The sequence below is a fragment of the Scyliorhinus torazame genome, chromosome 5, assembly GCF_047496885.1.
Source record: "Scyliorhinus torazame isolate Kashiwa2021f chromosome 5, sScyTor2.1, whole genome shotgun sequence".
NCBI lineage: Eukaryota > Metazoa > Chordata > Chondrichthyes > Carcharhiniformes > Scyliorhinidae > Scyliorhinus > Scyliorhinus torazame.
Window position 1 is genome coordinate 265,801,414 of NC_092711.1, and position 72,089 is coordinate 265,873,502.

The 72,089-nt window shown below is 47.7% G+C and overlaps 1 long non-coding RNA gene across 1 annotated transcript; it reads right to left on the reverse strand.

Annotated features, from left to right (window-relative positions):
* Positions 1 to 10,800: 10,800 nt before the first annotated feature.
* Positions 10,801 to 42,186, reverse strand: LOC140422779 (uncharacterized). The gene is made up of 3 exons (XR_011947599.1): positions 42,077 to 42,186; positions 28,520 to 28,677; positions 10,801 to 12,267 (listed from the first exon to the last, which is right to left on the reverse strand). It is a non-coding gene; the product is annotated as an uncharacterized lncRNA (long non-coding RNA).
* Between the last annotated feature and the right edge of the window lie 29,903 nt (positions 42,187 to 72,089).

The window sequence follows — 72,089 nt, forward strand, 5'->3', positions numbered from 1 at the left end:
TAAAGACACTCAGTGAATTGGCCTCCACAGCCTTCTGCGCCAAAGTGTTCCATAGATTCACTATCCTCTGGCTGAAAAAATTCCTCCTCATTTCTGTTTTAATTTCTGTCCCTTTAATCTGAGATGGTGTCCTCTGGTTCTAGTTTTTCCTACAAGTGGAAACAGACTATTTCAGAGACTATTTCCTCGGGTGGATGTAGCTGTTACAAGGGGGCATAACTATAAGATTTGGGGTGGGAGATATAGGAGGGATTTCCGAGATAGGTTCTTTACTCAGAGACTGGTTAGGGTGTGGAATGGACTGCCTGCTGTGATAGTGGAGTCGGACACATTAGGAACTTTCAAGCGGTTATTGGATAGGCACATGGAGCACACCAGAATGACAGGGAGAGGGATAGCTTGATCTTGGTTTTGGACAAAGCTCGGCACAACATCGAGGGCCGAAGGGCCTGTTCTGTGATGTACTGTTCTATGTTCTATGTTCCTCTCCACGTCCACTCTACCCAGGCCTCGCAGTATCTTGCACATTTTAATAAGATCCCCTCTCATCCTTCTAAACTCCAACGAGTACAGACCCAGAGTCCTAAAACGTTCCTCATATGACATTTTCCACTGTTGAAAAGACTTCTATATACCAGAGGGCATTCAGACCCTGTGGAACCAGAGGTGGGATTTTATGGCCCCCCCGCACTGGTGGAATTTCCCGTCAATGGACACTGGAAAGTCGTACAAGCTCTTTGCATTTTCCTGCCCTGCTCTGTCCCCACCATTTTGGGGCCATAAAACACATCCCCGCCTATTCAATGCTGTAAAGAAAGGAGAAAGGAAACATTTGTGGATGGCACGGTGACATTGTGGTTAACACAGCTGCCTCGCAGCTCCAGGGACCCGGATTCAATTCCAGCCTCGGGTGACTGTGACTGTTGCACTTTCTCCCCGTGTCTGCATGAGATTCCTTCGGATCCTCTGGTTTCATCCCACAGTCCAAAAGATTTGCAGGTTAGGTGGATTGGCCATTCTCAATTGCCCCTTAATGTCCAAAAGGTTAGGTCGGGTTACGGGGATAGGGTAGAGGTGTGGGCTTAAGTAGGGTGCTCTTTCCAAGGGCCGGTGCAGAATCGATGGGCTGAATGGCCTCCTTCTGAATTGATTCAATGATTCTATGATTTGGTAGAAGAAATTGGGAAGATAACTTTGTTGAATGAAAACAGGAAGATTCCCAGTCATAACTATTGCAGACTGGACATAGAAGAAATAGACACTGTCACTCCACCAAAGAGCATCACAGGCAAGTGGGTTTTGGATTTTAACTCTCAACATAAGAAAATAAGGATGTAAGAATTAGGAGCAGGAGTAGGTAATTCAACCGCTTGATCCTGCACTGCCATTCAATACTATTATGTCTGATCTCTGCTTGGCCTCATCTCCACATTCCAACCCACTCCCCATAACCCTTCATCCTGCTACTAATAATTGGTGAGTACCAGATTTGAGATCATGGATTTGGAAGCTGTTGTCTAAGGACTAAGGAGCCTTGGTGAGTTCCTGCAGTGCATCTTACAGATGGTATATACTGCTGCTACTGTGCATTGATGGTGGGGGGAGTAAATGTTTGTGGAAGAGATACCAATCAGGAGGGCTGCGTTGTTCTGCATTGTGTCAAGCTCCTTGAGTGTTGTCGGAGCTGCACTCATCCAGGCAAGAGGAGAGTATTCCATTGCACTCCTGACTTGTGTCTTGTAGAGAGTGGACATGGTTTGGGGAGTCAGGAGGTGAGTTGCTTGCCACAGGATTCCTAGCGTCTGACCTGCTCTGGTTGCCACAGTATTTATGTGGCTCGTCCTGTTTAGTTTCTGGTAAATGGTAACCCTCAGGATGTTGATATTGGGGGATTCAGCGATGGTAATGTCATTAAATGTCAAGGGGTGATGGTTTGTTTCTCTCTTGTCGGAGAAGGCCATTGTCTGACACTTGTGTGGTGTGAATGTTCCTTGCCACCTGTCAGTCCATCCCTGTATATTGTCCAGGTCTTGCTGCATTTGGACTGCTACAGCATTGGAGGAGTTGTGAATGGTGCTGGACTTTGTGCAGTCATCTGCGAACATCCCCACATTTGACCTTATGATGGAAGGAAAGTCATTGATAACGCAGCTGAAGGTGACCGGGCCTAGCGCACTACCCTGAGGAACTTCTGCATTGATATCCTGGAGCTGAGATGATTGATTGACCTCCGACAACCACACCATCTTCCTTTGTGCTAGTATGACTCCAACCAGGAGAGTTTTCTCCCAGATTCCCATTGACTCCAGTTTTGCTAGGGCGCCTCGATGCCATACTGGATCAAATGATGCCTTGAAAAAAAGACAGACAGACATTTATATTGGGTCCTTAAAGCCCACTTGATGTATCAAATCACTTTAAGCCAATGAAATACTTCAGGCGTAGTCATTGTTGTAATAGAGAAAACATACAAAGAATCATACTTTCCTACTTAACAAGCAAAGGTTAAAAACATTACAAGGATTTTCTTTATCAAGTCGCTTTAGGGTTTCTTCTGTCTGTTTACAGTTTTAGTTATAAGTTGCTAATGTATTTGTCTCATGCTGCAGGACAGTCTTGAATTGCAAGCATGCAATGAGTTATTTCTTTCACGGAAAAAAAACAACACAATAAATTCAAATAAAAGCTATGGGTGGTAGAATACAAAGTAAGTTACTGGTTATGAAAATACATTTGAGTTAAGCCAAGAAAGCCAGACTGTAGCCTTAACTTGCCACCTTTCCTTTGGAACAGTCATCCTCTTCCAGGTCTGTGTTCCAAAAATAGCACTAGACATGTCAGCAGTCCATTCCCAAGTTTGCTAAACAGCTTTTCGGGACTGTGTCCTTGTGTTTCACACAAGACAACTCACCATTTGTACATTTTATGGAGTAGGAATTCTGATTAATTAGCATATTATATGATTCTCACTCCCTTGCACAGGGACATTGTCCTCGTCCCTCTAATTAGCAGTGAATTTTGAGATGTCCGATGCTGCTACGTGGGACCCAGTGGAATCTGATATTTGAACTTCCAACGGGCAGAGATGCGCTGTCTGGAATTCTTCCTGGATTCCTCGAATCCACGGTACGGTACGGCGGCACGGTAGCACAGTGGTTAACACTGTTTCTTCACAAAGTCAGGATCCCAGGTTCAATTCCCAGCTTGGGTCACTGTCTGTGGAGTCTGTACGTTCTCCCTGTGTGTGCGTGGATTTCCTCCGGGTGCTCCGGTTTCCTCCCACAAGTCCCGAAAGATGTGCAATTAGGTGAATTGGACATCCTGAATTTTTCCTCTGTGTACCCGAACAGGGGCCGGAATGTGGCGACTAGGGGCTTTTCACAGTAACTTCATTGCAGTGTTAATGTAAGCCTGCTTGTGACAATAATGATTATTGTTATTACCCTGCACATCTTTGGGTTGTGGGGGCAAAACCCACGCAAACACGGGGAGAATGTGCAAACTCCACACGGCAAGTGACCCAGAGCCGGGATCGAACCTGAGACCTCGGCGCCGTGATTCAGCAATGCTAACCACTGTGCCGCCGTGCTGCCCCAGGATACTTACACTGTTAATCGCAGGAGTAAGACCTGGGTTTCAAGTTATTAACAGCAGAAGCAGTATTGGGTGGGGCGGTACGATGGCACAGTGGTTAGCACTGCTGCTTTACGGCACCGAGGACCTGGATTCGATCCCATCCTGGGTCCCTGTCTGTGAGGAGTTTGCACATTCTCCCCATGTTTGCGTGGGTCTCACACCCACAACCCAAAGACGTGCAGCATAGGTGGATTGGCCATGCTAAATTGCCCCTTAATTAAAAAAAAGAATTGGGTATATTTTTTTTTAAAAAGCCGCATTGGGAAGGCCTTGAAATGTATATAAAAATAAACTTGCTGAATAATTAACATACCTCCCATCCGACCACCCCACCCAATCCCCAAACTCCAGCCATCCACCCCACCCTCCACACATCCACTTCTTCACCCTCCACCAGCTCCTCATCCTCCACTCAGCCCCACCCTCCAGCCCACCCCATCCCAGCCCAAAAGCTTCCCTCACACACCACCCCAAAACACCACACTATTTGTAAACAGCTCTTGTCCACTTATAATCCATTGGGTAAATGAATAAGAGAAAAAATTAATGCACTCAGAGACTGAATACACATTGCCATTTATTTCATTTGAGGTGCTTTTTCAATTCATCTCAAGACTTTTCAATATTTACTTACATTAAATTAAAGATTATACAAACTCAAAAAAGAAACTGAAAAGCTTTGAACGATTAAAAATTGTTTTTAAAAATGCATACAAACTTTAATAAATGCTGCAAGTGTGTTGGACCCTCTGGGGTGTTCCTTTGATGCTGGCATCAAAGGGGATGTGGCCTTCGCACTTCTGCACCATTAACCCTCATGTTCTCCTTTGCTGCTGGGACAATGTGATGAATGATATCTGTATACATATGCATATTTAATGCGTAGGCCCCTTTAAGACCGGGTTTGGATCCCTGGGGGACTCCGCCTCCGGCACCGCCCCCAGGAAGCTGTATATAAGGTTACGTTCAGTAGGCAGCATGCAGTGAGCGCACTTCTCGGCAGCTGTCTGGTTTTCTGGTTATTAAAGCCTTTGTATTATCAAACTCCTCTCCTGAGTCGTAATTGAGGGTATCTCAATTTAATAACCAGACTACATCAAGATGGACAGCGGTCTAAAGCCGGAGAAGCTCAATTTGGACGCTCGGTCACCGGAAGCCACTGAAATGTTTAAATACTGGCTCCGGTGCTTTGAGGCCTATCTGAATTCCTCAGAGACTGAAGTTGACGGACGTCGCAAGCTGAGCTTACTACATGCCCGGATGGGCCACCAACTATCCTCCGTGATCGAGAAAGCTACGACGTACGAAACGGCGGTCAAAATCCTACAGAAGCGCTTTGTATAGCCAATAAACGAGGTACACGCCAGACATTTGCTCTCGACCTGCCGCCAGCGCTCCGGGGAAACGCTAGACGAATACTTGGAGAGACTCACTGCACTCGCCAGGAACTGCGACCATAAAGAGGTGACGGCAGAAGTCCCCATGAACTTACATATTCTTGATGCTTTTGTGTCCGGTATCCGATCCACGTACACCCGGCAGCGGCTCCTAGAAGACGGAGCGAAGGCCCTCCAAGGCATGGTAACGCTCGCCTCTTACCTGGAAGTGGCCCACCATAATCTCTGCACGTACTCTGCGGACCTTGTGAACCCCTCTCGATCCCCTCCAGACTCGGCCACGCTGCAGGCCTGCACCGCGCGGCGACCCGCTCACACCGGAGGCCCCCAGTGCTATTTCTGTGGACAAGGCCAGCATTCACGTCAGCGTTGCCCGGCCCGCTCCGCTATCTGCGGACAATACGGAAAGAAGGGGCACTTCGCGAAGGTCTGCCTGGCTGGGCCCAAAGGCCAGAAACAAAAGTCCCATCGGGCCCAGAAATCGAACTCCCGGGACCACAGGCCCCGTAACGCGGCCGCATGGCGGCCGGACGTGCCTACTTCTGACGCGTCATCGGCCTCGTGCGAGTCATGGGGGTGGCCATCTTGGCGGCGGCCACCTTCAAAACTCAAAACGTGCGACCGACGGCGGAGGCACTTTTGCAAGTCCGATTCAACCGAGGACTCTGACTGCCCGCAACTAGGAGCGTTCACGCTCGATCAATCTCGGCCGAAGCACCTGCGAAACTCAATGATGCAGGTTCAAATCAACGGATGCGACACCCCCTGCCTTTTTGACTCCGGGAGCACGGAGAGTTTTATCCATCCAGACACGGTAAGACGCTGCTCCGTGCTCTCTAATCCCGCCTTCCAAACTATCGCGCTCGCATCTGGGTCTCATTCGGTCCAAATCACGGGGTATTGTGTCGCGAACATCGCTATCCAAGGCGCCAAATATGCCCGTTTTAAATTCATGTCCTCCCTCCCCTCTGTGCCCCCCTGCTGCTCGGTCTGGACTTTCAGTGCATCCACCGAAGCCTGACACTGAAATTCGGCAGACCCCTGCCCCCACTCACGGTATATAGCCTGGCGACACTCAAAGTTGCACCAACCCCCCTCTTCGCGAACCTCACCTCCGACTGTAAGCCCGTCGCCACCAGGAGTCGGCGGTACAGTGCCCAAGACATGACTTTCATCAAGTCAGAGGTTCAACGGCTACTATAAGAAGGGGTCATAGAGGCTAACAACAGCCCTTGGAGGGCACAAGTACTGGTAGTCCGCTCCGGGGAAAAGCAACGTATGGTGGTGGACTATAGCCAGACCATAAACTGCTTTACGCAACTCGATGCGTACCCACTCCCCCGCATAGAAGAAATGGTGAACCAAATCACCCAGTATCGAGTATTCTCCATGGTCGACCTGAAATTAGCCTATCATCAACTCCCTATCCGCCCAGAGGACCGCCCCTATACAGCCTTGTGGTGGTATGTATTAAGGGTAGTTCGGTACCGGTGATGCCGAGAGGCTATTGGTAGACAGAAACTGGGTCCTGATTGGATCTGCCGCCTGCTGGCACCACCCAGTAAGGCGGAGTATAAGAGCCCGGGTTCTCCCAGCAGCCACATTCTGTGACTGAGCTGCTGGGGAACAAGTCTTGCTTAATAAAGCCTCGATTGACTTCATCACTTCTCGACTCATGAGTAATTGATTGTGCCACAAGCCTTTGAAGCAGCCGGTCGGCTCTTCCACTTCCTCAGGGTCCCTTTCGGTGTCACAAACGGATGCTCCATTTTCCAAAGGGCAATGGATCAAATGGTGGACCACTATGGCTTAAGGGCTACATACCTGTACTTGGACAACGTCACCATCTGCGGCCATGACCAGCAGGACCATGCCGAAAATCTGAGGAAGTTCCTCCAGACCGCCCGGGCCCTCAATCTGACATACAATAAAGAGAAATGCGTGTTCCACACAACCCGGCTAGCCATCCTCGGCTACGTCGTGGAAAACGGGGTCCTAGGGCCAGACCCCGACCGCATGCGCCCCCTTAAGGAACTTCCCCTCCCCCGTAGCCTCAAGGCACTCAAACGGTGCCTGGGGCTCTTTTCCTATTATGCCCAGTGGGTCCCCAGATATGCGGACAAAGCTCGTCCACTCATTAAGACTACGGTCTTCCCCTGACGGCTGAGGCTCAGTCGGCCTTCAGTCATATCAAGGCCAATATCATCAAGGCCGCCATGCATGCGGTGGACGAAACCATTCCCTTCCAGGTAGAAAGCGACGCGTCAGACGTCACCCTGGCTGCTACCCTCAACCAGGCGAGCAGACCGGTAGCGTTTTCTCCCGAACCCTCACCTCATCGGACACTCGACACTCTGCAGTCGAGAAGGAGGCACAAGCCATAGTGGAGGCTGTGCGGCACTGGAGCAACTACCTAGCCGGTAGGAAGCTCGCCCTCATCACCGACCAACGATCGGTCGCCTTTATATTCAATAACGCACAACGGGGCAAAATAAAGAATGATAAAATTCTGAGGTGGAGGATCGAACTCTCCACCTACACGTACGTTATTATATATCGTCCGGAGAAGCACAACGAGTCCCCAGATGCCCTGCCCTGCGGCATGTGCGCCAACGCGCAGAAAGACCGTCTGCGGGCCATCCACGATGACATCTGCCACCGGGGGGTCACCCGGCTTACCCATTTCATCAAGACCCGCAACCTACCTTACTCCACCGAGGAGGTCAAGGCCATGGCCAAGGCTTGCCAGATCTGTGCGGAGTGCAAACCGCACTTCTATCGACCAGACAAGGCTCGCCTGGTAAAGGCCTCTGGGCCCTTTGAGTGCCTAAGCGTGGACTTCAAAGGGCCCCTACCGTCCACCAACCGCAATGCCTACTTCCTCACTGTTATCGACGAATTCTCCCGCTTCCCATTCACTGTCCCCTGCCCCGATATGACCTCAGCCTCCGTAATCAAGGCACTGCACAGCATCTTCACCCTGTTTGGTTTCCCCGCTTATATCCTCAGTGACCGGAGTACATCGTTCATGGGCGATGAGCTGCATCAGTATCTGCTCAACAAGCGCATCGCCTCGAGCCGAACGACCAGCTATAACCCGCGGGGAAACGGGCAGGTGGAGAGGGAGAACGAAACAGTTTGGAAGGCTTTTCTTCTAGCCCTACAGTCAAAAAGCCTCCCAATCGCCCGCTGGCAGGAGGTCCTACCCGATGCCCTACACTCCATTAGGTCGCTCCTCTGTACAGCCACGAACGAGACCCCTCACAATCGTTTGTTTGTCTTCCCCAGAAAGTCCACCTCTGGGGTCTCGCTTCCACGTTGGCTGATGACTCCGGGACCAGTTCTACTCCGGAGGCACGTGAGGAGCCATAAGACAGATCCACTGGTCGAGAGGGTCCAACTATTACATGCAAACCCTCAATACGCCTACATCGAGCACCCTGACGCCAGGCAGGACACCGTTTCCCTGCGAGACCTGGCACCCACTGGCTCGCCCACCGACGCCCCCCCCCCCTTCCACCGACGCTCCCCTCCCCGCACCGGCTGTCGACTCCGACAGCGCCCCCCCCCCATAGCGCCCCCCAGCAGGCGCCGGCACCAGTCACCCTAGTCACCCCGGATACCCCCCCCCCCCGCCCTGCTCCAACGCTCAGACAACCGTGCTCCCGGATATACCACCACCGAGGACGACCGTATCCGCCGCACCACCGCCGGAGCTGAGAAGATCGACACGGGCAATCAGACCACCCAAAAGACTGAACTTGTAATTCCACTTCACCCCCGACGGACTATGCATTTTTTTTAAACAGGGGTGAATGTGATGAATGCTATCTGTATACATATGTACCTTTAATGCGTAGGGATCCTTTAAGACCGGGTTTGGAACCCTGGGGGACTCCGCCTCCGGCTCCGCCCTCAGGAAGCTGTATATAAGGTTAGGTTCAGTAGGCAGCGTGCAGTGAGCACACTTTTCGGCAGCTGTCTGGTTTTCTGGTTATTAAAGCCTTTGTATTATCAAACTCCTCTCCTGAGTCGGAATTGAGGGTATCTCAGACAATGAATCCCAAAAGAACCAGCACAAAAAGAGAAAGTCATAATTTTAATTGCAGTGTGTGGCCATTGCCAAAGACTTGCCGCTGACGGAAAGATCTGGGCGTAATTGTTATGCCCTGACCCTTGTACAATCACACAGGTTTAAACGCTGCTTGACAGGATAATCAATTCCAATGCTCCAATGGGCAGCCTGCTATGCAAGCAGGAGATTACATGCGTGTAGATATTGCTAAAAGAAAACCCCAGAAATATGTGGTTAATAGGTGGATCAAAAATACCCCAAAACCTTAATAATCACGGAATCGCAACTTTTGGTTGCCATCATTAGAAGACAGACAAAAACTGTTTAAAAAATATGTAAATCAAAAGCTCCCAAATGTTGTCTGCTCTTCCCGCCACTTAAGGCTGAGAAGTTAAATTCATATTTATGAATATTTATAGCCCCAGTGAGTCAGAAACCAATTATTCAAATATTATGTTTTACAAGTTGCATGTGAGGTAATTACAGGAGTTGAGGGAGGAAGGGATAGTAATTCCACTTCCTGCAGCTGAATAGATTGCACAAATTATCAAGAAATTATCTTACTGCTATTTCCCAATGTCTGTACAATAGTCACACAGGGATTGCTGAATGACTAAAACTATTGAGAAGGAGAGAGGGGACAACTAACAAAACAAAGGGGATCCAGACAGCTTTCTAGAAGTATAACTCTATTGATGTTGCAATGTCCATTTTGTCATCTCATTTTGAAATGTATGCATTAGTCTTCGTGTTCTCAAGTTCCTACATTAGAAACAGCATGTGGTGTTTCGACACAAGGGTAACATGAATTGGATGCCTGCGGCTCTGCCAGTATCATTCTGATCGATTTTAGACAACTATAGGTAGTATTTCACTTCTAAGAGGAGCATAAATGGCATGATGCCACAAACATATGTGAGACTGTGGTGAGTGATGGGTTCCTAAATGACTTTTTAAAAATTCAGTCTGTTCTTTTCACCCGTGGAGAGATATCTGCATGAAACCATTTCTTCAATGCACCTTGTAAAGATGAAGTGGCAGATAATTCTATGGAATTATGCTCCAATTGGGCAATCATTTGATAAAATATCATTTGATCCAATTTGAATTAAATATCATCAGTTTAGGGGCCGGGCCTGCAGTATAATACACAATGCATCACCACGACTGTAAGTTGTGTGCAGTTCAGATGCAACAAACATTTTGTCACACAGCACTTTATTGTTTGTTCAAAAATATATCATGGCCGTGTTTCTCTGTGCAGCACACCGTCGAGATTCTACCGTTTCGCCGGCTGGTCAATGAGGTTTCCATTGTGGGGCAGGCCCATGCTGTCGGGAAACCCCCGGGCTGCTGGCAAAACTAAGAATCCCTACAGCGGAGAATTCAGCCCTGATTCTTTTATTCACTTACGGGATTAGGGCGTCACTGGTTAAGCCAGGATTTATTTCCAATCCCCAGTTGCCCTTCAGAAGGTGGTGGTGAGTTGCCTTTGTTGCTAACTTTTGGTTGGCTCTTAAATGTTGCCCGTTGTGTCTTTACTTAACTTGCTCTGTTTCTCTAACCTTTGCTCTAGAGTCACCAGGTATCTTTATGATACCATCACGAGGTTCAAGTTCAAGTACTGATCAATAACTCACTACACCAGTTAGTAAGTTTCAAATCAAAACACATTTATTATACACAGTAAATCACTACTCATGCATAAAACTTTACTTACTAGACTGTCTCTCACACTAAAAGGCCTATCCTTAGCTTTGGAACTGGCCCACCAGGTCAGGTGAGCAAATGGCCTTTTGTTCGATTCTGAGTCTGCAGGATTCAAAGCTGGTATGGACTGGTAGCTAGGAGCACCTATCTCGTAGCGTGCATTGACTGGAGACTTACTTGGTTGATGCGGCAGCTAATTAGTTAACTGTCATGGGTTGTTTCGAGCTGCTGAGTGACCCCGCCAAGAAGGACGAATTGAACTTGGGGACTCTACTTTATAGTCCCCAGGGGCTTTGCGCCATTCGGGGCAGACCCCGTATCTGGTTCCAAGTGATTGGACTGCGTTCCGATAACTTGGATCGATTCCTCCAATACTGGAGCCATTCCCTGATTGCTGGGCGGTCCCTAGATGTCCGTTGGCATTCCTTTGTCTTAGCTCCTGCTGGCGTCGAAGAGTCTGGCTTGGCCTTATTCACCTTAAATGTTTCAATTGTTCCCGGGGATCGTTCATTAATATGCAGATGGCTGTTGGTTTCAGTGCTGTCTGGGTTTCTGCAAAGTCTAATGCACAGGAAACTTTGCACCTGCTAGTTTTTTCTGGCTTGGCTGAATTTCCCTGCATTCTTTCCGGATCTCCATTTTAAGTCGGGAAGTGGCCAACCTAGGTGGCTACACTCCCTCCTTGAGATCCCTAACGCAAAGCGTGAAAGATCACATAACTGCGTCGTCTTCACTCCCTGACCTGGTGAGCACTTTTCCATGGCCTCTACACTGACCATAACTATGTATGAACATTTTTAACTAACAATTCTAAGTGGCGCTATGTCACAACAGGGGCATGCATTACAACATTAAAAAAACGGTACCTCTAACTATCTTCCATAAACTACACTCACTTAAACATCCAGTCATGCTAACTTCCTAACAATACAAAAAATAGTAGCAGCATTCACATTTTCCTCTGGCTTGGAGGTCAAACACAGAGTTGTACAATCTTTCTTTATTTACAAATGACGCAAACGAATGTCCTTTATTGTAGATCCAGGGGTTCGGGGGCCTGGTGAAAACCGAAAATAGGGGATCTAATCCTGTATACTGGGGTGCGAGAGCGGTAGGCTCTCCTTCGCCATTTTCTCATGCAGATAGTCTGCATGAAGCTGCAGAATATCGCCAATACTAAAAGGGATTCAATTACGTATGAAAGGGAGTACCAGGTTATAATCCTATCACACCATGATGGTGTGTTGTTACTTGTCACTGGGCTCTGGGTGCTATGGGGAAGTGAATCATTGACGGCCGGGGGGGTGGGGTTGGGGTCATGGGGTTCGCGTCCGCGCGTAACCGAATATACATTATTGTGATAACGAAAAACACGTCTGATGTCTTCATTTTTCTCTTCTTTCTTCTCTTCTTTTCCATCTCTTCTCTCTTCCTGGAGCTTCTAGAATTCTATGGATCAAGCATAGTTTCTGTTACTAACTTGTTTAATATCTTGTACGTTAGCATGTCTGTCTTTTAGTGCCAATTTCCCTTTATAATTTGTCACCATGTGTGACTCTCTCATTTTTTTATTAAACCGAATATTTGGACAAGACATCTAAGAAAATACTGCAATACTGCGAGCTGTTTCGCAGCCTGTGTCATTTATCATCCCAGTGTTTGAGGATGTAAATAGCATTGGGAAGCAATCCTAAGGGTTGCCAAAACCAAACAAAAGAATATTGAACATAACGAGCCAAAATGGGGTGCGTATAGGCCGCGGTGGGTAAGCTTTGGATGGAATCCCCGGGTAGGACGGTGATCAATGCCATATGTGCTCTACCTGAGTGTCGCTGTCCAGAGGGGGGTCCTCAGGCAGGGCGGAGACCAATGCCGTTTCTCCACTGCCTGAGAAACCGGTAAGAACGGGTAAGAATGTGGTCGTTGTGGGTGCTGCCTCTTGTGATTACCTTTGAATCAGGAGAGTAGTTATGATTGTTGTCTGCTGACAGACTAGTTCCTCTGAACTATTATCATAGAATTTACAGTTCAGAAGGAGGCCATTCGGCCCATAGAGTCTGCACCGGCTCTTGGAAAGAACACCCTACCCAAGGTTAACACCTCCACCCTATCCCCATAACCCCATAACCCAGTAACCCCACCCAACACTAAGGGCAATTTTGGACACTAAGGGCAATTTATCATGGCCAATCTACCTAACCTGCACATCTTTGGACTGTGGGAGGAAACCGGAGCACCTGGAGGAAACCCACGCACACACGGGGAGGATGTGCAGACTCCGCACACACAGTGACCCAAGTCGGAATCGAACCTGGGACACTGGAGCTGTGAAGCAATTGTGCTACCCACAATGCTACCGTGCTGCCCCGACACAGTACTTTGGCGGTATTGTCTGGGACAAACCTGTATCTTGAACAATTTTCTGTCAACAGACTAGTTCCTCTGAACTATTGTCTGGGACAAAACTGTATCTTGAACAATTTTCTGTCGACAGACTAGTTCCTCTGGGACAAACTACACTTAACGATAACATTAACGAACAAACATTGAACAAACATGCTGCAGGTTCCATCAGAAAGGACACCGTTTCTCCCAAGTGGTTCCTTTTTAAAAACATCATCTGGACACCTCAATTATCAGTTGCGAACAGGGTCGCAAAGGGGTTCTCGTTTTGGGAGTCAGACTCAATGTCATTATCTTCTACCGGATGCCATACTCGTGAATGGATGAGGGTTGCTAAAGCTGCATGGTGTGACTTAGGGTCCATCTCGTCGTTTCAGACGAGCCTGTACGAATTGTCACGGTGCCAAAATCTGGTGTCTAATTCTGTGGGGACGGAGTCGGGGTCGTCATCGTAGGGCGGTGGTCTTTGGTGAGGTTTGTTAAGGAATTTGATCAGGAAGGGATCACTCGAATCGTGTTCAGATTCGCTGGGTGTGTGGCCTGTTGCATGGGGAGGCGTGCTGTGGCTATTGTCTGTGTCACAGTCGCTGTCTCTGCTGCTGCTCTCTGTGGGCGTTCCGGGGCGGAGTCTAGAGTTCGGAGGTGGAGTCGAGGTCGAGTCTGTGGATGGGATGGGCGTGTTGGGGGAGGGTAGGGATACGTTGGTTGTGGGCGGGGCGTGGTCTGCTGCGTCAAGTATGACGTGATGTGCGTGGTTAGACTGCGAGCCATATGCCTTGAGCTGGTTAATATGAAACCACGCGGTCTTCCTGTTGGGGTACTTAATTTTATAAACGGAGGGGCTTACTTTTTCCGCAACGGAGTACGGACCCGAATACTTTGGTGACAGGAACATGCTGGGGTTGTAAATGGAGAGCATGACCTGCTGCCCTACTTCAAACTCAGTCGCATGCACTGTCTTGTCGAAACAGGCCTTGCTTTGTTTCTTCCTGGTGCCTAATTTTACTGCGGCTGCTCACTGAGCCATTTTTACATTTTTGACCAATTTTTTGACTGCGTTCTCGTGTGTGAGGGCCGTCATTTCGGGGCTGGTCAAGTCAAGTCTGTGCCTTTCATGGGGCGTCCGGTCATGAAAGTGTGTGGGGCGTATCCTGTGGGTGTCGAAACAGTGTTACTCAAAAACATTCGTGCGAAAGGGAGGACTGAATCCCAAGTGGTGCTGTTTTGTTGGACCATTTTCCTGAGGGTTGCTTTTAGGGTCCGATTCATTCACTCCACAATACCACTGGACTGGGGGTGGTATGCGATGTGGAATTTTTGGATAATGCCAAATATCGTGAGGACGTTCTTCATGACACATCCCGTAAAATGGGAACCTTGGTCGGATTCAATGCTGCGGGGGAATCCCCATCTCGTAAAGATGTGGTGGGTTAAGATCTTTCCGGTAGTCTTTGCCGTGTTCGTTCCAGATGGGAATACTTCTACCCATTTTGTAAACATGTCTATAACGACTAAGACATACTTGTAACCATTCCTGGAAAGGGGCAATGGTCCTATAAAATCTATCTGGAGGTTAGTCCAGGGGGGCCATTAACGGGGCGGGTGTGGCTAAGCTGAGCTTTCTTTGCGTATCTGTCCGGATTGTTTTGGGCACAGATAAGGCAATTTTCCACATAGTGCGTGACGTCTTCCTTTAAATTCGGCCACCAACAGAGCTGCCTGAGATGGGCTGTAGTGGGGTCAATTCCCTAATGCCCATGACTATCTTGGAACAAACAAATAAGCTGATTCCTGTCTTATTCAGGAACCACATTAAGGGTATCTTTTAGGATCACACCGTCATGTGTGGTCAGTGCATTTTTAAACCTATCGTATGGGGCTGGAAAGCTTCCTTTTAAAATCTCCCTGAGATTCCTATCTTGCTTCTGGGCCTGCACTAAATCCTTGATATTAGTCTGTGAGACCTGAACTGCATTCACTGGGGCGCTTTCGGGGAGTTCCAAAAATGTCCATGTCTGGAACCTGCTTTAGCCAGTGCATCGGCTTTTACATTTCCAGGTGGGGAGGAACGGTGGTGACTTCGAACTTTAATAATGCCAAAAATCCTGTCCTGTGCTTTGTCCAAAATGTGCCGGAGCAATGGGGCTGAAGGGAGGGGTTTTCCGTCCGCGGAAACAAATCCTCTTGCTTTCCACAGGAGTAGGAATTCTGTGAGGCTGTTACAGACACAGAGGCTCTCCGAGTATTTGTCTGCTGGGCTGGGGAAGGAATCTGGGTGATCTATGATGTACGCAATGGCTGCTAGTTCTGCCGCCTGCGCGCCTAAGTGTCCTGGCAGTTTTAACGAGATTTCTTCGAAGGCGCGCCCCTGCGCATCCTCAACATATATGCCACATCCTGTAATGCGCTTCCCGTTTAATACAGTGGAAGAACCATCCACATATATTCTCAAGGGTGCGCACGTGTCTGTGTGCTGGGGGCTCTGAGGTGAACTACGTTACTTTCTGGGGGGGGGGTTTGTGATAAAGGGGCCTGTGTTGTGGTGCGGTGAGATGATTTCACATTCGTGGGGGGTGCCTGGGTACTGAAGGTTGTCGGCTAGGAAAGTGTGGGTCTTGGTCCTTTTAACAGTGATGTCCCGTCCCTGCAAAAGAAGGGTCCATCTGGCTTACTGTACTGTCCTTAAGTCGTCCGTCTAGTAAAAGTTGGGTGGGGGTGTGTTCCATGAGGATTGTGATAGGGTTTAGTCCAAGGGTTTAGTCCAGTGATGTGTGAAAAGTATTGAACTGCCCAGAAAACTGCGAGCCGAAAATCCCTGCTCCACAGGACCTAAAACTCTGGAGGCGTAAGCCACAGGTCTTAACTGTTCGTGCCATTCCTGGAGGAGCACGACCGAAAGGGTGCGGTCTGTCCTAGCTATCTCTATAGCATAGGGGGAAAGCGGGTCTGGAACCTGCAGTGCGGGGGCTGCAATGAGGGCTCTTTTCAAAGCATCCACAGCATCCATATGCTGCGGAAGCCATTCCCAAGGGGCTCCTTTCTTCAGGAGTTCCGAGATGGGTGCTGCCTTGCTGGCGAAACCGTCAATATGGTTTCGGCAGTAGCCAACCAGTCCTAAAAACGACCAAAGGGCGGAAACATTCTGGGGAAGGGGCAATTTGACAATCGAGTCAATTCTTTTATGCTCGATCTCGCGTTTACCATGCGTGATAATCATTCCCAAATATACCACTTTGTTTTCCAAAATCTGGGCTTTTTTGGGGTTTACTTTGCATCCAATTTGCTGTAGGAGTTCCAGGACTTCGGACAGAAGCTCGATGTGTTCTGCCTTGGTGTCTGTCTGCAGTAATAGGTCGTCCACATACTGGACCAGACATTTGGGGCGAGAAAATTTCGATAAACCATTTGCCAGCTGTCGGTGGAAAATGGAGGGGAAGTTGTGGAATCCTTGTGGAAGGCATGTCCACGTGTACTGCTGACCTTTAAAAGTGAAGGCAAATTTGTATTGGCACGCGTTTGCCAATGGAATGGACCAGAATCCGTTACTGATGTCCAAAACTGTGAAATATCGTGAGTTGAGTCCCTGTTTGAATATGGTCTCGGGACTTGTGGCTACCATAGGGGCTGCTGCAGGGGTGACTTTGTTGAGTTCCCGGTAATCGATGGTCAGTCGCCATGATCCATCGGGCTTTCTCACTGGCCAAATCGGGGCATTATTAGTAGAGGCTACCGATCTAAGTACGCTTTGTTCTAATAAGCTGTTAATAACCTTTGAGATTTCTCCCTCTGCCTCTTGAGGAAATCTGAGGTCTAGGGTCAGGTCCTATTATTTAAACCAAACCAGCCATCCTGCCGCAGTCATGTTTATGACTTGCAAATGCGGTCCTGTTCTTCTCGGGAACTGCCCTAACCTGATGGTCTGCACTAATCGTGGTCGGGCCGAACCAAAATTCGCCGAGTACGCTAATCTTGTTTGCATACTCACCTACTGTGAGCGTTGCGGGGGCTCTTGCTGACTTTGTCATTTTCCAGACACATTGATTTACTGGGTCAAAAGACAGGTTGTGGGAGTTCATGAAATCAATGCCCAAAATGTGTTCTGCTGTGCGGTCCAGATCGACCAAAACTATGGGGTGTTTTGTTGTAATATTGCTAATTTGAATGGGTACAGGGGCTGTGATGTGTCCCTGTTGTGAGTGGCCTGTGAAGCCGCTGAGGGTGATTGTGACTGCAGTGGGCCACATGTCTTTTTGGAACACGGTGGAGGAATTAATTGTGGTGCGGGACCCTCCTATGTCCCAGAGAAATTCAATGGGCTGTCCCCGTATTTTCGCTGCAACGACTGGTCGGCCGGACCTATCCCAAAGGGTGTCACAGACGCAGGTGGGGAAGCCCGAACACCGTCAGTCTGTTCCGTTCATGTCTGTCTGGTCTGAACGGGCGCTCACACTATGTATGGGCTTTGTCCTGTTACTATTCAGAGTGCCTGCCTGCTGGGCTTTCTGTGGCTTTCGTGGGGCATTGCACTCTCGTGCAAAGTGACCTAATTGTCCACAGTTATAACACTCCTGTGGGGGGGCTGTTCCTGCCTTCGTTCACCCATGCGGGGTTCTGGTGTGCTTTAACTGCTTGGATATCTGCCTCTGCCTGCTGTTCTTTGGGTTTTCTAATCGCGGGTTTGTTGTGGACAGATTGCTCCCAGGTGCGGGACAATCTTTTTAAAACCCACTTTTCGTTGTGCGCTTCTTCCAAGGGATCATAATTGGTATAGGCTTTTTGTCCTGCTTCTGTGAATGGGAGATAAGGGTGCGGGTCCATTTGGCCATGTTGTCTGGGGACAAATGGGCGCGGTCTAAGTTGCCGAAAACGGCCGTAAAATGGATCCACAGGTGTCCAGCAAACGCTGTAGGGTGTTCTGTCTTCTTCTGCATGCACTTATTCAGACCTTCTACTGGGTCACCTCTGTTGTAACCGATCGCGTCTAGGATCGCCGTGTGCATCTCTGCAAGGGTGCCTCCTCCTACATTCTGTGTGTCGGAAAGGGCTACTACAACTGAATGGTCTAAACTCAAAGCTGTGAGCTTCACTTGCTCATGCTCATCCAGGCCGGATATGCTTTAGTCTGGCAAAGAAGTGGTGGGGGTCTGAGGTGGGGAGGAACGGTGTGATCTTTTCGCACACGTCCCATAATTGGGTCATGGTTAAGGGGTGGTGTAAAGGAATTCTGCGTCTCCTTCCGATGTGACTATGCGGTGGGTGGTTACTGGATTCATGGGTGCCTGATCTATCTGTTCTGTGGGGGGTTGGGGTGCTTTTCTCTTTTGGGGCTTTCCTTGCGCACGTGCTCCCTGAACATACCTATGCGCGGTTTTGTTTAATTCTTCAATCAGGGCCGTCTTCCTCATTTAATTGGGATCCAAAGGTGCTCTGAAACCCATTTTGCACTGAAAGCAAAGACTGCAGTTCCGCAATCTTCTTCCTGCATTTTGAATGATCACTGAGCTTTGTCTGTGCTCCGTGGTGGCAGCATGGAGTTCTCTTAACGCTGCTTTAAAATCACTGCACTGCCTTTGCAATGCCTCTACCTGTTTCTCTGTCTCTTCGCTTACCAGAACTGCACGTTGCGTGTCCTGATAGGCCTTCTCATATTGGGTTTGGAAGCTCCGCAGATGCGCTAAACAAGACTGGTGTGCCCACTTGGCATCATCCACCTCTCCGTCCTTTGCTGCCAACTTCCTTCTTAATTCTATATTCTCTCTCTCGATCTCACTAACATCGACCTTGCTTATTCGATGCCTCTCTTCTATCTCTTTGCGGAGCATCCGAATGACCTCCTCTATGCCTCGCAATTGTGCCAGACAGGACACAATTGCCATTGGCTTGCGAGCTTTCCCTAAGCTTTTCTTATGGATCTCTGACAGGTTCTCTCACCAAGTATGTCCTATACTCCTGGGACCTGTTTCCTCATTATCACAGAATTCACTCCAAAGGGGCCATCCTTTCCCTTTGAAATATTTCCTGATCTCTTCTTCCCAAATGGGACACTGTCCTACTCTGCTGCTGGTCGCTGCGACCACAAATTCGTGAGGGTTCATGAGGCATTCCATTGCCTTCATTGCCATTTTTCCTATCTGAATGCTCTTTTAAAATTTGGAACGAGGGGGTGCTAAGGCAGTGCTGTAAACATGACTCCCTGGGATGCCCATGAAGAACCCCTAGAGGGAGTAGACCTCCACGTTATGGGAGATAAAATGCTGAGTTATTTGAAGCAATTAACATTTTCTTTAAAGTCCCTCTCGGGGTTCTTCATGGGCATCCCGGGGACTCCTCATTGGCCGACCGTAGACTATCTCTGCAGCTGACAGTCCGGACCGCGAATGTGGAGTAACCCTCATGTGAAACAGTGCCAAAGGCAATACCTTTAGCCAATTTAATCCAGTTTCTTCGGTCAATTTAGATAATTTTTCTTTTAAGGTCCCATTTGCTCTTTCTACAATTCCTGCTGCCTGTGGATGATACGCGCAGTGCAGCTGTTGTTTAATTTTGAGTGCTTCGCATAATTCAGAATTGATTCGAGCCACAAAATGTGTTCCATTATCTGAGCTCATCATTCTGGGAATCCCAAATCGGGGAATAATTTCTGTCAATAGTAATTTTACCACCGTATGTGCAGTACAGTTGGTGGTGGGGAAGGCTTCAATCCATTTACTAAATACATCAATGATTACTAAACAATATTTATAGCATTGTACTTTAGGTAATTCAATAAAATCAAGCTGTATGCAGGCAAAAGGACCATCTGGCAAGGGGGTTGTTCCGGGAGGGCATTTAATGCCTTTACCCTTATTATTTTTCATGCAAATAAGACATCGATCCAGCCGCATTTGTGCTGCTGTATTCAGATCTGGGTGCCACCAAGTTTTCAAAAGTAGCTGTATCATTCCCTCCTTGCCAAGATGTGTACAAGAATGCAAATAATCAATAAGTATCGGCAATAACGAATCTGGAACACAAACTTGACCTACTGGGGTAAGCCAGAGGTTTTGTGTCAACGAGTGCGAACACCCCATTGACTTCCATAGTGTGCGCTCAGAATCAGAGGCGTCCCTCTGTAACCTTTGAATTTCAGCTAACTCTGGCATGCCCTTTTTTGCTAGAATAGGTAGCTGATTTAAAGCCTGTGTACCCCCTGCGGGAACAATCATAGGGGCTGATGCAGATGCTGCCTTAGCGGCTGAATCAGCACGGGCGTTTCCTAATTGCACAGGAGTGTCCCCGGAAGTGTGCGCAGCACATTTAATGATAGCCAATTGACGAGGAAGTTGAATTGCAACGAGGAGATTTTTAACCCAAAGAGCATTTAGAATGGGAGAGCCTGCAGAGGTAAGGAATCCACGTTGCTGCCAGAGGCGGCCAAAATCGTGGGTGACACCAAAAGCGTACCTAGAGTCTGTGTACACATTCGCACTTTGGTCTTTGGCCAGAAGACAAGCTCTAGGAAGGGCGAATAGCTCAGCTTTCTGCGCCGAGACTGGAATCTGGAAAGCAGCTGCTTCCAGAATGTCAGTGTCTGTAACAATGGCATACCCCGATTGCGGGACACCCATTTGGGAAATAGAAGAACTGCCATCAACATAAAAAGTGAGATCAGGATTATCAAGAGGGTGGTCAGTTAAATCGGGACGAGGTGCGGTAAGGAAGTGATTCCTAAGCAAACAATCATGTGGTGGATCAACAAGTACATCAGGGGGATGTTCGAGGAATGCTGCGGGATTTAAAGTGGAACAGTAATGGAAAGACAGATATGGGTTCTGTAATAGTGAGACCTCATATCGGCTCAAGCGGGCCTGTGTCAGATGCTGGGTCTGCTGAGATGTAAGGAGAGCCACAACAGAGTGTGAGGTATACACATGCACGGGCTGATGAAGGGTTAGATTAGAGGCTGCCTGAGCTAACACATGTACAGCAGTGAGAATTTGAGTGCAGGGGGGCAAACCACAAGCTACTGGATCCAATTTAGTAGAATAATAGGCAACCGGACGGCGTTGGTCACCATGTTCCTGTGTCAAGACACCCGTGGCACATAGGTCAAGGACATTAACATACAACTGGAAGGGCCTGTCATAAAGAGGTCGTCCTAGAGCCGGGGCGGAAGCCAGCGCGTTCTTGAGAGTAACAAAAGATTGCTGTGCTAAATCGGGTAGTTCAAACTTAAGGGGTGAATTCTGGGAGGAATAAGGAGTAAGCTCTTTGGTATGAGCAGTAACATTCGGAATCCATTGTCTGCAAAATTTCACGAAACCTAAAAAGGCTCTCATCTGCTTCGGCGAGGTAGGAAGTGCGGTTTGCAAAATGGGAGTAATACGATCCTGCGTAAGGGAACGTTCAGTAGCGCTTATCAGAACGCCCAGAAATTTAACCTGCCTCTGTCCTTTGTGTACTTTATTAGGCGGTATTACATATCCCCAGGAATGGAGACGGGTGAGCAGATAAATGGAGTCGCGTTCGTTAGAAGCAAAGTCAGGGCTAGCAAGGAGTAAGTCATCGACATACTGTATAATAGTAGATCCCCCCGGGGGTGTCAAAGTAGCTAATTGGGAGTGCAGTGCCTGTGAGAAGAGTGTCGGTGAATGAATGAAACCTTGCGGTAGCCTAGTCCAAGTGTACTGGTGCCCTTTGAATGTGAAGGCAAACAAATACTGGGATTCAGCGGCAAGGGGTATCGCAAAAAAGGCGTGTTGTAAGTCCACAAGGGTAAAGACAGCTGCTTCAGGCGGGATATTACTGAGGATTGTTGCCGGGTTAGGGACCAGGGGATGCAAGGGTTCAACGATTTGATTGATACGGCGGAGGTCCTGGACCAAACGCCATTCAGACGGGCGCCCAACCTTAGGAACCGGAAGAATAGGAGTGTTACAGGGCGATTGGCACGGAACCAAAATTCCCTGTTGAAGGAAGGACTGTATCATGCTGGAGATTCCTTCCTCAGCATCAGGGCGAATAGGGTACTGAGAAATGGAGGGCAGGGGCACACCGGACTTAACCTTAATGAGAACTGGAGGCACATTAGTAAGACCAACTTCGTGTTTGGATGCAGCCCATAGTCTGCAGGAATCTCTGGGGATGGGGAACGGTTGGTCCGATGGTGGTTCAATGTACCATCAACACAAAAGGGCTGTGAAAAATACTGTAACGTGCCTTCAGGGAAGGTCTGTCGTCCAGTATAAAAAGCATCACATTTTCCTTGGAGGGTAGCAACCAGAAAGCCCAGTGACCTGGCACTGTAGCCTGCATTGACAGTGAGGGTAACGTGAGGTGCCACTAGTCCAGACTGTTTCCAGAATACGAGGGGCACTTCAACATGAATGCAGAGCCCTCTTTTCCCTCAGCATGAGCGATGAAAGTAACCGCCACCGTGGACCCGAGGGAGTCCTGGTAGATGGTCTCCAAATCGGGCAAGCACCCCGTGTGGTCATAGCAAAGGGTCACGTGTGGATGAGGAACATGCAAGGGAGGCGAAAAATTGGAGGGATCAAAATCAACGGACCACCATTGGGGAGTGAAAAAAAGGGGTAAATTTCGAGGCTGGACTTGTGGAGCCGTGGAGATCATGACGCCGTCGTCAAGGCAAACAATCTCAACTTGTAAGGGACATAACAGATCACGGCCAGCAAGATTAACACCGAGGGTACGCGTGACAGTGAAGGGAATACAACATTGACGGTCATTAAATTGAACCAGAAGGGGTTTCCCCGTGTAGGTTCGAACCCTGCTCGCAGCGCCACTGTCGTCTTTTAAAATTTTTCCTACTTTAAGACTGTGAGAAAAAACAACTTTACAACTCTGTTTCGAAATAAATAACTTTGTCTTTATTGACCAAAGTCTGCATGCAGATGGCTACAGGTTAGAGAGAGAGAGAGCTGTTAAGGTAAACCTGCTCATTCTTTCTCAAGCTCGCAAAGACATGGAGAAAACGTTCAATATTTATACACAAGCTGTATCATTTTACAAAAACAGACCTTGTTCAAAAATGTCAATACAGTCATAACTTCTGATCAAACATGTTGTCATGGAAAGACCCTGACTCGGCTTATTTGCAATAGTTTGTTTTGAGAGGAAATAAGACGTGGTCCTATTTTGTTTTTCACCTCTGCCCTCATGATGCCTTGACGCAAATGGACCTAGGTCATGAGGAAGTTGTGTTATTAGGACATTCCTAGATCGTGGCTTTGTTATCAGGTTTTAACAAGGTCAGGCACTATCTTCCCTCTTCTGGCCTTGTATGATACAATTATGTGGATTCTTAGCTTTGTCTAGTTTGTCAGGGTCTGATCTTGGCACTAGCTGACATAGCTTTCTCACACTTGGTTACATAAGTTGGCTATTTTTCCCATCATGCTATTGCTGAGTTTGTACACTTTCACACCACAACCATCTTCCTTTGTGCCAGGTATGACTCCAACCACCGGAGAGTTTTCGCCCTGATTCCCATTGACTCCAGTTTAGCTAGGGCCCCTTAATGCCATACTCGGTCAAATGCTGTCAAGGGCTTTCTAAAAATTCATTGATGTGGGGAGGTGGTGGCACAGTGGCATTGCCGCTTGACTCATTATCCAGAGACCCAGGGTAATGTTCTGCGGACTGGATGGACCACGCGCATTAACAACGGCAAACCCAGCCCAGTTGACCCTGCAATGTCCGCCTGACTAATATTTGGGGGCTTTTGCCAAAATTGGGCGGGCTGGCTCACAGCCTAGTCATGCAACAGCCTTATGTAGTCATGCTCACGGAATCATACCTTACAGACAATGTCCCGGATAGCACCATCACCATTCCTGGGTGTATCCTGTCTGGCAGGACAGACCCAGCAGTAGTGGTGCCACAGTGGTACATAGTCGGGCGTTGGCCTAGTAGTCCTCAACATCAACCCTGGACCCATAAAGTCTCATGGCACCAGGTCAAACATGGGCAAGAAAACCATCTGCTAATTACCATATACCATTCCCCCCCTCAACTGGTGAATCAGTACTCCTCCATGTTGAACACCATTTGGGAGAAGCACTGAGGTGGCAAAGGCGTAGAATGTTCTCTGGGTGGGGGACTTCAATGCCCATCACCAGGAGTGACTCGGTAGCACCACCACAGATAGAGTCTGTGCCAGGTCCTAAAGGACAGAGCTACTAAACTGGGACTGCAGCAGATGGTGAGGGAACCAACAGGAGGGAAAAACATACTTGACATCCTTACCAACTTGCCTGCTGCAGATATATCTGTCCCTGACAGTATCGGTATCCTTGTGGAGACAAAGTCCCATCTTCACATTGAGGATACTCTCCATCATGCCATGTGGCACTACCACCATACTATTTTCAATGGAATAGATTTCGAACAGATCTAGTAACTCAAGACTGCGCATCCATGAAGTGCTATGGGCCATCAACAGCAGAATGGTACTCAACCATGACATGTAAACTTATGACCTGGCATATCCCCTACCCTACCATTACCACCAAGCCAGGGCTCAACCCTGCTTGAATGAAGAGTGCAGGAGGACATGCCAGGAGGAACATCAAACATGCCTAAAAATGAGGTGCCAACTTGGTGAAGCTACAACACAGGACCACTTGCCAAACAGCAAGTAAGAGGTAGAGCTAAGCAATCCCATGACTAATGGTTAAAACCTAAGCTCTGCAGACCTGCCACATCCAACATGAATAGTAGTAGGCAATTAAACAACTCACGGGAGAAGGAGGTTCCACAAATATCTTCATTCTCAATGATGGGAAAGCTCACCACATCAGTGCAAAAGATATGGCTGAAGCATTGGCAGCAATTTTCAGCCAGACGTGCCGAGTGGCCTCCTTCAGAGATCCCCAGCATCACAGACGTCAGTCTTCATCAATTTGATTCACTGCACGTGATATCAAGGAACGGCTGAAGGCATTGGTTACTGAAAAGGCTATGGGCCCTGACAATATTCTGGCAATAGTACTGAACACTTGTGCTCCTGAAGTTGTCGCGCCCCTAACCAAGCTGTTTCAGTACAGCTATGACATTGGCACCTGCCCAGCAATGTGGAAAATCGCCCAGGTATGTCTTGAGCACAAGACACAGTATAAATCCAACCTGGCCAATTACTGCCCCATCAGTCTACTCTCAAACATCAGTAAAGTGATGGAAGGGGTGATCAATAGTGCTATCAAGCAGCACATACTCAACAATACTCTGCTCACGGATGCTCAGTTTGTGTTCATCCAGAGTCACTGAGTTCCTGACCTCATTAGAGCCTTGGTTCAGACATGGACAAAAGTATTGAATGCCAGAGGTGAGATGAGAGCGACTGTCCTTGACATCAAGGAAACATTTGGCCGAGTGTAGCATCAAGGAGCCCCAGCAAAACTGGAGTCAATGGAAATCAGGGGGAAACTCTGCTAGTTGGAGTCACACCAGCGCAAAGGAAAATGGTTATGGTGGTTGAGGTCAGTCGTCTCAGCTCCAAGACATCACGGCAGGAGTTCCTCAGGGTAGTGTCCTAGGCCCGACTACCTTCAACTGCTTCATCAATGACCATCATAAGGTCACAAGTGGGATTGTTTGTTGGTGCCTGCACAATCCATTCATGATTCCTCAGATACTGAGACAGTCCATGTCCAAATGTAGCAAGACCTGGACAACATCCAGGCCTAGGCTGATAAGTGGCAAGCAACATTCATGCAATACAAGTGCCAGGCAGTGACCATCTCCAACAAGAGGGAATCTAATCAGTATCCCTTGACATTCAATGGTTTTACCATTGTTGAATCCCCCACTATCATCATTCTGGATGTTACTATTGATCAGAATCTGAACTGGACTAACCATATTAATACTGTGGCTACAGTAGCAGATCAAAGGCTAGGAATCCTGCGACGAGTAACGCACCTCCTGACTCCCCAAATCCTGTCCACTATTTACAAGGCATAGAGCAGGAATGTAATGGAATACTCTCCACTAGCCTGGATGAGTACAGCTCAACAGCACCCAGGACAAAGCAGCCAGCTTGATTGCTACCTCTGCCACAAACATTCAAATCCTCCACCACCAACAAACAGTGGCGACCGCATGTACCATCTACAAGATGCCCTGCAGTAACTCACCAATGTTCCTTTGGCAGCATCTTCCAAATCCACCACCACTACCATCTAAAAGGACAAGAGCAGCAAATATGTGGGAACACCACCATCCAGACGTTCCCCTCCAAGACATTCACCATTTTTCATTTCATTTCATCCTGACTTGGAAATATATTGTCATTCGTTCCTTCACTGTGGCTGGGTCAAAATCCTGGAACTCCCTCCCTAACAGCAGTGTGGGTATACCTACACCTCAAGAACAGCAGCGTTTCAAGAAGGAACTCACCACCACCTTCTGAAGGACAACTGGTGATTGTCAATAAATGCTGTCCTAACCAACGACACCCATGTCCCGTAAATGAAGAAAGTTTTTAAAATTTGGGCATCACTGGCTGGGCTGCCATTTGTTATCCTTGAACTTAATCGCTAGGCCATTTCAGACTGCAGGTAATCATCAGCCACATTGCTGTGGATCTGGAGTCACATGTAGGCCAAACCAGGGGCGGGATTCTGTGAAAACCGGCGGGGCGGGCAACTCCGGCGCGGAGTGGCGTGAACCACTCCGGCGACCGGCCACCCGAAGGTGTGGAATCCTCCGCACCTTCAGGGGATAGACCGGTGCTGGAGTGGTTTGCGCCGCGCTGGCCGGCGCGGAAGGGGCTTGGCGCCACACCAACCGGCGCCGAAGGGCCTCCGCCGGCCGGCGCGAGTTGGCGCATGCGCGGGAGCGCCAACATGTGCTGGCGTCATCCCAGAGCATGCGCAGGGGGGGTTCATCTCCGCGTCGGCCATCACGGACTGTTACAGCAGCCGACATGGAGGAATAGAGTGCCCCCACTGCACAGGCCCACCCGCGGATCGGTGGGCCCCGATCGAGGGCCAGGCCACCATGGGGGCACCTCCCGGGGCAGATCCCCCGCGCCCCCCCGAGGCCGTCTGCACAGCCTGGTCCCGCTGGTAAGTACCTGTTGTAATTTGCGGCGGTGGACAGGCTGAAAATGGGCGGCCACTCGGCCCATCGCGGGCCGAAGAATCGCCGGGGGGGGCCCCGCCAACCGGCGCGGCACGATTCCCGCCCCCGCCAAAACCCCGGCGCCAGAGAATTCGGCAGCCGGCGGGAGCGGGATTCAAGCCGCCCCCCGGCCATTCTCCGACCCGGCGGGGGGGTCGGAAAATCCCGCCCCAGGTCTCTCAATTATCTCTGATTTTAATCACTGCGCCATTGGCGAACATGCCTTTAGCTACCAAGGCCCCTATCTCTGGAATTTCCTCCCTTAACTTCATGACCATTTTCTCATCATTTAAGATACTGCATAAAACCTATCTCTTTAACAAAGCTTTTGGCTTCCTGCCTTCATCTCTTCTTACATGCTTCAGAGCCAAATTTAATTTTATAACACTCCTGGGACGTGCCTTGAGAGGTTTTACTATCTTAAAGATGATATATAGCGAGAGTTGCTGTTGTGTGAACAAAAGGTAAATGTGACCAAAGATGTGCAGGTTAGGTGGACTGGCCATGATAAATTGTCCTTAGTGTCCAAAAAGATTAGATGGGGTTACTGGGTTAGGGGAATAGGGTGGAGGTGTGGGCTTAAGTAAGGTGCTCTTTCCAAGGGCTGGTGCAGACTCGATGGGCCGAATGGCTACCTTCTGCCCTGCCAATTCTATGATTCTATGATTGGTACTTCACGGGAGAAACTTGGCTGGTGTAATGTCACATGTTACGCAATGGCACCATCAGAGCGTTTCGCGGGTTTTTGTGGAGTTCACCATTGTACCCTGTTTGAGCAGCATCTTGTAAATAAACCCCCATGTTGCACTATGTTATACAAACTCGACCTGAGCCACCTCTGATTCTTTCTCTTTGCGGCTATAACAAAGAACATAACAGCTCTGTAGTCAAGTAGCGTACAGGGTCAGGACGAATCCACCAGAAGCAAACACCGATACTCACTTTACCGTGTGATGTATAAAGATTTGGGCCTGTGCCATTTATTCTCACTGATGGGTAGAAAGTATTTGAACATATTTGGCTCACTGCCCTGGAGGCTTCTTTAATTTCTGTCCAGTGTTTCAATAAAATTGTCACCATTTCACACAAAGTCAGTTTGTCAGTTTCAATTCCAAGTAGGAATGGGCCACAGCACCAAGCTGTCTTTACTATGATGCTATTTTTCCAATCTCACCTTGACGACAAGTGCGGTTGATATTGGAAATGAAAATATTGCACTGGTGTTACAGAAATGCTGCTCTGAGGTTGGGCCTGAGGCACATTGTTGTCGTAGTGTACATTCCGATGGACTTCACTCTTCATCTAATCTGTACCGTAATTGGCCTGGAAATCCTTGAAGCAGAAAGAAAATTGAAAACATTCTACTTCAGAAAATCACCTTGACAAACGTACGTTTACCCAAAAGCATCTGCAACACATCCTGAAAAAGTAGCTCTCTGAATTGATTCATGACATCTGACCTCTGGTTTCACTTGACATGCACAGACAGTTATTGATAATGAATTACATGATGAGTTACTGGTCTGAATGAGGTGTTGACACTAAAGTATTTTTATACTGCATTTATTTCCATGAATATTGCTGGACATGTGATAGTCTTTGGTGAGCTATAAGATGCAAACCTGTTGTAGCATTGAGTGTCCCGATGGGGTAACAAGATTGTGTGAGAATTTCGCGTGTAGGTAGGACCACTGGTCACATGCAGCCACATGGTGGCCAGCTAATTAGGTATTCAGGGATCGATATCTGGCTACTCTCTTCAATAAAAGTCAAGGATTCTTCTTCTCTATGGTGTCTTCTTCTGTGGGTTGTTGCTGTTGAGAAGGGGCTAGAAATAAGAGAAAAGGAACAGGAGTGTGAATGGGACTGTGAGTTGGGCAGTAGCAGGGGAGAGGCATCACAACACAGTTGATATAGTCAGAGGTTCTGGTTCATCAAGAAGTATCTGTCTGTTCAGAAAAGCCCCCAGTCCTAATCTCGCAGTTCAAAAGGGGCCATTAATTTCAAGCACTTCTTGCTACAGCTCAGAAGGTTATGTTGGATGGTCATTCCCCGTCTTACATTTCTCTTATGCAGTGCATTGTCCTGTCCTCCAAGAGAGGAGAAAGGTTAATGAGCATCTCTTGAAAGAGAGAGCGCGCACGTGTGGAAATTCTACTTGTTTTGCGGATGCTCAAAGGGAAAAGAAGCAAGATGGAATCAGGACGCAAGGTGTGTAATGAAAAACATGCGGCAACATGCACACGAGCATGAAAAGGAGTGTGAATTGAGGAAGAACCAAAGAAGAATGACATAATTCTGAATAGAATGCAGATAACTGAAGCTGTTAAAAGAATGAGGAAGAGGTGTGCGTTTGAAATGATGATGAAAGGCACTTGTGTGACCTTACGTTGTTTAGTGAAGAATGTTATAGAGAAGAGCGGACACTGGCAATGTTCAGGGGAACAGGAAAGAACTGCTGCCATCTATCATTGATGACGATGGAGAAATGAAGAAAAATACTCATGATTGCTACTCTTCAAATGTAATTGGAATACTGCTGCACTCCATCCTGGAGCTGATACTTCTGGACCTGATAATCTCTGCAACATTTTTACATGCTAGGTGGTGATTTAGGATTTCACAATTCTGCCCTGATTCGCTGGAGAGTATTTCTTCTCACTCTGACCTCTTCCCACAGGACCCTCGGGGAGGCTTCAGAAAGTCAAAGGATTGCCTACAATTCACCTTAAACTTCTTTCTTTCTGCAGTGCCCAACAATATAACTTGGGAACTGTCAATGCAACCACACTTTATGAGGTATATTACCATTTTAAATAGTCCTCTGACTGACCTGCTGGAAAATGTGCTCCAGCCATGGAGTTGGATAAGTAACTGAAGAGAAAAAAACATTCAGGGCTATGGCGAAAGGGCTGGGAGAGCAGAACTATCTAAGTTGCTCATGCAGAGAGTTAGCATAGGCATGATGGGTCAAATGGTACCTCCTGTGTTTTAACCATTCTACGATTTTATTGTATTCATTGTTTCCAGGTATGTCAGTGAATTGGGTAATAAGCCTAAACATGTGCTTTATTGAGGATTGGGAGGTGCGTCATTGAGGATTGGGAGTTTTTGGCCACTTTATTATGCATGAGCAGTAGTGCCTTTAGATCAATGTAAAGCATTGAGGTACCTTTTATACCTGCCAGCCTGGTTGCACTCATGTTTCAGAAGTTATATATTGATATCTGAATCGGTTCTTGGCTTTGTTTGAGATTTATTTCATATGTTCATTAATAATGTGATCTCTGTTGGCAAGGCTACATTTATTCACCATCTCTACCGACCCTAAGAAGGTAGCAGGAGAACTGTCTCACCAATTGCCTCAAGTGTGCCATCAAAATGCAGTCAGTCCCTAGACTGAATCACAAGGAAGGGAAAGGGTTAATGCTAATTAAACCATCAAAGCTTATGCAAAACATTTGTTACCAGGGATATAAAAGCAAATCGACAAGACCCTTTGCCCCTTTAAGGTGGGGCAATGAATGCGCCTCTTGGCACACAAATCATCCTAACCATTGGATTTCCTGCACCTGGATTGGTGAGCTGTCTGGTAGCACTGATTCAGTGCTGGCACTTTGCCAATATTATTCAAATGAGACCTGACCATGAAAATGTTTCTGACCTTGCAGTGATTCCATTGGGCCGACTTGGAATTCTTCTGCCTGGTGGAATTTGTCACTGAAAATTCACCCTGATGATTCCAAGGTCAATGAGCAATTGTTAGCTCGTGATTTCCTCATGATGGTTGGGCAAAAAAGGTTTAATTATCTCATGCCATAGCTTGTGCAAATCCTGAGGAGAGGATGGCAGTGCAGTCGGTGATATAATTCGAACTGATTAATGCAGATCAGTTTGGTGAGTTAAATTTAGGTACCTTTACCTTGAGCCATAAACTGGATGATAAATCCCATGCAGTTCCTTACTGAGAAGTTAAAGTGAAAGGTTAGTAATTTGTGTGGTGCCATTAATGAACATTCTTGTCAGGATATTGATCAGAGTGTTTTCACAAGATGCTGAGGGACCTACTTGAATTGCTACTGTTTTTTGAATGGTATTCAAATGAAGTTGCGAAATACAGAATTTGAAGACTAAGATAATGAAGCGACAGTAAAATATGCCCATGCAAGGATGACTTGCAGGGGAACTTAGAGATGTTGGTGTTTCTATCATATTGTTGTTAATGCTGCGAGAAGTCACAGGTCAGAATGAGATTGTTTAAGTTAAGGTGTGAGATTCCACAGGCTGAGAGAGAAATTCTTTTGATCTTGTAACTACGGTTGATAGCTTCCTGAACAAAGGAACAATCCAGTGGTCATGTGACTTGCAGCAGTCTTTTTTTAGTTCAGCTGAAAGTCCATTTTAAAGATAGCAAAAAGAATAATGTTTTGGTCGTGTTGGATTTTTCTTGTGTCATAGGAATCCACCGTAATTGAATTTAAATTCCACAGGCTGCCATGGTGGGATTTGAACCTGTATCACCAGAGTGTTAACCTGGGTTGTAGATTACTAGTCCAGTGATGTTACCATCATGTCAATGAGAAATAAAAATTCCAAGGTGAGGACTCATCATCTGCCATTCACAAATTAAGTTAAAGTCTGTGTTAAACTAAAGAAAAGGCACATATTTTCACAAAGTCGAGTGACAGGTTGGAAGGTTGGAAAGAATATAAAAAACACCAAAGAATGACAAAATGCTTTATAAGGAGGGAAAAACTAGAGTATGAGAGAAAGCTGGTCAGTAATATAACGAGTACCAGTTTCTATAGATACATGAATAAGAAAAGAGATAACAAAGTGAGCATTGGTCCAATAGAAAGTGCATCTGGGGAATTGCTAATGGAAAGCAGGACTATGGCAGATGAATTAAACAGTTATTTTGCATCTCTCCACTATAGAGGACACCAGTAACATTGTTGAAATAGCCGTAAATCAGGAAATGGAAGAGAGGGAGGAAGTCGGGAAAATTACAATTACCAGCGAAATGGCATTGTGCAAATTGTTGGATCTGTGTGCTGACACATTCTCTGGTCCAAATGGACTGCATCCTAAGGTCCTGAAAGATGTGGCTAATCAGATAGTTGTTGCATTGATTTTAATTTTCCCAAATTACCTAGATTCTGGCAAGGTTCGACTAGGTTGAAAGATAACAAATGTAACTCCTTTATTCAAAAAGAGAAGGAGACAGAAAGCAGGAAACTACAAACCAGTCATTAGGGAAAATGTTAGAAGCCATTATTAAAGATGTGATAGCAGGGCAAGTGGAAAAATTCAAGGCAATCTGGCAGAGTCAAGGTGGTTTTGTGAAAGGGAAATCACGTTTAGCCAATTTATTGGAGTTCTTTAAAGGAGTCACAGGTGCTATGGATAAAGGAGAACCAATACTTGTACTGTATTTAGATTTCCAGAGACATTTGATAAGGTGCCACATCAAAGGTAATTGCATCAAATAAAACCTCATGGTGTAGGGCGTAATACATTGGCAAGAATTAAAGATTGGCTAGAAACAGAGAGTTGGCATAAAGGATCTTTTTCTAGTTGGCAGAATGTGATGAGTGGTGCGTCACGGGGATCAGTGCTGGTGTCTCAATGTTTTAAAATTTATATAAATGGCTTGGATGAAGGGACTGAAGGTATGGTCATAATAATAATCTTCATTAGTGTTACAAGTAGGCTTACATTAAAACTGCAATGAAGTTACTGTAAAATCCCTTAGTCGCCACATTCCGGCGCCTGTTTGGGTACACTGAGGGAGAATTCAGAATGTCCAATTCACTTAACAAGCACGTCTTTTGGAACTTGTGGGGGGAAACCGGACCCGGCACCCAGAGGAAACCCATGCAGACACGACAAGAAAATGCAGACTCCACACAGGCAGTGACCCAAACTGGGAATCGAATCAGAGTCACTGGCGCTGTGAAGCAACAGTGCTAACCACTGTGCTACCTGTTGCTCAATTTGCTGACAACACAATGATAGGTGGCTGTAATAACTTCAGAAGAGGGCCGGCTAGACAAAACTCAGGTTAATTCTTGAACAGAAAAGAAGCCACAGTATAACACTATCATCCCACCCTGGAACCATTGGGAACTCCGGTCTAGGTTTGGCCACAGTCTTTAAGGTCCCATTAGCAAGCCCATATTGTGCTGGTTATGACATTCCTGCCCCCCTAAGTCTGTTTCATCACTGTCGTTCCCACGATGATGAGGCTTCTTCCACGTTTTAGCGCTCGGCCTTGTGTCCGTGGCAGGTGGAGCCGGATCAATGGTGTGAAGCGGACAGGTGACCTTCTTTTCCTCAAGGAGCACCTGCGTATCACTGCTGCAGGTTCATCAGCAGCACTGCCCACCAGGGGAAGACCAGTTTCTTCAGCCTCCATATCAGACACTGAGTCTTCACCGTCGAGGGAAACAGTTCTACAATCCCCCAAGTGTTATAGCCCGGCGCCAGCGAACCGCCACGACTGGTGTCAGAGTCGTGGATTCAACTGGAACAGGCTCCCTACTCCTAAGGTGGTCCAGGAGCTTTCTAAGGACTTTTCCTTTGACCTCAACGTCGTAGGAGACAGGTCCAGTCTTGTTTAATATGACTCCTAGGACCCAGCTGGAGTTGGCCCCGATGTTTCACACATGTACCACGCCCTTGTCTTAAAAGCATTCTCGGGCCTCCAGGCATCATAGTTTCTCTTTTAACTCTCCCATTTAGGCTCCACCTTCCCCGCCAGATTGAGAAATATCAAGCTCAGTGTCATGCAAAGTTGTTGTCCCATTGAATGCTGGGGCGACTCCCATCATGATGTGGGGTGTGGTGTGATAATCAAACAGGAATCATGCCAACGTTGTCTCCATGGATCTGGTCAACTTTTTCCTCATCCAGTTTTTGAAGGTCTGTACTGCTCGCTCTGCCAGACTATTGGACGATGGGTGATGCGGTGCCGTCCAAATGTGTTTGATGCTGTTCTACTTCAGGAATGACCGAACTCCCCGCTAGTTAAGTCTACACCATTGTTGGAGACTAGGACCAACGGAATGCAGTGAATACAAAACCTCTTCGGAGTTTATCTATTGTGACGTGAGAATTGTATTTTTTTAGCAGCAAATGTAGTGGCGACATCAGAGAAACCAAATTTGGGATTAATTTCCCATAGTAATTTATCAATCCCAAGAAGGAATTCAGTTCCGTCATATTTTGTGGGGTAGCTGCCTCCTTAATGGCCTTGTCCTTGTCCTCCATGGGATATAGGCCTTTCTTGTCCATCCAGTTCCGTAGGTAAATTACTTTGCTCACCTAAAATATGCATTTTTCACATTTGAGGTGTACTCCTGTGTTTGAAAACAGCCTCAGAACCTCCTATAAGTTCGCTAGATCAGAGAATCCTTACATTGCAGAAGGAGGTAATTTGGCCCATTGCGTCTGCACCGAGCCTTCAAAAGATTATCCTACCTAGGCCCAATCCCCCACTCTATCCCTGTAGCCCCACCCAACCTTTGGACACTTAGGGACAATTTAACATGGCCAATCCACCTAACCTGCACATCTTTGGACTGTGGGAGGAAACTGGAGCACCCAACGGAAACCCACGCAGACACGGGGAGAATGTGCAAACTCCACACAGACAGTCACGTAAAGTTGGATTCGAACCAGAGCCCCTGGCGCTGTGAGGTAGCAGGGCTAACCACAGTGCAACTCTGCCGCCCAGATCCTCCGGTTCTGTAGTCCCTAAAATTGATACATTATCAGGGTATACTGCCACCGTAGGTAGTTCTTGAAGGATATTCTCCATGGCACACTGAAATACAGTACATACCTCCACCCGCTCAATATGGGAACTCATACTCCAAGTACCCCGCAGGGAGATAAATCAATGATCACCCAAAGTCTTTGTGGGGGTTATAACAGTGGGAAAGTAAATTGTGAAGAGGATGTAAGAGGGCTACAAAGGTATGTAGATAGGTTAGGTGAGTGGGCAATGATATGTTGGGTGCTCTGGATCAGTGGAACACATACAGGCCACCAACACTTAAAATAGTACAACACTATTTTATTAAGCTAGAAACTGTTTAACATACTTTCACTGTGGGTTAACACGGTGTTAGATTAAACTAAAGACCGATGCCTATCCTAACCAGTCTATGCACTCAGCACATGGTGAAGATCTGCGCAGTAAGCTGTAAGCTCTGTCCTTCTGCGAGGCTGCATCCCGAATGACTGGGAAAACTGATGCCCTCTGTCTTTATAGTGAGTGTGCTCTAACTGGTGATTGGCTGCAGTGTTGTGTGTGTTGATTGGTCTTGCTGTGTGTACATCAGTGTGTGTGTCTGCACCATGATATACTGGTGTATATTATGACACCCCCCGCTTTTATAAAAAAATGTATGTGTGTGACAATAAATAATGTGTGGTGATAATGTTCCTAACTACGTGTGGGGTGCGAAGACATATTTACAGGACTATGTACATGAGAACTAAGCTATTTACATGGGAAGGTGTCTGATGCAGAGAAGCAGAATGCAACAAGAGTAACGAGATCAACACTATATACAAACCAGGGAAACGATCAAACAAAGCAACAAAACAATTCAGAGATCCATAAATTCGAAAAGTTCATAAATTTAGTCTCTGAGGTGGGCGACGAATTCTGGTTGACTGCCCCAAGGGTGGGTCGAGAGCCGCCGGTTCAGGAGCGGGCTGGACTGTGTCAAAGTCAGGGGGAGGCAGAGTGACAGGGAGCTCCGCATAGTCCGTGGCAGGGTCAGCAGGAGGGCGATGCGACACTGGAGGGTCACGTGGCGAGCGTGGAACGAGACGAAGGGCGCGTTGATTGCTGCGCAGAATAGAGCCATCCGGTAGACGAACCAGGAACGAGCGGGGGGCCACCTGCTGAAGGACAACAGCGGTTGCAGACCAGCCCCCATCCGGAAGATGGACACAGACATTGTCATCTGAAGCCAGAGCAGGGAGATCAGCTGCATGGGGGTCATGAGCCGCCTTGTGCTGTGCACGAGACAGTTGTATCCGGCGAAGGACCAGAATGTGGTCGAGGTCTGGGACATGGATGGACGGCACCGTCGTCCTCAGGGTGCGACTCATGAGTAATTGGGCTGGCGACAGGCCAGTGGGCAGTGGGGCGGAGTGATAGGCCAGCAAGGCAAGGTAGAAATCAGACCCAGTATCGGCAGCCTTGCATAGCAGCCGTTTGACGATATGTACTCCCTTCTCTGCTTTGCCGTTGGATTGGGGGTACAGGGGACTGGACGTCACATGGGCAAAATTGTACCGCTTGGCAAAGTTGGACCATTCTTGGCTGGCGAAGCAGGGGCCATTGTCCGACATAACCGTGAGCGGGATGCCGTGTCGAGCAAAGGTTTCTTTACATGCACGAATGACTGCAGACGAGGTGAGGTCGTGCAACCGTATCACCTCCGGGTAATTCGAAAAGTAGTCCACAATCAGGGCATAGTCTCTACCCAGCGCGTGCAACAGGTCGATACCCACCTTGGTCCATGGTGTCGTGACCAACTCATGGAGCTGCAGGGTCTCACGTGGTTGGGCCGGCTGGAAGCGCTGACAAGTGGTGCAGTTGAGCACTGTGTTGGTTATGCCTTCATTAATGCCGGTCCAGTACACTGCCTCTCGGGCCCGTTGGCGGCACTTTTCCATGCCAAGGTGGCCCTCGTGTAGTTGTTCCAGGACAAGCTGGTGCATGCTATGCGGGATGACAATGCAGTCCAGTTTTAGAAGAACCCCGTCTACTACCGCCAGATCATCTCTGACATTATAGAATTGAGGGCATTGGCCCTTGAGCCACCCGTCCGTTAGGTGGCGCATGACACGCTGTAGCAAGGGGTCAGCCGCTGTCTCGCGGCAAATTTGGACGAGGTGTTCATCCGAGGCAGGTAGATTGGAGGCCGCGAATGACACATGGGCGTCAACCTGGCAGACAAATCCCACTGGGTCACATTGAGTATTGACTGACCTGGAGAGAGCGTCAGCAATGATGAGGTCCTTGCCTGGGGTATATACCAGCTGGAAGTCGTATCGCCGGAGCTTGAGAAGAATACACTGGAGGCGAGGCGTCATGTCATTCAAGTCTTTCTGTATTATATTGACCAGTGGGCGATGGTCAGTCTCGACGGTGAATTGAGGAAGTCCGTAGACATAATCGTGAAATTTAACAACACCGGTCAGAAGGCCCAGGCACTCCTTTTCTATCTGTGCGTAGCGCTGCTCTGTGGGGGTCATCGCACGTGACGCATATGCAACGGGGGCCCATGATAAGGCCTCATCACATTGAAGGAGCACTGCCCCAATGCCAGATTGGCTGGCATCGGTCAAAATTTTGGTCTCCTTTGCTGGATCAAAGAAGGCTAAGACCGAGGCAGTGGTCAGTTTTGCCTTGAGTTCCCCCCATTCACACTCGTGGGCAGGGAGCCATTGGAAGTCTGTCGTCTTCCTGACCAGGTTCCTGAGAGCCGTGGTATGAGAGGCGAGGTTAGGGATATATTTCCCTAAAAGATTGACCATGCCCAGAAATCGGAGGACCGTCTTCTTGTCCTCTGGTGTTTTCATAGCTGTGATGGCAGCTACCTTGTCTGCATCCGGCTGCACACCCAATTGGGAGATGTGGTCCCCGAGGAACTTAAGTTCTGTCTGACCAAAAGAGCATTTGGCCCTGTTGAGGCGGAGGCCATGCTCATGTATACGTCTGAATACGCGCTGGAGGCGACTAACATGCTCCTGCGGGGTGGTGGACCAAATGATTATGTCATCGACATAGACGCGAACGCCTTCAATACTTTCCATCATTTGTTCCATAATCCTATGGAACACTTCTGATGCAGATATGATCCCAAACGGTATCCTGTTGAAACAATATCTTCCAAAGCGGGTGTTAAATGTGCAGAGTTTCCTGCTGGATTTATCGAGCTGGATTTGCCAGAATCCTTTTGAGGCGTTGAGTTTGGTAAAGAGCTTGGCGCGAGCCATCTCGCATGTGAGCTCTTCGCGCTTGGGAATTGGATAGTGCTCTCTCATAATATTGCGATTGAGATCCTTGGGATCAATGCAAAGTCTCAATTCGCCTGAAGGCTTTTTTACACATACCATGGAACTGACCCAGTCGGTCGGTTCCGTGACTTTGGAAATCACCCCTTGGTCCTGGAGGTCCTGCAGTTGCTGCTTGAGGCGGTCCTTAAGGGGTGCTGGGACCCTGCGAGGTGCGTGCACCATAGGCGTGGCATTCGGTTTTAATAAAATCCTGCAGGAGCGTGCCCATGCCCTCAAAGAGGTTGTGGTACTGGTTGATGATGACGTCGAGCTACACCCTGAAGTCAGTGTCCTGAAAGGCGGACGCGTCAGCAGGAGAGAGGGAGTGAACTCTCTGAACTCGGTTCAACAGCTTGCATGCCTGCGAGCCAAGCAGGGAGGCTTTCGAGGAGCCCACAATTTCAAAGGGAAGGATGGCTTTGCGTGACCTGTGCGTCACTTCAAGTTGGCATGAGCCGATGGCACCAATGGCATTGCCATTATAATCTAATAGCTGATGGCAGGATGGCTGGTTTCACACGAAGGCTTTGGAGGTCAATGAGATTGGCGGAGGCACCGGTGTCCAGGCGGAATCATATTTGGGACCGGTTGACCGTAAGGGTGGCCCACCACTCATCGTCCGGATCGATGCTGTATACCGATAGAGACTGGATTCTTTGCTTCGGGGACACCCTGTTTTTTGTAATGATACCGACTCGAAAAGGAGCCTTCGGGTCCTCGGTGTCAATATCGGGTAGCAGGTCCGAATCGGGCTCAGTGACCGTGGGTTGAATGGCCCGGACATTCCTGCGAGGCTGACTGGAGAGACGAGAGTTGGCAGGCTGAGCTGATCTGCATAAAGCAGCATTGTGGCCAAGTTTGCCACATCTCAGGCATCGTTGGGATCTGGCAGGACATTGCCGCTTTAAATGGGCGGAGCCACAGTTGCCGCACTTTGTAGCGTCAGTACGCTCGCTGCGCCACCGCGCACGCGCGGCACGGCCGTACATGGTGCGCGCCTGTGTAGTATGTTCGTCGACGTCGCCGTCCCCTCGTTCGGTGCACACAAGTGCGGGAGTCCTCGAAAAGCACGCGAAATGGCCGCCCTCATCCAGGCTGAGGCTCTAGAGTTGCTCGATTGTTTGGACCCGTTCTGCCTCGTGGGGACCTTGCCGCGCCGTTTCAGCCGCTTGGATGTGGGAATACCGACTAGTGGCGTGTTCAATCGCTAGGGTGAGCTGCTTTACCTTGAGGAGCTGCTGGCGTAGGGGGTCCGACTGAACACCAAAAACGATCTGGTCGCTTTTCATGGAGTCTGAGGTGGACCTGTAATTACAGGACTGCGCAAGAATGCGGAGGTGGGTGAGAAAGGAGTGAGAAGGTTCATCCTTATCCTGCAAACGCTGTTGGAATACATAGCGCTCAAAACGTTCACCTCGATGTCGCAGTGACTGTCAAACTTAAGGAGGACCGTCTTGAATTTTGATTTATCTTCACTATCAGCAAAGGTGAGAGAATTGAAAATGTGGATGGCATGTTCCCTGGCCGTGGATAGGAAGAGAGCGATCTTCCTGGTGTCTGAGGCACCTTCCCGGTCTGTGGCTTCAAGGTAGAACTGGACGCGTTGTTTGAATATCTTCCAGTTGACCCCCAGGTTACCGGTGATGCGGAGCGGCGGGCGGACGCTGTCCATTTTGCAGGATGATTGTATGCTGGTGGAAGGCAGATCACTAGCAGGTAGGTCTAAGAAGTTCTAACATCCCTCAACTACTGGTACCATGATGTGTTGGGTGCTCTGGAACCATGGAACACATACAGGTCACCAACACTTAAAATAGTGCAACACTATTTTATTAAGCTAGAAACTGTTGGACATACTTTCACTGTGGGTTAACACGATGTTAGATTAAACTAAAGACCTATGCCTATCCTAACCAGTCTATGCACTCAGCACATGGTGAAGATCTGTGCTATAAGCTGTAAGCTCTGTCCTTCTGAGAGGCTGTATCCCGAATGACTGGGAAAACTGATGCCCTCTGTCTTTATAGTGAGTGTGCTCTAACTGGTGATTGGCTGCGGTGTTGTGTATGTTGATTGGTCTTGCTGTGTGTCCATCAGTGTGTGTGTCTGCACCATGATATACTGGTGTGCATTATGACAGGCAGAAAGCTGGAAATTGGAATATAATGTGGGCAAATGTGAAACTGTCCATTTTGGCAGGAAGAATAAAACAGGTCACCATCTAAATGGAGAGAGATTGCAGAGATTTAAGATGCAGAGGGATATGGGTACAATAAGAAATTCAGAAAGCTAATATAATAAAACCATTTATTGTGAGGGGAATTGATTGCAAAAGTAGGGAGGTTATGCATCACGTGTACAGGGCAATTGGTTACAGCACATCTGGAAAATTGGCCTCCTAATTTAAGGAAAGATGTAAATGCATTAGAAGCAGTTCAGAGAAGGTTCACTAGACTAAACGAAGTATGGGTGGATTGCCTTATGATGAAAGGTTGGAGAGTTTAGAAAATAAGAAGTGACTTGATTGAAACCTTTTAAGATCCTGAGGGGTACTGACAGGGTGGATGTGAAAAGGATGCTTCAGAGAATCTAGAACTAGGAGTCACTGTTTAAAAATAAGGGGTCATTCATTTGAGATAGAGATGAGGAGAAATTTTCTCTCTGAGAGTCATGAGTCCCTGGAACTCTCTTCCTCAAAAGGCAATGGAAGCAGAGCCCTTTGAATATTTTGAAGGCAGTGCTAGATAGATTCTTGACTAACAAGGGGGTGAGAGGTTATTGGGGTAGGCAGGAATGTGGGGTTGAAGTTACAATTCGATCAGCATGACCTTATTGAATGACAGAGCAGGTTCAATGGGCCAAGTGGCCCTGCTCCTAATTCGCATGTTCATATGCACGTTTGCATGAGACTGTCTCCACCCAATATTGTAAATGCCTGAATACTGTCATAATATACACCAGTATATCATGGTGCAGACACACACACACACACTGATGGACATGCAGTGAGACCAATCAGCATACACAACACCGCAGCCAATCACCAGTGAGAGCACACGCACTATAAAGACAGGGGACAGGAGAGTTCCCGCTCATTCTAGTATCAGCCAGCTCGGAGCACAGAGCTCACAGCCTGCAACACAGACATTCACCATGTGCTGAGTACATCACCTGGTTAGGACTAGGCAAGGGTCAACAGTTAAAGCTGGTATTGCATTTACCCACAGTTCAAGTATGTTAATATAGTTAACCTTATAATAAAATAGAGTTGCACCACTTCCAGTGTTGGTGACCTGTTTGTGATCCAGAACACCCAACACACCAAATACCTTCAGTACTATCTGACATTTTTGGCATCCCTTTACTCCCACCCTCACTGACAACAACAGATAGCACCTTTACATACAAAAACATTCCAAGGCACTTTGCAGTGGCACAACCAGGGTAAAAGAACAACTAAAGGGGATAAATTAAAAGGTTGTAGATGGAATTAAAGGAGGGAACATAAATGAGAAGAGGAAAGCAGAGAGACAGAATGGCTTATGGACTCATTCACCTGAAAGGGTGCAGCTGCAACACTCAAAATCATGGTAAAACATCCAATTTGAGAGAGAAATGAAAGAGTGAAGCACTGTTTCAGTTTTACCTGCTTGAGCCTCAAAGTTCATCTGAAGACCACAGTCTGAACAGTGTTTTTAAAGGACTGCTCAGGAGTTTCCTGAGCATATAGCTGCTTACATCCATTTTACATCAATTTCTGCAGCAATGGATATTCATGTAAGCATTCCCAGGAAGTATGCATGTAACTCCCCCTGCTGGTGATCAGAGCATGCAAATAACAATTTCTAAAGTAGCACTTGCCGTGTGAATTACAACCGGGAAATTCTAGGCTAATTCTGGCTGCAAAACTTGTGTAAAGCATTTGCAATTGAAATAGAAGATAGAAAAAAATACTTGTTCTGTCTGGCACCACCTGTGACGAGGGAACAGATTTAACACTTTGCATGCAAAAGGTTAACTCTGCTTCTCCTCCCCATAGATGCTGCATCGCCTGCTGGGTATTTCCTGTTTTTATTTGGGATTTTCATCATCCATACTATTTTGTTCTGATCCTCAACATGATAGAACCAGCGGTGTTGTGCACTTTACATCAGTGAAATTTAAGCCTGATGCATACAATGCATAAGATTGAAAGCCTATTGGTTTCCTTCTGACAAACAATAATCTGGAAATTAGCTTGTTTTCTGCAATTTCATAGGGTAGATATATGACACCGAAACAAACCATTCAGCTCAACCACTCTTATGTCTGCTTATGTTCCTCTCCAGCCTCCTCCCATATTTCCCCATTTAAAGCTATGATTGCAACCATCTTCACTTCTCCCTCATATGCTTGTCTGACTTCCCCTCAATGCTTTTATGCCATTCGCTTCAACACCACTCCCTTGGTAGCAAGTTCCATGTTCTCACCACTCTTTGGGTTAAAAAGTTTCTTCAGAATTTCCTATTGGATTTCTTGGTGACTATTTTATATTGATAACCTCTGGTGATGCTCTTTCCCAAAGAGGAAACATAATCTCTATATCCACTCTATGAAAAGCTTTCATAATTTTAAAGATCCCTATTACGTCACTCGTCTACCTAATCTTTTCAAGAGAAAACAGGTCCAGCCTGTCAGTCCTTTCCTGATTTGTATACCTGGCTGGAATAGTTAGACTTTTAAATGAAATATGGGGAACATAAGACCATAAGACATAGGAGCAGAATCAGGCCATTCGGCCCATCGAGCCATTCAAACATGACTGAAATTTTTCTCATCCCCATTCTCCTGCCTTCTCCCCATAATCACTGATCCCCTTATTGATCAAAAAACCATCTAACTCTGTCTTAAAGACACTCAGTGATTTTGCCTCCACAGCCTTCTGCGGCAAAGCGTTCCACAGATTCACCACCCTCTGGCTGAAGAAATTCCTCCTCATCTGTGTTTTAAAGGATCGTCCCTTTAGTCTGAGATTGTGTCCTCTGCTTCTAGTTTTTCCTACAAGTAGAAACATTCTCTCCACATCCACTCTATCCAGGCCTCCCAGTATCCTGTAAGTTTCAATAAGAATCCCCCTCATCCTTCTAAAGTCCAACATGTACAGACCCAGAGTCCTCAACCGTGCCTCATACGACAAGCTCTTCAATCCAGGGCCATTCTTGTGAACCTCCTCTGGACCCTTTCCAAGGCCAGCACATCCTTCCTTCGATACGGGTCCCAAAACTGTTTTCAATACTCCAAATGGGGTCTGACCAGAGCCTTGTACAGCCTCAGAAGTACATCCCTGGTCTTGTATCCTTGCCCTCTTGACATGAATGCTGACATTGCATTTGCCTTCCTAACTGCTGATTGAACCTGCACGTTAACCTTAAGAGAATCGTGAAGAAGGACTCCCAAGTCCCTTTGTGCTTCTGATTTCCTAAGCATCTCCCCATTTAGAAAATAGTCCCTGCCTTCATTTCTCCTTCTGAAGTGCATAACCTCACACTTTTCCACATTGTATTCCTTCTGCCACTTCTTTGCCCACTCCCCTAGTCTGTCCAAATCCTTCTGCAGCTTCCCTGCTTCCTCAATACTACCTGTCCCTCTTCAGATCTTTGTATCATCAGCAAACGTAGCAACTGCACCTTCAGTTCCTTCTTCCAGATCATTAATGTATATTATGAAAAGTTGTGGTCCCAGCACCGACCCCTGAGGCACACCACTAGTCACCAGCTGCCATCTGAAAAAGACCCCTTTACCCCCACTCTCTGCCTTCTACCAGTCAACAGCTGGGAAAGCGTTGAAGCCTAAAATCAGCCACAATCACATTGATTGGCAGAGCAGATTCAACATGACATATGGTCTTATTGTGCTCCTATTATGTTCTTACCCACATACTTCTGGGATTATCCTTATAAATTTTCTCCAGTTTATATCCTTGTTACAATTTGGTGACCAAAACTGCACGTAGTGACATAAGTGTACTCTAACTAACGTGCAGTACAGGTTTAACCATAACTACCTTACTTTTCAATTCTATCTCTCAAGAAATATAACCTAATGCTTGCTAACCTGTAACTCAACTTTTAGGCACAGATTTTTGCAAAGACAGCAGGGCTCCATGCCTAAAATGGCAGCGGAGCCCCATTTCTGTAATTCCCCTCCCCAAACCCAGCACCAACCATTTTGAAAATTAAATGAAATGAAAATTGCTTCTTGTCACAAGTAGGCTTCAAATGAAGTTACTGTGAAAAGCCCCTAGTCGCCACATTCCGGTGCCTGTTCAGGGAGGCTGGTATGGGAATTGAACTGTGCTGCTGGCTGCCTTGGTCTGCTTTCAAAGCCAGCGATTTAGCCCTGTGCTAAACAGCCCCTGACGGGGGGAAAGGAGGTGGGTTCTGAAATGTGGGGGGAGTCCTGAGATGAGATCTCTTAGAACTAGATAGCTAGGATAACACTAGAATAGCTCTACATATGTTAGTTTATTGAGGACTGAAACTAACCATAGAAAATATATCCAGTAATCATTATTTTTTTAAATATATATATTTATTAAAGTTTTTTAACACAATTTTTCACCCTTACAAACAACCCCCCCCCTCGTAACAAAATAGAAAGAAAACGCACACAGCAAGATATAAACATGGTAAAACGATATGTTACAGAGCTTTGTACACTGGCTTCCTCCCGTACATGCCAGTTTTCCAGATCTTTCATGTGTTCTCTTGCTCAAATATCCCCTAGGCAGAACCCCCTTCCCCCCTCCCTCCCCCCACCTTCACAAGACATCCCCCCCCCCCCCGGGTGGCTGCTGCTGCTGACCGACCTTCATCTAACGCTCCGCGAGATAGTCTAGGAACGGTTGCCACCGCCTGTAGAACCCCTGCGCAGACCCACTCAAGGCAAACTTTATCCTCTCCAGCTTAATGAACCCAGCCATGTCGTTTATCCAGGCCTCCACGCTGGGGGGCTTCGCCTCCTTCCACATTAGCAAGATCCTTCGCCGGGCTACTGGGGACGCAAAGGCCAGAATGCCGGCCTCTTTCGCCTCCTGCACTCCCGGCTCGTCCACTACTCCAAATATTGCTAGCCCCCAGCTTGGCTTGACCCGGACTTTCACCACCTGAGATATTGTTCCCGCCACTCCCCTCCAGAACCCCTCCAGTGCCGGGCATGACGAAAACATATGGACATGGTTCGCCGGACTTCCTGAGCACCTCGCACATCTGTCCTCTACCCCAAAAAACCTACTCAACCTCGCCCCCGTCAAGTGCGCTCTGTGAACCACCTTAAATTGTATCAGGCTGAGCCTGGCACACGAGGAGGAGGAATTAACCCTACCTAGGGCATCAGCCCATAGCCCCTCCTCAATCTCCTCCCCCAGCTCCTCCTCCCATTTACCCTTCAGCTCCTCTACCAACGCCTCCCCCTCTTCTTTCATCTCCTGATATATTGCCGACACCTTGCCCTCACCCACCCATACGCCCGAGATCACCCTGTGTTGAATTTCCTGTGCCGGGAGCAACGGGAATTCCCTCACCTGCCGCCTCACAAACGCCCTCACCTGCATGTATCTGAAAGCATTTCCCGGGGCTATCTCAAACTTCTCCTCTAGTGCCCCATGGCTCGCAAACGTCCCATCAATGAACAGGTCCCCCATTCTTCTAATCCCTGCCCGATGCCAGCTCTGAAACCCCCCGTCCATCCTCCCCGGGACAAACCGGTGGTTACCCCTGATCGGGGACCACACCGAGGCTCCCATTGCACCCCTGTGCCGTCTCCACTGGCCCCAGATCTTTAGCGTTGCCGCCACCACCGGACTTGTGGTGTACCTTGACGGCGAGAGCGGCAGCGGGGCCATCACCAGCGCCCCCAGGCTCGTTCCTTTGCAGGACGCCATCTCCAACCTCTTCCATGCCGCCCCCTCTCCCTCCATCACCCACTTACGGATCATCGTCACATTTGCTGCCCAGTAGTAGCTCCCTAGATTCGGCAGTGCCAACCCTCCTCGGTCCCTACTGCGCTCCAAAAACCCGCTCCTTACCCTCGGGGTCTTATTCGCCCACACTAACCCCATAATGCTCCTGCCTACTCTCTTAAAAAAGGCCTTGGTGATCACGATGGGAAGGCACTGAAACACAAACAGAAACCTCAGAAGGACCACCATTTTGATCGACTGCACTCTACCCGCTAGCGAGAGCGGTAACATGTCCCATCTTTTGAAGTCGTCCTCCATCTGCTCCACCAGTCTCGTCAGATTCAGTTTATGTAGGGCACCCCAACTACTGGCTATCTGGATCCCTAGGTACCGAAAGCTCCCCTCCGCCCTCCTCAGCGGTAGATCGCCTATCCCCACTTCTTGGTCCCCTGCCTGTACTACAAAAAGCTCACTCTTCTCTACATTAAGCTTATAGCCCGAAAAATCCCCAAACCCCCTGAAAGTCTGCAGGACCTCCACCATCCCCTCCACTGGATCCGCCACATACAGCAACAGGTCGTCCGCATAAAGCGACACTCGATGCTCCTCTCCCCCTCTGACCACCCCCCTCCATTTCATAGACTCCCTCAATGATATGGCCAAGGGTTCTATCACCAATGCAAACAACAGGGGGGACAGGCGGCACCACTGCCTCGTCCCACGGTACAGTCGAAAATACTCCGACCTCCGCCGATTCGTAACCACACTCGCCACCGGGGCTCTGTAAAGGAGTTTAACCCAGCTAATAAACCCTCCCCCGAACCCAAACCTACGCAGCACTTCCCAGAGGTACTCCCACTCTACTCGGTCAAAGGCCTTCTCCGCGTCCATAGCTGCCACTATCTCCGCCTCTCCCTGCACCAATGGCATCATTACCACGTTTAGGAGCCGCCGCACATTGGTGTTTAGTTGCCTGCCCTTTACAAATCCTGTCTGGTCCTTGTGAATCATCCCTGGGACACAGTCCTCGATCCTCGTACCCAGCACTTTTGCCAGCAACTTAGCATCCACGTTGAGGAGCGAGATCGGCCTGTACGATCCACATTGCAGTGGGTCCTTGTCCCGCTTTAGGATCAAATAAATCATCGCCTCCGACATTGTCAGGTGCAGGGTCCCTCCCTCCTTTGCCTCATTAAAGGTCCTCACTAGTAGCGGGGCCAACAGGTCTACGTACGTCCTGTAGAACTCCACCGGGAACCCGTCCGGTCCCAGGGCCTTCCCTGCCTACATACTCCCCAAACCCTTGCTCAGCTCCTCCAACCCAATTGGCGCCCGCAAACCAGCCACCTTTTGCTCCTCCACCCTCGGGAATCTCAATTGGTCTAGGAATGGTCTCATCCCCTCTTCCCCCGCTGGGGGCTGGGATCTGTACAGCACCTCATAGAAGGCCTTGAATGCCTCGTTTATTTTCGTCGTACTCCGCACCGTAGCTCCCCTTCCATCCTTGACTCCACCTATTTCCCTCGCTGCCATCCTCTTGCGGAGCTGATGTGCCAGCATCCTACTCGCCTTCTCCCCATACTCATAGGTCGCCCCCTGCGCCTTCCTCCACTGTGCCTCTGCCTTCCCTGTGGTCAACAGATCAAACTCCGTCTGGAGACGTCACCTTTCCTGGGAGGAGAGAGCCGGGACAGCGAAAACAGCGCCGGAGGAGAGAGCCGGGAGATTTTAAAAGCGCGGGAGGAGAGAGCCGGGACAGTGCTGGGAGAGGTGAGTGCACAAAAGGTGTGGCAGGAGTGCCTTTAGACACGGAGTGCTGATTGGAACAGAGTGCATCTGAGTTTAGGTGAGTGACTGAGTTCGGGTGAGTGGCGAGAGAGGGCTGTGTTTTTGTTGGTGTTCGGGTTTATCCTTGAAGTTCTATAAAAAAAATTTTTTGTTTAAATATTTAAATTAATTAACTAATTGAATATGACTGGACAGGTGATGTGCTGTTGCTGTATGATGATGGAACTGGTGGATCCCATTGAGACCGTCAGTGACCACATCTGCAGCAAGTGTTGGCTGCTCGAGGAACTTCGGCTCAGAATTGATGAGCTGGAGACCGAGCTGCACACACTGCGGCACATCAGGGAGGGGGAACATTACCTGGACGCTTTGTTTCAGGAGGCAGTCACACCCGGTAGAATAAGTACTGTTAATTCGGTCAGTGGCAGGGACAGAGTGGTGTGACTGCAAGGGAGGCAGGTAGGGGGATCCTGAGTTTAGGAGTTGAGGAGCCTCAGCCCTTGACCTTGTCCAACAGGTATGAGGTACTTGCTCCCTGTGAGGATGAGGAAGAGGGCTGTAGGGAGGATGCCTTGACTGACCACTGCACCGTGGTACAGGAAGCCATTCAAGAGGGGGGAGCAAAAAGACAAGTGGTAGTTGTAGGGGATTCTATAATTAGGGGGATTGATGGCATCCTTTGTAAGCCAGATCGAGAGTCCCGGATGGTATGTTGCCTGCCCGGTGCCAGGGTGAGGGACATCTCTGATCGGCTTGAAAGGATTTTGGAGAGGGAGGGGGAGGATCCAGTTGTTGTGGTCCACGTTGGGACTAACAACATAGGTAACACTAGGAAAGAGGACCTGTTTGGGGATTATCAAACACTAGGGACTAAATTCAAGAACAGGTCCTCCAGGGTTATAATCTCTGGATTACTACCCGAGCCACGTGCCAATTGGCATAGGGTTGAGAAAATTAGAGAAGTTAACACGTGGCTAAAGGAGTGATGCGGGAAAGAGGGATTCCATTTCATGGGGCATTGGCATCAGTACTGGGGCAGGAGGGACCTGTACCATTGGGATGGTCTTCACCTGAACCATTCTGGGACCAGTGTTCTAGCGAATAGGATAAATAGGTTGGTCACAAGGACTTTAAACTAGCAAGTTGGGGGGAAGGGAAATGTAAAGCTATGGACAGTATAATGGTTAATGGAGATCAAGGCAGCAGGTTACGTGACAGGTTATTATGTAGAGATATGGGTTCAAAGACAAGGAAAATTAGGAAAAAGGGTAGGAGGAAAACTAAATTGCGAAAAGTTACTGATCAAGGTGTTAGGATTCATAACAAAGACATAAAAAACAGCATAAGTGTACTTTACCTGAATGCTCGTAGTATACGAAATAAGGTAAATGAGTTGATGGCGCAAATCATCGTGAATGACTATGATTTAATGGTCATTACTGAAACATGGTTAAAAGATGGTCACGACTGGGAGTTAAATATCCAAGGGTATCAGATTATACAAAAGGATAGAATGGACGGTAAGGGCGGTGGTGTAGCTTTGTTGTTTAAGGATGGCATCCGGGCAATAGTAAGGGATGATATTGGTGCTATGGAGGACAAGGTTGAATCAATTTGGGTGGAAATCAGGAATAGTAAGGCGAAAAGGTCACTGATAGGAGTAGTCTATAGGCCACCAAATAGTAACAGGATGGTAGAGCAGGCAATAAGCAAAGAAATAACGGATGCATGTAGAAATGGTACAGCGGTTATCATGGGAGATTTTAATCTGCATATCGATTGGTTTAACCAGGTTGGTAAAGGCAGCCTTGAGGAGGAGGTTATAGAATGTGCCCGGGATAATTTCCTGGAACAGTATGTAATGGAACCTACAAGGGAACAAGCGGTCTTAGATCTGGTCCTGTGTAATGAGGCAGGATTGATTAATGATCTCATAGTTCGGGATCCTCTTGGAAGGAGCGACCACAATATAGTGGATTTTAAAATACAGTTGGAGGATGACAAGGTAAAATCAAACACTAGTGTTTTGTGCTTAAAAAAAGGCGATTACAATGGGATGAGAGAAGAACTAGCTAAGGTAGACTGGGAGCAAAGACTTCATGGTGAAGCAGTTGAGGAACAGTGGAGAACCTTCCGAGCGATGTTTCGCAATGTTCAGAAAAGGTTCATACCGGCAAAAAAGAAAGACGGTAGAAAGGGGAAAAATCGACCGTGGATATCTGAGGAGGTGAGGGAGAGTATCAAATTGAAGGAAAAAACATACAAAGACTAGAGGACTGGGAAGTCTTTAGGGGACAACAGAAAGCTACTAAAAAAGCCATAAAGAAGAGTAAGGTAGACTATGAAAATAAACTGGCTCAGAACATAAAAGCAGATAGCTTCTACAAATATATAAGACAAAAAAGAGTGGCTAAGGTAAATATTGGTCCTTTGGAAGATGAGAAGGGAGATTTAATAATAGGAGACGGGCAAATGGCTGAGGAGCTGAAAAGGTTTTTTGGGTCAGTCTTCACAGTGGAGGACACAAATAACATGCCAGTGACTGATAGAAATAAAGATATGATAGGTGAGGACCTTGAGATGATTGTAATCAGTAAGGAGGCAGTATTGGGCAAGCTAATGGGGCTAAAGGTAGACAAGTCTCCTGGCCCTGATGGGATGCATCCCAGAGTGTTAAAAAGAGATGGCTAGGGAAATTGTAAATGCACTAGTGATAATTTATCAAAATTCACTAGACTCTGGGGCGGTCCCAGAGGATTGGAAAGTAGCAAACCTGACACCACTGTTTAAAAAAGGAGGTCGGCAGAAAGCGGGTAATTATAGGCCGATAAGCTTAACTTCGGTTGTAGGGAAAATGCTGGAATCTATCATTAAGGAGGAAATAGCGGGGCACCTGGAGGGAAATTGTCCCATTGGGCAGACGCAGCATGGGTTCACAAAGGGTAGGTCGTGTCTGACTAATTTGGTCGAATTTTTTGAGGACGTTACCAGTACAGTAGATAACGGGGAGCCAATGGATGTGGTATATCTGGATTTCCAGAAAGCTTTTGACAAGGTGCCACACAAAAGGTTGCTGCATAAACTAAAGATGCATGGCATTGAGGGTAAAGTGGTAGCATGTGTAAAGGATTGGTTAACTAACAGAAAGCAGAGAGTGGGGATAAATGGGTGTTTCTCTGGTTGGCAACCTATAACTAGTGGGGTCCCTCAAGGATCAGTGTTGGGCCCGCAGTTGTTCACAATTTACATAGACGATTTGGAGTTGGGGACCAAATGCAATGTGTCAAAGTTTGCAGACGACACTAAGATGAGTGGTAAAGCAAAAAGTGCAGAGGATACCGGAAGTCTGCAGAAGGATTTGGATAGGTTAGGTGAATGGGCTAGGGTCTGGCAGATGGAATTCAATGTTGCCAAGTGTGAGGCTATCCATTTTGGGAGGAATAATAGCAGAATGGATTATTATTTAAACGGTAAGATGTTAAAACATGCTGCTGTGCAGAGGGACCAGGGTGTGCTGGTGCACGAGTCGCAAAAAGTTGGTGTGCAGGTGCAACAGGTGATTAAGAAGGCTAATCGAGTTTTGTCTTTCATTGCTAGAGGGATGGAGTTCAAGACTAGTGAGGTTATGCTGCAATTGTATAGGGTGTTGGTGAGGCCGTATCTGGAGTATTGTGTTCAGTTTTGGTCTCCTTACCTGAGAAAGGACATATTGGCACTGGAGGGAGTGCAGAGGAGATTCACTAGGTTGATCCCAGCGTTGAGGGGATTAGATTATGACGAGAGGTTGAGTAGACTAGGACTGTACTCATTGGAGTTTAGAAGGATGCGGGGGGATCTTATTGAGACATATAAAATTATGAAGGGAATAGATAGGATAGATGCGGGCAGGTTGTTTCCACTGGTCGGGGAGAGTAGAACGAGGGGGCATAGCCTCAAAATAAGGGGAGGTAGATTTAGAACGGAGTGTAGGAGGAACTTCTTCACCCAAAGGGTTGTGAATCTCTGGAATTCCTTGCCCAGTGAAGCAGTTGAGGCTGCTTCTTTAAACGTTTTTAAGAAAAAGATAGATGCCTTTCTAAAGAATAAAGGGATTCGGGGATATGGTGTACGGGCCGGAGAATGGAGCTGAGTCTACAAACATCAGCCATGATCTCATTAAATGGCAGAGCAGGCTCGAGGGGCCAGATGACCTACTCCTGTTCCTAGTTCTTCTGTTCTTATGTTCCCCAAGTAATCCCTCCTCAGGGGCCTCTGCGTATCTCCTGTCAATCCTTAAAATCTCCCGCACTAACCTCTCCCTTTCCATGCCCTCTATCTTCTCCCTATGAGCCCTGATGGAGATTAGCTCTCCCCTGATCACCGCCTTCAGCGCCTCCCATACCACCCCCACCCGCACCTCCCCGTTGTCGTAGACCTCCAAGTTTCTTTCGATGCACCCCCTCACCCTCCCACACACCACCTCATCTGCCAGCAGTCCCACATCCAACCGCCACAGCGGGCATTGGTCACTCTCCTCTCCCAACTCCAGTTCCACCCAGTGCGGGGCGTGATCTGAAATGGCTATGGCCGAATACTCCATTCCCTCCACTTTCGGGATCAGCGCCCTGCCCAGAACAAAAAATTCTATCCGGGAGTAGGCTTTGTGCACGTGGGAGAAAAAAGAATATTCCCTGGCCTGCGGCCTGGCAAACCTCCATGGGTCCACCCCCCCCATCTGATCCATAAACCCTCTAAGCACCTTGGCCGCCGCGGGCCTCTTTCACCGCGGTCCTAGATCTGGAGTGATCCAGTGCTGGGTCCAACACCGTATTGAAATCCCCACCTGTTATCAGGCTTCCTACCTCCAGGTCCGGAATGCGCCCCAACATGCGCTTCATGAATCCGGCATCATCCCAGTTCGGGGCGTATACATTTACCAATACCACCCACGTCCCCTGCAACTTACCGCTCACCATCACATATCGCCCTCCGTTGTCCACTACGATATTCTTGGCCTCAAACGACACCCGCTTCCCCACCAATATTGCCACCCCTCTGTTCTTTGCGTCCAGCCCCGAATGGAATACCTGTCCTACCCACCTCTTTCTTAACCTGACCTGATCCGCCACCTTCAAATGTGTCTCTTGGAGCATGACCACGTCTGCCTTCAGTCCCTTTCAGTGCACAAACACTCGGGCCCTCTTTACCGGCCCATTCAGGGCCCTCACATTCCACGTTATCAGCCAGATTGGGCCCCCCCCCCCCCCCCCCCCCCCGCCCCCCACTCGCTGACTAGCCATCTCCTTTTCTAGGCCAGTCCCGTGCCCGCGCCGCCCTCACCCTCCAGTCCCCCAGACAGGAGACCCCCGCCCCGACCTCCTCTTCTGTGTCCCATTCCCCTTCGGCCAGTGCAGCAGCAACCCTTTTCCCCCCCCCACTTCCCCCCCTCCCCCCGCTAGACCCGTGTCTAGCTTTTTTGCTCCCCCCATAACACTCCCGTAAGTCAGCTGACACCTGCTGACCCCGGCTACCCCCACCGTCCCGTTGACCTCCCCGTGTGGGAATCTCCCAATCAGTGTGCGTTCCTCCATTCCCCCTCCCGCCTTTCTTCCCTAGCGCGAGAAAAAAAACGGCGCTTTCCTAAGCCTACCCCACCCCCTCTGGCGCAGCTCCTGTCGCGGCCTTGTCTCTTTTCCCCCATCGCCGTCCCCCTCTCTCCCCCAGCCCATGTAACATTTCCTGTGCGTGATTAACACCCTATATACAACAACCATCAAACATCAAACATCCCCCCCACCCTCACAAACCCTCAGTTTGAGTCCAACTTTTCGGTTTGAATAAAGGTCCACGCCTCTTCAGGAGTTTCGAAATAATGGTGCTGATCCTTGTATGTGACCCACAATCGCACTGGCTGCAGCATTCCGAATCTCACTCCTTTCCGGTGCACTGCCTTGGCCCGGTTGAAACCTGCTCTCCTCTTTGCAACCTCCGTGCTCCAGTCCGGGTATATTCGGATCTCCGCATTGTCCCACCTGCTGCTCTGCTCTTTCTTGGCCCATTTCAAGACCCTCTCTCTGTCCGTGAAACAGTGAAACCTCACCACAATCGCCCTTGGTGGCTCATTAGCCTTGGGCCTCCTCGCCAGCACTCGGTGTGCCCCATCCAGCCTCAAAGGCCTCGAAGGGGCCTCCGCGCCCATCATCGACTCGAGCATCATGCTCGCATATGCCCCGGCATTGGCCCCCTCCACTCCTTCAGGGAGACCCAGGATCCGCAGATTCTTTCTCCTCGACCTGTTCTCCAGGCCTTCGAATCTTCCCGCCCACCTCTTGTGCAGCGCCTCGTGCTCCTCCACTCTCACCGCCAGGCCCAAGATCTCGTCCTCAATCTCATTGACTTTTTTCTGCACCTCCTGGATCTTTACCTCGTCGGCCTTCTGGGTCATCCCTAGTCCTTCAATCGCCGACAGCATAGGCGCCAGCATCTCCTTCCGCAGCTCCTCGAAGCAGCGCTTGATGAACTCCTGCAGCTCCGGCCCGCATTCCACTTTATCCCCGGCCGCCGCCATTTTGTTTTTCGTCCCTCGCTTCTCCCGCTGCTCCAATGCCGCTTTTTTGGCCGTTTCGCTTCTGGTCCGATCCATAAAAGGTGAAGGGGGACCTCACTCTTCCCTTCCCACACGGAACGTCTTCAAAGAATTCCCGTTGGGGCTCCTCTAAAGAGCCCGAAAGTCCGTAATAGTGGGAGCTGCCGAATCGTGCGGCTTAGCTCCGCATCGCCGCAACCGGAAGTCTCCAATAATCATTATTAACCATTAAACATGTATTCGTAGAACATAGCAGTAACAATTATTTAAACTCTTGCTAATAGTAATGGCTGCAATGTATGGTGGGATTTAAGCTAGCTAACGTGACCACATTCCAAAGAAAGATAGAATCATACAGAAATAATGTGGTCAGCAGAAACACATCCACCGTGAGTTGCGTTGAATAGCCATGCATTTCTTGGCACTGCGAGCGCCGGTAAACTCACGGCTAAACGCGCTCACTAGGGGACTTTGTTCCCTTTTAGAGGAATTGCACCCAAAGCGTTGATATAACTGATACAGCTGAGTTTCTGGTCAATGGTAAACCCCAGGATATTGATGGTGAGGGATTCAGTGATTATAATGCCATTGAATGTCAAGGGACAGTGGTTATATTCTCTTTTTTGTTGAGAGTGTAATTGTCTAGCATTTGTGTGGTGTGCATGTTATTTGCCACATAGGAGCCCAAGCTTGAGTATCTGAGGAGTCATAAATGGTGCTATTACCAGAGAACATCCCCACTTTTGTCCCTTTGTTCAAGGTGTGACTCTAACCAGGGGAGAATTTTCCACCTGGTTCTCATTTGCTTCAATTTTTCCAGGGTTCCTTGATGTCAAACTTGACCAAATGCTGTCTTGATGTCAAAGACATGACCTTACCTCTGAAATGCAGCTATTTGCATCAAGACTGTAATGAGGTCTGGAGCCTAATTGGCAGAATCCAAACTGAGCACTGGTAAGCAGTTCATTGCTGAGTAAGTGCCATTTAATAACACTCTTGACAATGGTCATTGCAATTCAATATGCTCATCGGCAGCGCAGCCCCGCCCACCGGTTTCGCGTGGGGTGGTTACAATGGGAAATCTCATTGACAATCGGCGGGAAGATAGAATCTCATTGCCAGCGAAAGGCGCGCAGCTGGCGGACCTTAGAATCCTGCCCAACATCTTCCTAATGATTGAGCGTCGGCTGATTGGGCAGTAATTGGTCAGATTGGATTTGTCTTACTTTGTGAACAGTACCTCCCAAGGTAATTTTCCACCTTGCTGGGTAGATACCAGTGTTAGACCCGTACTGGAGCAGAATGGTTAGGAATGCTAGAAGTCACAAGTCTTCAGTTCTACTAGTGGGACGTTTTCAGTGCCGATATCTGTGTTTTCATGTACAGTGAATCAGATTGGCTAAAGACTGGCCTCCATGAGGCTAGGGACCTTATGAAGATACCAAGCTGGATCATCCACTTGGTACTTCTGACTGAAGATGGTTGGAAATGTTTCAGGGTTGTCTTTTACATAAATGTGTTGGGCTCCCTCATCGGTGAGGATCGGGATATTTGTCCAGCCTTTTCCTCCAGTTAGTTGCTGAATTATTCTAACCATTCATGGCTGTATGTGGTGAGACTGCAGAGCTTTGATCTGATCTATTTGTTCTGTGATTGCTTAGCTCTGTCGGCATCGTGCTGCTTTCACAGTTCAGCCTGTATTTAGTCCTACATTGTAGCTTCACCAATGTGAAGGCATGTCCTATTCACACCTTTAAATATGGACTGCATTCAGTATAGAATTGTCTGGAACTGTCTTTTATCTAAAACTGAACACTAAATAGGTTTCTAAGATGGCTGCCAAGGGTCAGGTGACTTTTGCACTTACTGCACAGATAAAGGATTAACTCATGTCTGAAAATGTCTCTGGAAAGTTCTCAAATACAAATCGATTCTCAGGTGCAAAGGAATTATGCTTAACAACTCAATGGAAGTGATCTAACCAACAGTGGCTTCCAGATGTGTCGGAGCCATGACGATTGAATATCAAATAAGGTCTTCCATTGAGCTACTCGTAGCTTGTATGGGCTGGGTCATCAATCATTCAACCATTGTGTATCAATACCATTTATGTGGACAAGGGAAAGGACTGAAACTTGCCATCATGTGACTGAAAGGCGGCACTAAGGGCGGCACAGTGGTTAGCACTGCTGCCTCACAGCTTCAGGATACCGGGTTCAATTCCGGCCTCGGGTGACTGTCTGTGTGGAGTTTGCACTTTCTCCCCGTGTCTGCGTGGGTTCCTCCGGGTGCTCTGGTTTCCTCTCACAGTCCAAAGATGTGCAAGTTAGGTGGATTGGCCATGCTAAATTTCCCCTCAGTGTCCAAAAGGTTAGGTGAGGTTACTGGGTTACGGGAATAGGGTAGAGACGTGGGCTTAAGTAGGGTGCTCTTTCCAAGAGCCGGCGCAGACTCGATGGGCCGAATGGCCTCCTTTTGCACTGTAAATTCTATGATCCTATGAAACCAGCTACAGACAACAAATCTATTTTTTCAGAAACCAGAGAGCATGTAGGAAATCTGCAAAAAGTACCCACTGCAGAACATCATCTGCAGAACAAGGCAATAACACCTAAGCTTTTTAAAACCCAGAAACTGCAACATCTTAGTCTCCCAGTCTTATTCTTATTCCAAGTCCACCTGTAACGAAACTTGACCTCCTCACAAGAAAAACTACAAGGGACTAATATCGCAATCTGCTAAACATCCATCTCTTCAAGGGTATTCTGTAATAATCCTGATGTACAACTCCAGCTATTGAACCCACCTAAACCACCTTCTCATAGTGAAAATGTTGTCTTCAAAACAGACTCGGACCAACTGTTCTTCCTACTATAAGCCAAACATTGTGAACAATGAACTTTTGTTTACAACGTCTATTCAACCTCCTTAACCTGAGTTTGAGTGTGCATGTGTGGGTTATCAATCTTTCTTGAGTGTGCATGTGTGGGTCATGTCGCGTTTAGAATTTTGGAATGAATGTGTCAATCAATAATCATTTTTATTTCAATCCACAAAAGCCGACTACTAATTGATGAAAAACTGACCACATGCTCTGGAGTTGAGTGTTTCCAAAATCACACCGATTATGTCCAGTAAGGAAAACGGTGCAATGTTTCCGCCTGCTGTATGTGTAATATCAGGCTGATATCTCGTTCTTAAGTATGCCTGGTGCTGCTCCTCTTCTGCACTTCCAATTGAACTTGGATTAATCGCCTGGCTTGAATATAATGGGAGAGTAAAAGATATATAGAGCCATAAGATTACAGACAAAGAGTCATCGGACTCGAAACGTTAGCTCTTTTCTCTCCCTACAGATGCTGCCAGACCTGCTGAGATTTTCCAGCATTTTCTCCTTCATAAGGTTACAGATTCTGGTTGCATAAATGGAATCCATCTGTACCAGGGCTTTAACCTGTTTAAGTTCAAATGGTTTACTTGGATTTCTTAACAAATGTTTACTGTGCAATATAGACATACTACAAACATACACTTAAAACACTATGGCATTTTGCAACAAACATGCAGCAGGCAGGAATCATGGGCGGCATTGTCCATTTCTGAGACTAAGTGCTGAAGCCGATGCAGAATTCATGGACTTTCATGACAGGAAAACTGGGGCCGAACTTGGATCGATTCAGCAACTTTGTAGGGGCTAGCACTGGTGACACATGGAACACGATCGATTCCAATGAAAAACGGTGCGGGATTCACTGCGTCGTGATTGATACTCGGGAGGCTGACAAGCTGCAGCCGCATATACACATTACAATCCCCAGACACACTCATCCCAGCCAACAAGATGACACTGGTTGTGCTGAAGTCCATCCCGCGGATGGGCCAGCAGGGGCCAGAGAGCACCGAGTGGGGTGGCCTGGCGGGGACACCGAGACAACCAATGGCCCTAAGTACACAGTGGGCTGTTAGCGGCGTGTGCAGCTGCATGGCTGCCTTGCCGGCTGCAGAAATGGTGTTCTGTGTCTGTCCACCCCGACCCCACAGCCCATCTCCTGGCCACCCCCTGCTATTCCCCTCGGCCCTGGTAGACGTCCCCTGGCCAATGGCACAACTGTCAGATAACAATGGCGATGTTGGACACTTTCCGTATCCCCTTTCTCTCCCTCAAAAGTCATGATGCCGTTTTCACGATTTTTAATAGCACAAGCGAACCATGCCATCGGATACTCGGCCCATTGGAGGCGGAGCCTTGTGGAGGCCCTGGAGAATACTAGGTCGGGCCCACTAATGAGATGCAAACGGTGCTTACTGTATGTGTGATCCGGACCGCATTGACGCCGCTGTCGAGGTGACAAAGAATAGCGATTTGGCGTCAAATCGACGCCCGCCGCGATTTTAGCATCGGAACCTATTCTCCACCCAATTGTGTTTCGCGATTTCAGCTTCAGCCAATGGAGAATCCTGCCCCATGTATTTCAGTTCCGAGTGTACTAGTTATTACAATTAAATTGTCTAATAGAGCCTTCACAAGAACAGCAAGTTAAAATACACAGCATTATTAGATTCTTAACATCAGTAAGTGTTAATATTTTATATCAGTTTCCATATGCAAGTTTGAGATATTCCTTTAATGAGCAGCTTCTACAATGTATTAATTAGCCAAGTGGTTCAATGCAGACTGCTCCATCCATTGCACTGAAAATGTACTTCAGCCAGCAGAGAGTGCATTGATCTTTTATATAAATAGGGAGCTCTCTCAAGCCTCCTGCCCAGGCGAAATGAAGGGTAATGACCTACTGTTGCATTGTTGCCAATGCTGCACCCAAGGCAATGCTCCCAAGGGCTTACTGTTTGGCCCATTTAAAATGCTAATCAGGTCCTATGATGTACATTGAACCAAGATTGCTGTTACTAAACCTAACTGAGCATATCACGCGTTGTGTAAGTTCCAAGCAGTACATCGCCACCTGCCCCCCCCCCCCCCCCAGGCCCCCCCCCCACCACCACCACCACCACCCCAGCCCAGCTTCCAGATATTGGGGATTGTTAGCCTGCCCAATGGCCTCTTTTCTTGTAAACTTGGAGGCCAGGAAATCCACCATTTATGGTGGTGGGCCAGAGCCATGTGTCCCAAGGCGTTTGATCAACATCGCCAACCAGCCATGCCAAAACTGATGAAGCCTAAATGGGCCAGGCCCCCAATGGGACCACAGGGCAGCAAACTGGTTCTATCCCATGGCCAACCGCCTGAAGTGTACTTGGGGGTTGGGGTTGTATATCCAGCCCAATGAAAAATGAAATGAAATGAAAATCGCTTATTTGTCACAAATAGGCTTCAAATGAAGTTACTGTGAAAAGCCCCTAGTCGCCACATTCCGGCGCCTGTTCGGGGAGGCTGGTATGGAAATTTAACCGTGCTGCTGGCCTGCCTTGGTCTGCTTACAAAGCCAGCGATTTAGCCCTGTGCTAAACCAGCCCCAATGTTTCTAAACCAAACATCAAAATACTACAGATGCTGGAAATTTGAAGCAGAAACAAAAAATCCTGGATACTTAGCATGTCACGCAGCATTTGGAGAGAGGAGGAAAAGTTAATGTTTCAGAGCATGAACTTTTATTGGATCAACATTATGTTGGAGGTGAAGAGTTTATATGCAGATACGGGCCCTGTACATCCGGATCAGAGGCCGCGCATGCGCGTGGCGGCAGCCTCCAACGGCTGCGTCGTGCACCATGGTGGGCTCGGACTGCGGAGCTGAACCCGAAAAAGAGACCCCTCCCGATCGGCCGTGCACCCAACCCTCAAACCCCGCATAAGTACTCCCCGGCTGCCTATAAGACCCCCTGGCCTCGCATCATCCCGCCCCTGACCAGGTCCGCAGTCCGCAGCTACGCGAGTACCCCAACCGGCAATACCAGGTTAGTTCCATGCCGTCAGGAACTCGGCTGGTCGGGAGTGGAGAATATCGGAACAGGCCTCTGGCAATGGCCCCTGGCAGCTCGCTATTCTCCCCGGTGACGCCGCTTTTCGCTGCCCGGAGAATTGCTGAACCGGTGCCAGGCCCGATTTCGGCATCATACTGGATTCTCCGCCCCGGCGCCGGCCGCGATTTCTGTGTCGGGGTGCGGACAGTCCAGCCCAAGTTGTGTTCAGAACCCAGAGGATATGTAAATAGTAGATGCAGACAAGGAATGCATGGAAAACCTGAAAATGTAGCGAGCCTTCAGTGGCTCAGGCGTAAAGTGGAAGAAACAGGCAGGTGATAAGAGTGCAGACTGTGCTGCTGACCTTGTACCAACAGGGAATCCTGGGCGAGATTCTCTGATCCCCCCGCCGGGTCGGAGAATCGCCGGGGGCTGGCGTGAATCCCGCCCCCGCCAGTTGCCGAATTCTCTGGCACCGGATATTCGGCGGGGGCGGGAATCGCGCCGCGCCGGTTGGCGGGCCCCCCCCCGCGATTCTCTGGCCCCGATGTCCCGCTGCTAAAATGCCTGTCCCGCCAGCGTAGATTAAACCATCTACCTTCCCGGCGGGACAAGGCGGCGCAGGCGGGCTCCGGGGTCCTGGGGGGGGGGCGAGGGGCGATCTGGCCCCAGGGCGTGCCCCCACGGTGGCTTGGCCAGCGATCGGGGCCCACCGATCCGCGGGCGGGCCTGTGCCGTGGGGGCACTCTGTTCCTTCCGCCTTCGCCACGGTTTCCACCATGGCGGAGGCGGAAGAGACTCCCTCCACTGCGCATGCGTGGGAATGCCGTCACCGCCCGCTAACGCTCCCGCGCATGCGCCGCCCAGAGATGTCATTTCCGCGCCAGCTGGCGGGGCACCAAAGGCCTTTTCCGCCTGCTGGCGGGGCAGAAATTAGTCCGGCACGGGCCTAGCCCCTTAAGGTTGGGGCTCGGCCCCCCAAGATGCGGAGCATTCCGCACCTTTGGGGCGGTGCGATGCCCGACTGATTTGCGCCGTTTTGGGCGCCAGTCGGCGGACATCGCGCCGATACCGGAAAATTTCGCCCCCTGTGTTTATGGAAGTTGGAATTCACCTTTGCATTAAAGTTGAACACGCAATCTGACACCGCAGAGGCAACTGAAGTGTTGTCTAAAGTGATGGAGTGGTAGAGCCGGTGTAATTGTATAAACCGTTTCCATACTTATGGATGATGTCACTGAAGTGCAGTATATAGGTGATGAAGAGCAAGAACCAGACCGAGAATAAATTTGTGTGTTTTTGGAGGTGGAATTCCAATATGTAAAGATAATCCATTGCTGGTTGCTTTGGCAACTTAGCAAGAGACAGGAATGGAAGAATGCAAGGATAGTCCAACGCAATTGGATAATGGTAGAGAAGCGTTGGAGGAATAAAAGAGTGATCAATGGTGCCAAACATTGTGGAGCAGTCAAGGGCAATGAAGAGGAGTATAGTACCACAGTCACAGTAATAGAAGATGCCATTCATGACTCTAGCTGATGTTTACAGTTTACAGCAAACAAAATTCTGAAAATGGATATCCATAGGGTGCTTTCATAGAACTGCATGAATTAGGCAATGTTCTGAAGGGGCAATGTTTTCAGTTTTAATAACACCTCAGCCATACATGCACGCTCAAAGATTTGTATTAATATCGTTGAGCCTATGTAGTGGTCTTACAGGTAAAGGGACTGAGCTCCAATTCTCTGCTTAAGGTGACTTTTCAGGCAGTTTGCTTCCTTGTGCTGGGTGAGAGATGGTTTCCTCAAATATTCAGAACATAGATTGAACCACGGGGCTGTCCTTGTGGATTATTAAGGTACTGCAGATATTTAAAATCACAAGCTGGTTTTTGTCATATGACACCAGTACCACTGTTTTCCATTGTCCACACAATGGGTTGACAAGTCAATAATTCATCACACAATGGAGGGTGTTTGCTATCCTGTTCATATTCCAGCTAGGATTGTCCCCAAATTGTTTTTATTGAAATTCCATCTTCATGAGGCTGGCAAGTCTAATCGCCATTGTCATTTTAAATAACCTCTGTTGAAATGGTGATGGGTAGTTAATCAACAACTTGAAAGTCTATTTGCATTTTAAGTAATTTCCCAGACATTTGTTTAAACTTGCCTGTTTCTGTCTGTACACAAACCACAAGATAAATTTCCTGACTCTCAAGAGTCCATTTTGTGAAGATAACGTCCATATTCCATGTTGCTTCTTAAAAGTAAAGTGCCCATCTCATAATGGACTTTATGGGCTGTGGTGAATGTATTCCCCTAATGCATGCATGGTACGGTAACCTATGACCTGGAAGTGGTAATACGAGCTGCTTCCAGGTACTGTACTGTAACCTCGGTGGGCTCTGCCTCTGGCTCCGCCCTCACCGGGGCCATATATAGACCGACCGCCTGTGGGCGGCATTCATCTGTACAACCGACTCTGGTTAGGCAAGTTCATGACTAATAAAGCCTAATGTTCACTCGCTCTCTCGGCCTCTCGGTGAATTGAAGGTATATCATGGGCATATGATATGACCAAAACAACTTGCATCAAGCAAATAAGTGACACTATGTTTACCAGGGAAACAGCTTCATAACATTTAGCTCCAAAGAAAAGTCATATTGGCCTCAAAGGCCTAACTCTGTTTCTCTCTGCACAGATGCTGCCAGACCTGCTGGGGCTTTCTGGCATTTTCGAGTTTTTTTTTTTAGCTTCACAACATTTTCTGTGGAAAGGAGACACCAGCTAAATGGAAATCCCCATACTTCCTTAGAGTATGTGGTCCATGCCATTCGGATACATGGATTGAAAGGGTTAAATTCATAAACTGCCGGCATCAGTAATTTAAAGAATAGTAGAAGCAATACAGCAGAGGTTGCATTCTCTGTCACATCATTTTAATGAAAAGCAGATCCCACCTGGGATCTTATCATTTTCTGAGTCTTGAACATGGTACTGTTTAGCACAAATTCCCTTGTCAGTCTCTCAGGTGCTTGCTCTGCTTACTGTGGAGACTTAATTATAACATCTTTTAAGGCCAGGAAATCTGAGAAAGTTGAAAGTGAGATGTTTATATCTTCACCACGACAATCAATAGCATTCTTGTAGAATTGCACATCAGTCACTACCCTTTAGTTTGAAGATCTCAAGCTGGACACATGTTTCCTTTGCAATGCACCAGGATTACAGGGGTTTTCCCTGCAATAGGCACAGGGCAAACATGGGAACACCACCACCTCCACACTTCCCGACAAGTCATAAACTATGCTGACTACGACATATGTTGCTGTTCCTTTACCAACACTAGAGAAAACTTCATAGAAGCACCATCAGCACAAATGCTGCAGCAGTTCAAGAAACGGCCCATCACGACTGCCCCAGAGAATTAACAGCACCATCCACTTCCAGCAAACAATAAAAAGATCTGACGCAAATGTATTTACTCACAACACACACACATACTTACATCCCAGCTCAATAACTCACTAATACTATTTACACACAGACACACACAGAAATGCTCCTCCTCATTCAGCACCATTCCTCAATTTAGAAAGCAATAGGGGCAAGAATTTTGAAGCGTCAGATATATATAAGTGGTTAGCTTGATATTTAAAATCTATTAATGGATCGCGATTGCTCCCTGCAGTAACGCCAGGCTTGTCAGGTAAGCATATGTCAGGCTGACAGTGGTTATTGATTTCCCCTCACATTCTCCATCCACCCTCATTTTTGCAGATTTGATCATTCCCTTTTCTCTGTTGCTATGGTGACAGCTGCTGCCTGCAGTTTGCAGAGGCAAGCTTTGTTTCTGTGCCCAGCTCAAACTTCATTTTAAGCGACAGAGGTCTATCGGGATTTTGAGCAACAGGAGGCCACCATCTGGAACCTGTGAGAACAATCCTTAGTCCCAATTGGGAAGCCGGCAAAATTTGGGGCAAGGGAAATCCATTGTTCCCTCATGGGGCCTTGAGGAGCATTTAATAAAGGTCCGCATGAAACCTGTATAGATAAAAGCCCCATGCATTAATTGTAAACTGGCAGCACGGAGAGAGGAATTGCTGAAAGCTAGTTTTGTTGTCATTGTTTCCTGCCCCAGAAATGGGTCCTCTCTGGCATTTGAAAGAGGGAAAAATTAAACCAGAGCATTGCAGATCCTCCATGGATCTCTTTCCACGGTAGCCCCAAGTATGTCATAGATCCCTTGTAAGTAACTTAAAAATTACAAGGTAATGTAAAGGGAATAGAGATTCGACATCGCGGTGTACCCAGATGAAAACTAGCCAGAAAATCTACGAGCAAACTAAATTCACATTGAGGAAAGAAATTAAAGGACATATGGAAAGACCTTGGACAAATGAATGGGTAGAAATTCCAATGGTTCTAAATCAGCAACTCTGAATGGTAACATAATGAGTATCCCATAGCCTGCTGAATAAAAGGAATTAGAGACAATTGTGCAACGAGTCACACTTAACCAGCTTGTTAAAATCAGGTGAGGAGTGGTCGAACAGTTTGCCCTCTTTTCCCTCCTTGTTTGACCACAGCGGAACTTTTTGAGTCAGTGAGTGTTTAACTGTTTACATGATGTAATCATAAAAGAACTAATGAGACAAATTTTCCCCACCATCCGCACAATTGTGTTGACGCCCTCAGTGACCGGGACATGCTCTGCAGGGCCTCAGCCATGCCCACCTGCAACTGGGACAGGCTCCGCAGCGCCTCGCCCATCTGAGAGAGGGATATGTCCCGCAGCACCTCATCCAGGTCAGTCTGAAACTGGGTCACATCCCCCAGCAAGTCGGACATTGTGCCGAGATCCTCGGCCATGGCCGTCACCGACTGCGCAACGCCTTGGACACCTTCAATCATGGTGCCGATATCGTGCACCAGGCTCTCCACTTCAGTCGCCGCACTAGCAGTGATGGCCTTAGTGCCACTTCTGCGTCCATAGCCTCTGGGACTCCTCCAATCATCTATGGAACTGCTGGAGTGATACTGACATCTCCCTTTGGATGCCCCGGCCGCTGCCTATCGTCTCCATCAGCTCCGAGTACCACTGTCCCATATGCTCAGCCTCAGGTTGGGACCCAGCTGGTTCCTGGGATCCAGCATCCCCCGATTGCCGTCTCGCCTGGGGGTTCCTGCCCCCATTAGATGTGCACCATCAGCGGTGAGGTACTCACCAGATTGTGCCCCTAAGCCTTTCCACTAACATGTCCAACGAAGGTGTGTGTATCTGCACTGTTGGAGGGTGGGGATGACAGCTGTGCCCCGACTACAACGTTGCATCCTCGGACCTCCCCTCCAAGAAGTTTTCGTCGGAGTCAGGGGAGGGGGCCGCTGGGTTGGGCCGGCGCCGTCGGCTGGAGGACCTGCGTGAGAATGGACATGTTGTCAGTGGGAGGGATGGATCAGTCAGTAAGGCAATCACTACTCACGATTGATAGGTCCTCCGGGTGGAGCCCGGTGGTTCCTCCCCTCTGCAGCGTCCGCCAGCCTCTGCAGAGTAAGAGGATAGGTTTATTAGACTTTTCTTACATTTCATGAAAGAGAAAGCAAAGGAGTATATGGTTAGCTGTTTCTTCATTGGTTTCAACATGATACCATGTTGCTATCATTTTGTTTCATTATCTTCATGGGTATAATTGCATGTGGCAAATTCCAAAGATTTTTGTGAACAGTTCTCTGTTCAAAGTAGATTTCTCTTCTCAGGATAGTTACTTTGCAAACTGGCAGCACTTCCAGGTGAGAGAGAGAGACAAAGATTGCACAACCGGCAGTGTTCAGTATAGCATTGCATTTTTGTTCCCTCCTGCTTGATGAAGAATCATCAAAGTACCTTTCTGGCTCTATATTCCAGAGAAATTCAATTAGTTCATGTCTGCTGCAGATATTATTTCAGAATGATGTCTCATTTCAGAAACATTTATTAATTCTCATGACGGTGTGAAGCCAACAGTGGATGGGTCTTACATGCTCCCGGTGGGGGTGGCGGCAACGATGACTGTCTGTTTTGTTCACCCCACTTGGTGGAATGTGACTTTGTGTGTATTGTAGAAGTCTGGGTAGGTTTCCTTTGTCTTTAGAAGGTCTGAATTTTTTTTCAATGCAACCAGAAAAATTGTATCGTAACAGTTGGTAATGATCTGTAACTTTCTGCCTACAAGGGTGGTGGAAGTAGAGAAGATGAATGATTGCAAAAGGAATGTGGATAGGCACTTGAGCGAAATAAATTTGCAGAGCTACAAGAATAGAGAAGGGAATGGGACTGATTGGATTGTACTACAGAGAGCTGCAATGGACTTGAAGGGGTGTGTTCTGGTCCAGAGTTTAGAGAACCCCAAAGTGTATCATGGAGTTCCCCTGACCACAATTTTTAATAGATTGTGGCATGGAGAGCACACGGCCCACTCTACAGGTGTGGTACAGCAGAAATGGAAAAGTATTTTTTAAAGCGAAACAATGATTATTCCATGAACTCAAGTTAACCTTTTAAAAACATACAGTGAACATCATTGCAACCATTAATTGAAATACAACTCCCAAAGAATACAACACTAAGTAATCCTTTAAGCTTTCCTTTTAACATCCATACGACTTAAGAACACCTTTTAACAGAAGCACATTAGGTTTATATTCACTACTGAGAACATTTATAATTCTGAATTCACCAAATGATCAAGAGATAGTCTTTTGATGGCAGAGCGAACAGCAGTACACCTGCTTGGTCTGGCTTCAGCTCCAACACTGAAAACGAAACTAAAACACACCCTGCAGCCTGCTCAAAAACAAAAGTAAAAAGCTGACAGCCAGCCCAGCTCCACTCACACTCTGACATCACTGCAGTGGTAAACACCCATTTCTTAAAGGTACTCTCGCATGACAGGTGAATGGGCTTCTTTCATGCCTTAATGACTGGAAGCTGCAACAAATACACAGTAGATTTGTGTCTCTAAATGTTCATGTTAGAATACTTCGATGGCAATTTTCCCCAACACCCACTAATAGAAAGCAACAACTGGCCATTGCAGAATACCTTTTTTTTTCTATTGAAATGAAAACTGGTCAAGCTTTATGGGAGCAGCTGATCCGCTCTGCCAAATTATCATGCAGGTGGCAAAGATGAAGGGCAGGATTCCACCCCCCCCCCCCTTCCCCAGCACCGTGTTTGCGGTAGTGGTCCACCATTAGCCAGTGGCAGGACTGGAAAATTCCACTACTGTCAATGGGGTTTCCCGTTATTCGTACCCTCCACCATCAGAGAACCCATGGCAGGGGTTTGCTGTCAATGGGACGGCAAGGTCCTGTCGGCAGAACAGGCGGAAAATCCCGCCTAAAGTTTTTTTTACATTTCTTCATGGAACGTTAGTGTCAATGTCATAGCCAGCATTCCTAACATTGAGAAACTGATGATGAGCCACCTTCCTGACCTCTGCAGTCACTCTGTTGTAGGTGCATTCACAGTGATGTTAGGAAGGGTGCTTGGCATTTTGGCTCAGCGACAGTGAAGGAACGGAGATAAGTCAGGATTGTTGGGGCTTCAAACGGAACTTGCACATTGTGGTGTTGCCCTTGTGCTTCTCGGTGATAGAGGTCATGAGTTTGGAATGTGCTGTCAAAAGAGCCTTGGCGACTTGCATTCCATTGCATCTTGAACATGGTGCACACTGCTGCCACTGTGTGCGAGTGGTGGAGGGAGGGAATGCCTGAGGTGCTGGATGGGGTGCTGATCAATTGGCTACTCTGTCGTGGATGATGTTGAGCTTCTTGAGTGTTGTTGGAGCTGCACTCATCCAGACAAATGGAGGGTGTTCCGTCATTTTGACTTTCTTTTTTTAAATTTAAATCTAGAGTGTCCAATTCATTTTTTCCAATTAAGGGGCAATTTAACATGGCCAATCCACCTAGCCTGCACATCATTGGGTTGTGGGGGCGAAACCCACGCAAACATGGGGAGAAAGTGCAAACTCCACCAGGGCAGTGACCCAGAGCCGGGATCGAACCTGGGATCTCGGCGCCGTGAGGCAGCAGGGCTAACCCACTGTGCCACCCGTCATTTTGACTTGTGGCTTGTAGATGATGCACAGCTTCTATGGAGTCAGGAGGTGAGTTACCCACTGAAGAATTCCCAGCCCCTGTCTTGTCCAATTGTATTTCTGAGTTGGTAATGTCATTGAAGGGCAGATAGTTAGGTTGTCTTTTATTGAAAATGGTCATTACCTGCCATTTGTGTGGTATGCATGTTTTTACCCTGGATGGAAGTGTTTTAAGGCTGGTGTCCACTTGAATGTATAATTGCATCTTGAGCTTCTGCAATGACGTACTTGCCAGCAATGAACATCAGTCAATTGTCCCACTGATATGGCCATGGTGAATGATGGGCTCATATTTGGAATGTCAAGAGTGCACCTGTTCCTGACCCGAAAGCAGCGTATCGAGGTTAAAAATGAGAAATAAACTTGTGGCAAAAACTATTGGAAATGACATGATCACTAATCTTATTAACTCTGTCCTGTTAAAAGAATTGATTAGTGTTTAAGTTTACAGAAGCATCAGCATGAACTGGACTTGATATATTTACTGCAAACTCAATGGGGATAATAATTCCCAAAGATGGGTCAATGATGCCAAGTGAGGTTTGCCTCAGTGGGAGAGTGACTTCGATTAGATTCAGAACGTAATTTCCACTACACTGCCCACCAGGCCCTCCCAGGTTAGGGCACAGAACAAACTAAATATATATGTCAATGTAGCAGACTAGCTCAAATTTCTCAATAGCCCATCCCCACCATGCTTGAAATTTCTAGCAAGCAATTTGGTCAATTTCCAAATGTTTTGAATATGCTGACCCCAGTGCAGTTATGAGAAAGAAATGGCACTTTTAACAATTACTGAGATGCAACCTGATGCAGTAAACAGTTATTGTGGTTTGATGATTTAACAGAAACATAGAACATAGAACATACATACAGTGCAGAAGGAGGCCATACGTCCCATCGAGTCTGCACCGACCCACTTAAGCCCTTACTTCCACCCTATGCCCCTAACCCAATAATCCCATCTAACCCTTTTGGTCACTAAGGGCAATTTATCATGGCCAGTCCACCTAACCTGCACGTCTTTGGACTGCGGGAAGAAACCCGGAGCATCCGGAGGAAACCCACGCAGACACGGGGAGAACGTGCAGACTCCGTACATACAGTGACCCAGCAGGGAATCGTCCTGGGACCCTGGCACTGTGAAGTCATAGTGCTAACCACGTGCTACCGTGCCGTGAAACGGCATTCCACCCAATAAATTAGCCTGGATTTCCCTCTGAGCTACTGCCTATTTTGAGAAGAACTTGAGTTAGCACTCAGATTAAAATGTGTTGCTAAAGCCTAAGTCTTAAATTAACAAGAAAGGAAACGTCACCTGCGTTCTCCTCACTAAAAAAAATCATCATTTGCCTCAAAGGCCCTTAAGAAGTCCAGTTTACCATTGTGAGGTTAATTCTCTATCCCATTATTCTCAATTTCTGACCTTCTTAGAGCTCTCAATAAATCAGCTATTCAATTAAAAATTTGCAGACACGATTCTCGCTGGATCAGCCACTTCCATTTTACACCAATGTTTGATCCAATGGATCTGCAAATGATCATGCTCAAACTTCTGTGTACCTCCTTCTAAATGTCAGTAGCAGATGTATCGCTTTAATTTAAAGATTCAGTAGCAGTATTGTCATGCTATATCCATATTAACATATCATGGTGCAATCACACACACACACTCATGGACAGGTCGACGGACCAATCAACACACACGCAACATCACAGCCAATCACCAGTGAGAGCAAACGCACTATAAAACAGGGAACACCACAGTTCCCGCTCATTCCACCAGGAGATAGCTCAGATCACAGAGCTCACAGCGTGCCACTCAGATATACACCATGTGCTGAGTGCCTCTCTAAGATAGTGCGAGGGCTGGGTCCACAGGTTAACTGGTGAAGTACGAACCACAGCCAGAAGTTAACAGTTGTTATTATACAGAATAATAAGACAGAGTTGTACCATCTACAACCGTGTTGGTTTGTTTGTTTATCGGAACACCCAACACGACAAGTATAAATCAAACTGAGGAAATTTTGGGTAAATATGTGTCCACGTAGTATTTGCCTGAATATTAACCATGTCTATTCTATGATGCAAAAATGTAGAGGTGTGACCCAAGCATCACTGATGACAGCTCTCCTGATATGTGAGCTGGAAGACATGGGCTCTCTGTCAGGGGGTTCTATGCTCCATACATTCCAATAATTACGGTCTGTGTTTTACCACAGAATTACTGATCTCAGCTCTGAAGGTCAGTGAAGTCTGTCCTGTACTAGCAGCAAAGGAAGCAGCAACAGCCCTAAAAGTGAGGCCCCATTGCCATGTACAAGTGTGACTCTTCTGTCTATTCCTCGAACAATAGAACATCAATAAAATTAATTTAATAATCTTTTCAATGATAGCAGACACAGGGCACAATTCATTTATTGGTCTATCAGTTCAGCATGGGCCCTTGGATTCTGCTTGACCTTCCTGTGATGATATATTTTCATAATGAGTCTAATCTCAGCATCCACCTACTTCTCCCAAGGCCTAAATTTTAACTCCCTCCGACTGATTGAAAATGCATGGGGAAGGAGGAAGCGAGACACGTAGCGACTCCTTTGCTGGTTGCAACTTTGAATTGTCGGTGACAAGGCACTCACTCCAAGCCGGCAGGGTCCTTTTTGAATATGTAGATCAAGGAGCAGTGGAACTACACCCTTGCTTAAAAAAGGGGAGAAGAACAAACCTGGTGATTACATGTCAATTGGTTTAACGATAGGGCTGGAGGAGCTTTTAGAAAAAATTACCCAAGAGAAAGTTAACAGCCACTACTTGGACAAGTATGGACTAATAAACAAGAGTCAGCACGGATTTGTTCCGGACAAATCATGGCTAATGATTGGGATTTTCATGAGGTAACTGAGTAGCTGTATAAGGGCAGCGCAGTTAAAAGCATCGGGTTAAGTACCACTTAATCGGCTTGTTATCAAATTGAGGCTCATGGGTTAAAGTGGGCAGTAGAAGCATCATGAATACTTAATTGGCAAAGGGACAGAAGACAGAGAGTTGTGGTGAATGTGCGTTCTCTAAACTGAAGAGAGGGTAGAGTTCGCAGGGGTCAGTAATTGGACCACGGCTGGTTCTGATATATATTAATGACTTGGGCTTGGGGCAACAGGGTACAATTTTGACATCTGAACATGAAATGAAACATGAAAGTGTAAACAGTGAAGAAAGTAGTAATAGACTTCAAGAGGACATGGACAGGCTGATGGAATGGGTGGAGACATGTTAGAAATATAAAATGCCGTGGGATTCAC